This window comes from Bidens hawaiensis, unplaced genomic scaffold (genome assembly GCF_021521415.1).
Source record: "Bidens hawaiensis isolate Kalapana, Puna unplaced genomic scaffold, B.hawaiensis_p1.1 tig00048840_1, whole genome shotgun sequence".
NCBI classification, from domain to species: Eukaryota; Viridiplantae; Streptophyta; class Magnoliopsida; order Asterales; family Asteraceae; genus Bidens; species Bidens hawaiensis.
The window spans coordinates 1-59,941 of record NW_027506092.1 but is presented as its reverse complement, the minus strand read 5'-3'; the positions used below and the strand labels follow the sequence as shown (position 1 = coordinate 59,941).

Here is a 59,941-nt window from a genome sequence, read left to right as displayed (position 1 = left end):
AGTTTTTAGATCTTTTCTTATGGTAGTTTTGGTTTCATTTCCACTTCATTTCTTCTTTTGATTTCTGGCTGTGGTCTTACACAAATGTCAAACACCACATGTTCTTTTCTTATTTTTTCATAGTGCTTCTTCAATTTTGGAGTCATCTTTGGCAGAAGAGGAATCTTTTCATTTTTCTTCTTGCTTGACCCCTTTTGCTTCTTGCCCTTAGATGATTTTGTGCTGCCACAACTGCAGTTACTTTCTTCACTGGAGTATTCACTCCATTTCTTTTTCTCATCATTCTTCTTTGCATTCTTCTTCATCTCTGGTTCCTCATTCTGCTTCACTGCAAACTCTCCATTCTCATCCACAATTACATCATCATACTGTTTTACAAAATCAGCTTTGTCATCAAACACATTCTTGAATTGTTTCAGATATTCATTCCTGCTTTCCTTGTCTACTTTCAGTGGATAGCTGTCACAGAAAGGTGGTGGCACCTTTTTGTACTTCTCTTCCTCTATCATTTTATCAACAAATCGCACTATATTTCCTATAGACACAAGGGTTTTCAAGAATTCCATTTGAATCAACAAATTTGCATTTTTCAACTTCTTTTCAGCATACAGCTTTTTCAAACCCTCAATTTCAACTGTCATTCTTGATTGGGTTCTGTATGCTTGCATACAATCTTCTTCAAGCCCCTTGATTTGATTTTCATAAGTTGCTTCACTGGCTTCATACACATTTAAGAATGTTTTCTTTCTTCCACATTCAGTTTTTCATTTTCCAACTTCCTAATTGAGTTCATCAATTGTAATAAGAAGATCAGAAATTGAAATATCATAATGTACCTGCGCATTAGAAGATTCTGGCTTGTCTTGCACTTTGGCCATAAAGGCAACATTCGCCTTCTCAATCTCAGCTGCGTGATTACTCCAATCAAACTCCCCATCCTGAGGCACCCTTGTCACTGCAACGTTCCCTTGATCCCTAACCTGATTCACATTGTTCTGATTGACTCTGTTCTGATTACTGTGAATCTGCAGTTGGTTGTTCCTTTGAGGCTGAAAGGGTTGTTGCTGGGGTCTGATTTGGTTTCGATAGGGGTTTTGGTTGGTGATCTGATTTCTTTGATGCTAGAAGTTCTGGTTCTGATTTTGGTAAAATTGATTTTGATTGACCTGGTTACCAACTTGCTTTGGCATGTTGCACTCTTTTGCAAAGTGTCCACGTTGTTGATAGTTGTAGCAGATTGCTTTTGATTTGTCAAAACCTATTCTCTCGTTTGGTCCATTGATGCTTGATCTTCTAGTTCTGTTGTATAATCTCTTGCTTCTCACAGCTAACATGGCTGCCTGCCATTTTATGTCCATATCCTCCAAGTCATCAGCATCTATTTGTTCGAGATCTTCCTGCACAATGCTTGTGTTTATCAGGTTCTTGGCCATAAATGCATGATATGACTCGGTAAACATGGAGAACAAACTTGGTAGTCTGTTCCTTGAGTGGTGTTGTTCTGCACAAATGTTGACTGACCACTTGCTGTTGAGGCTGCGTCATCTTCAATTAGCTGAACATTAAATCTTGGGTGACCACCACATGTTGAATTTGTCTCAGATGGCTCTTCAATGATAGGCTGCTGATTCTTGATTGAAAGATTTCCCATAGGAGCTACTAGAGCATTGTTCACTTGGAAACTAGGCTTATCTTCCCTAATCATGTGGTTTTCGATCATCTCATGTTCTGCAGCCTTGAGAAATGAAATTACATCATCCAACTTAAAGTTGGGGAAACTCACCTTTTCCTTGATGAATTTGTTGGCTGTGTACCACTCACCAGACAAAGTTGACAAAAGCTTCTTATTTAGCTCGAAATCAGAAATTTGCAGGTCAGTTGTTCTTATATCATTAACAATTACCATGAACCTTTGCAGGACTGATTTTAGTCTTTCTCCATCTTTAAACTTGAACCTATCAAGCTGTTGCTTCAGTCTGTCTTTCTTGATATCTCTCAGTTCAGTATTTCCTTCAAACATATCAATAACTGCATCATACATTTCTTTAGCAGTTTTGTGATGGTTGACGGTTGTCGGTATCTCCCAAGACAGACCTAACTTCAGCATAGACAGAGCCTTATCGTCCATTTTCTTCATTTTTAGCTCAACGGTGGCATTGTTGTTCGGAGCAGTTGAAGGAACATAGTTTCCGTCAGTGATAGAAGTCCAAAGCTCTGGGTCGTTGTAGTTTACAGCTGCTTCAAAGAGCACCTTCTATTTGATAAAATTTTCTTGTCCAAGCAATCTGGGAATTTTGTTGGTAGAGACTTCTTGGTCTTCCATTTCAGTAGATCTGGGTTTTGCAGCAGAAAAACAGAGTAAAGCTTCAAGCTTTTTCACGAACCTTCAGTCCCGTGGCCTTCAGCGAGCTTCCAAAGCTCTGATACCACTTGTCAGGACCGTGAGTCGGATGAAACCTTAGAAAAGGTTAACAAGAACACAACAACTCTGTAACCCAAAGGCCTCTTGAATATCCCGGCGGAATCAGGTGTTGAGTCCTCGAGCAAGGTAACAATCTTGCTCGAGCAGACTCACTATGCTGGATATGCTCGATGAATGTCCTCGATCATACTTTACTTAGAATATCTTCAGTGAAGATATTCTCCTCCAGCAGGCTTCATTCCTCTTGACCAATCCTTGCTTTGCTCGAACAAGTCAATCGAGCAAGCTCATTCTTCTTGACGTCTTAAGTCTTGTCCTTAGACTTATTCAACAATCTTTAGCAAGCTCAGAAGTAAATCTTGCTCGTGGAACTGAACTGTGCTCGAAGTCGTTGCTTTGATAACATGACATCTTCTTATTGAATCCATGCTTGTCCCCATGTGCTCGATCATCATGTGCTCGTACACTTGGTTAAAACTTGTATGATCAAGCTGTTTGCTCGATTGGCAATCCATGCTCGATAGAAGAATACTCTTGCTTGTTGAAGTTTAGCATTTAAGGTTCTGAAGACCTTGCTCGAAGTAGTAAAACCATGCTCGATCGTCTAGGCTTGCTCGAAGTCCATACTTAGCCTTTTTCTGAGGAGGTTGAGAAGATTCCAATATTCCTTATCAAAAATCCAACCCAACAACTTTATGCACTAAATGAATTACAGACTTGATCAAACCACGCTGTGAGTCATAGATTGTCCCCTTGCTCGCGTCTTATTACCATTAAGAAACGGACCACAAGGAACACAATGTCTGCAAACTGACAGATGAAATCGTGCATACTCATCCATGGGAACGTGTTGATACATGTTTTGTACGTCTCGGTCTTTATGAGTTCATTAATGTAATTGTTTTATAATATAGGGTCTTATAATGTAAAATGACATTTGCTCTATTGTAAGTTACATTCGTTACCCCGTAACGAATGTAACACATTCGTATTAAATGTAAGCTCATTCGTTAACCTTGATTAACGAATGAGATAACGAATGAGGGCTATTCGTTATGTTTAAATGTATTAACGAATGAAATGTTCATTCGTATGTGTTAATGTAACGAATGACACATTCGTTAAGTGTTAACTTAATGAATGTGGTCATCCCCTATATACCCTGTAAATTATCTTTAATGTAACGAAGTTCTTATTAATCTCTCTCTGTGTCGTTACTCTGTCAAACTGTTCTCTCAACACACACAGTGCACACAGTTAACGTAATCGTTCATAATCGTATACCTAAACAATGAATTCATCGATGTCATCATAATCTAGCGGTATCCCAAAAAGCACGTATAATACTCTGATAAACAACTTCATAAGTAGAGATGGCCTTATATATTCTGGAACGTGTCAAGAAACTGATCATGCCCCCGAAGATCGGTGAGTCTTCAAAGTTCGGCTCTAGATAGGCAAAGATGTTGTGGCTCTTGTTCCATGATAATAACACTGGAGCTTGTTCAGGTTCGGCTTGATCTTGATCTTGAGCTTGAGGCTGTTGTTCAGGGTTAGCCTCGGGATTTTGTTCGGGAACAGGGTTCTGAATGTTGTCGTCTGCCATTACTGTTAAAATAAACAAAAATGTTAGTATAATATTCATCAATTGTGTTCTAATTAACGAATATATATTTCATTCGTTATAATAGATGAAACGAATGAGACATTCGTTATACAATAATGTTTGACATTCGTTATTAATAACAAATAAAACTTATACATTAGTTCATTCGTCATTATAACTAATCTGGTTTTCAATACATTAACTAATCATATCTGATTCGTTACCTTATTCGTATCACATTAACGAATCAACTCAGATTCGTTATCTCTTATTCGTTAAGAGCAGGATCACCCATTCGCTACTTTAATGAATCCTATAGTTATTCATTAACAAGCTAACGAATCAGACTATCATTCGTTATAACTATAACAAATCTGATTTAGTTTACCAATTTGACTATCAGAAGTCAATTTTACACTCAATTTTGACTCTAATACAGTCAAAGACGACGATTCTCCTCTCTGAACTCATTGATCTGCTATTACAGTTACCAATTAACCTAACCAACCATGATAGAAAATCAGTTTAATACATTAAACAAAACCTCATCTGTTATACTTTTGATTAACATATGTGTTTTGACATGAGTGAACTGTTCGGTTAATTCAAGTATTAAATCCATTCAGTTAACCCCTAATTAACCGATGAAATTCCATAAATATTGTATGATGGAATCGTCAATACCTGTAGAACACGAATATGTCAGTCAATTAGGCTAACACACAGGTATAAGATCACAGAAACATTTTGCAAGAGGTTTGTTAAGTTGACAATGAAATAGGAAAATGGCGAATGAAAGGTCATTGTCTAACATTGGGACTATAAACCCAATAATTTCACGCTTTCTAAGGTCATTCGTTCAAATTTTGAACTAACGAATGGCCTCATTCGTTAACTTAAACCTCTGATTCGTTCAAGATTATTAAACGAATAAGATTCACATTCGTTAGTCATATAACGAATAATACATTAACTCTTCCATTCGTTAACTATATAACGAATATTAGAGTCATTCGTTAACAATTTAATGAATGATACATTAAGATCATTCCATTCGTTAATTGTTTAAGCGAATGTTTTCCATTCGTTACGCACAACGGAAGCAAATGTCATCATAACGAATGAGATACTCATTCGTTATGTTTTAAATAACGAAAGGCATTACATTCATTAAACCAATTAACGAATCACCTAAATTCCTTAACGAATAAGATGCACTCTCATTACGGAATTAAATAATATTAAAAACCAATTAGGGTTTTTAATGATTTAAATAAACAATCAAACTCATTAACGATACAATTAAGCCCATTAATGTTTCAATTGAAATACATTAAAATCACCCGATCAAAGATCGGTACGGTTTAAATTAAAGTTATAGAATTATTTTTGTTGATATGAAAGGGATAGTGAGGAGTATAGTAAATGCTGATGAGATTGAAGAGGGTGAGTTTGTTGACTATCGTTGACTAAAGAACAGATTGCCCTGCTTCTGGATCTAAATGCAGAGGAGGTTGAGGAATTGGGAAAGAGTGTGGATGTGGACATTAAGTTCGAGGAAAGTGCAAATAAAGGCATTCCACATGGGAATATGCCTGAATATGATGAAGTGGAGGTAGAGGATGTTACTGCTGAGAAGTACCTTGAGTTTTACACTGACAACAACAACGACTCAGGTATTCCATTCTTTACTACAGAGCATTTTGAATCAGCAGAACGTCGATTGCGAGAAGAAAGGGAAAAGTGGAATAAAGTTGCTGAGACTAGTCAATTATCGACGACAGAGAAAAAGCGCAAACGTGCTTTGGATGGTATGTTCGAGCATGATGTGAAGAGGATGAACAAGACGATCGAGACCTTTCGTTATCACGAATAGGAGGAAGTTAAATTGGCAAAGGCTCAAGCATCTGCATACCAGATGAAGAAGTACAAGCCAGCGAAAGATGTGAGAGGTGATTTAGTTGCGTGGCAGTTTGATTCGGATCTTAAGGTATATATCGTGAAGTGGGAGCATGGTATTTATTATTTCAAACGCCCACACGATATATTATCTATGCCGAGGTGGGATGTTAGAACACTAGCCAACAGACCGTTTGTGAATCGTGGGAAAGATCAGTGGGCTGAGTGGTTCTATTCTCATTTATTGCATGAAACCCGTTATGGTTTCAAGTTCTTCAAGCCGCAAGTGCCGACTCATAAGTATATTGACAAAATCGATCAACGCACTGGCTGGAGGAAGATGATACTACAAGTGAAGCCGCCGAAGACGATGAAGAGGGCACTGATGAAGACATTCCCTCAGAGTCTGTTCGCCACGTTCAACCGTTGGTACTACGACAATCAGACGGGTGAAGCGGTTATCGTATTGGGTTCTGGGTCTAATACAAAGATTATTCGTGTGATTGATCCGATGTGGCTCGTTAATTTATCTGAGTTTGACAATGATGCGTTATTTCACAGTCGGATCAGGTTTGCTTACGTAAGCAACTACGATCTTGCGATGCGGTTTCAGAAGGTTGTTCTAGTCTGTTATGCATACAAGATTCATAGTTGCATCGACTGGAAGACGAAGATGTTCCAGCCATAAAGTATAAAGAGCTCGGTCTTTATGAGTTCATTAATGTAATTGTTTTATAATATAGGGGCTTATAATGTAAAATGACATTAGCTCTATTGTAAGTTACATTCGTTACCCCGTAACGAATGTAACACATTCGTATTAAATGTAAGCTCATTCGTTAACCTTGATTAACGAATGAGATAACGAATGAGGGCTATTCGTTATGTTTAAGTGTATTAACGAATGAGGTCTATTCGTAATGTTTAAGTGTATTAACGAATGAAATGTTCATTCGTATGTGTTAATGTAACGAATGACACATTCGTTAAGTGTTAACTTAACTAATGTGATCATCCCCTATATATACCCTGTAATTATCTTTAATGTAACAAAGTTCTTATTAATCTCTCTCTTTGTCGTTACTCTGTCAAACTGTTCTCTCAACACATACAGTGCACACAGTTAACGTAATCGTTCATAATCGTATACCTAAACAACGAATTCATCGATGTCATCATAAGATCTAGATCCCTACCGGCTCAATCAGGACAGATCGTATACCTAAACAACGAATTCATCGATGTCATCATAAGATCTAGATCCCTACCGGCTCAATCAGGATAGACCTAAGGGTATTGCTTGATAACGAAGGTATATCTTGTAGTGGGGATTACGGACTATGTTTGCTTAAAATCATTCATTTTCAATCAAATTGATTTTTAGGTTTAAGTCAAGTTGGGGCGATTTGGAGAAAATCAAATTAAGCTTGAACCAATATTAGAACTGATAATTTCTTATGTTTGTGCCTAATTGAACCAATTAAACATATCACTGAAAGTTCTGAATCACTTGTTAGAAGATTTAAGTGGACAACAATACCAATAATCCACTTAACATTAGTCATATTAAAAGCTAAAAATAAAACTGTGACAGACGGAAATTTTGATCAATATGATTCCCTGCTCGAATTCACAAAAATATGTACTACTTTTATAGTATAGTGTTTACTGCTTTGCATTTACAATTTTTTCTTTTGTTTTGAAAAATTTTAAAATATAAAAATATTTTATTTTTTTCTGCTTTATTTTCAATTTACCGAGCTAGCGAATAATCCAAAACAAAAAGACAAATCTGTTGCCCCAAAGTTTAAGTTAATTCGTGCTTAACGTATTTACAACTGGTATCAGTTGGTTTTTAATGCAAAAATCCGCTTAAATTAAACATTACCGATCTTTGGTTGATCGGGTATTTTAATGTATGCAATTTAAAACCTAATTGGTTTTTAATTGATTATTTAATTCATTACAATACCCTAATTGGTTTTTAATGATTATTTAAATCATTAATGAGATTTTTTCTCATTCGCTAAGGATAATTGGTGATTAGTTAACTTTGGTTTAACAAATGTCAAGCCTTTCGTTATTTATATATAACGAATGAGTATCTCATTCGTTATAAATGTCATTCGCTTCCGTTGTTCATAACGAATGGAAGACATTCGTGTAAACAGTTAACGAATGGAATGAATTGATAATGTATCATTCGTTAAAATTTTAACGAATGACACTGAGATTCGTTATAAGATTGACGAATATAGTGTATTAACGTATAATTTGTTGATTTGTTAACGAATGAAGATATTATTCATTTAACTCTTGAACGAATAAGTTTTAATTTAACGAAGAGGATCAGATTCGTTATGAGGATAACGAATAAGGCTCTTTTATTTTAACGAATGAGCCCATTCGTTAGTTCAAATTTGAACGAATGACCTCGATTCGCGTGAAATTATTGAGGGTTTATAATCCCTAGACAGACGAATGACCTTTCGTTCGCCTGGTTCACTATTTCATCGCCTCTAAACCAAACTCTTGCAAAATCCTTTGCCTGCATATTAGCTCAATTGAGTGACATATTCTTGTTCTACAGGTAATAGCGATCTCAACGATATGACTTTCATGGAAGTTCATCGATTATTTAGGGGTTAATTGATTGATTTGATAATCGGTTGTGAACCAAACAGTTAAAAACTTAAAAGCTAACATTTTGATGATATTTATGACCTATATTTAACGATCAAGTGTATTAACCGAGTTTCCGATTAGTTTCAAAGAGATTGATTGTGAAATTGGTATGGATTCAATAGGTGTTTCGACAATGTTCTTCGTCTTTGATTGAACGGAGTCAAAATTAAGTGCATGTTTGACTTTTAATAGTCAATATTAAGTTTAAAACAGATTCGTGTTTCTTTAACGAATGTTCAATTAGATTCGTTATGGGTAAACGAATGATGGTCTTATTCGCTAAGGTAGCGAATGGATATCTAATTCATAAAGAATTAGGGTTTAACTTAATGAATACTTAACGAATAAGATGATTCGTGATCACTAACGAATATGCCTGATTCGTTATACATAAATTAGACAAATGGGATATTCGTATAGTTGATTATAACGAACGAGATGCTTATTCGTTAGCCAGTAGAACATTTTTAAATATTTTACTGATTTTTATTCTTGATTAAATAGAATGGCTGACGAGATCATTCAAAACCCTACTCCCGAGCAACAACCAGAGGCTAATCCAGAACAACAACCTGAGGCCCAAGCTCAAGTACAAGTTGATGAAACCGAGCAAGCTCCTGTGCTGTTATCGTGGAACCAAAGCCACAACATATGTGCCTTTTTGAGCGATAATTTTGAAGATTCACTTATTTTCGGAGGAATGATCAACTTCTTGATACGTTCCAGGATCTACAAGGCTATCTCGACACAAACTTTGGTTTACCAAAACATTATACAGGCCTTTTGGGATACTGCTAGGTTTAACGAAGCCGAGAACCAGATAGAAGCAGTAATACAAGAGAAATGTGTGGTGATAGATGTTGGAGTTATTAGAGATGTTTTGGGCTTTGTTGATACAGTGGATGACAGATGTGAGTTCGATAAGAGTCTGATACGTGGATTGTTCGGAAGGGTTATATATAATGGAGATTTGGGAAAGTCTATGTATAACAAGGAGAATTTGTGTGAGCAGTACAAGTATTTGCTGCATGTACTGATACATTGTCTAGGTGGACGTAAAGGAGGATTTGATGAATGCCAAGTCATGCTGCAGTCCGCTTTTGTTGCCTTAGTGTTAAACAAACCATTCAATTTCTCTGAATTGGTTTTTTATCACTTGAAGGAGAATCTCACAAGCCGTCACAAGTTCTTAATGTATCCGAGATTCTTACAGATGATGATTAATGATCTCCAGCCTACTTTAGTTAAAGATCCAGATGATTTATTGAAGCTGGACCATATGAATGCGGAGACAATGAGACGGTTACAATCTTATAGTGGTCAAAGTATTCAGGATCGACCGAGGTTTAAGCGTTTGATTGGCCATCTTGCCAATATTGATTATAAAGGCCACCTAATGATCGTTGGGCTCATGATGATTCGGATTCTGAGTGTGAAGGTGGTGATGGTGGTGATGATGGTGGTGATGGTGGTCAAGGACCACGCGCTGAATTAAATTATGAGCAGAAGCGTAAGCATAAGGGAAAAGAACCAATGGTGGAAAAGGGGGAGAATTCGAAGAAGCAACGTGTGAGACGTGGTTCGGGTATTGAGATACCGAGTCAACCATTTGAAAGATCGTCTCCACCTGTATCTATTTCAGCTCCTATTCCTACTTCTCCTATGCCTCAAAATATTCCGAGATCTCCTGCTCCTGTTATTACTCAATCTCCGACTCCTATTCAGATACCAATTTCTCCAATGCCTCCATCAATGACTTTGACGACTACTTCAGTATCTGATCCATATTTTGGAGACGTTTTACAAAAGGTGCTGGCACGCATGCCAAGTCCTCAAGTGACTACTCCTGCTACTCCAGTTGCACCTACTGCGTTGCCGAGACCTGAGCATTCATTTATGACGTTTAACCGTCCTCAGGGTCCGTTGCAACTGATTCATCTGCATTTCTACGAGTTGTCTCCGAATGCCCAGTGGTTTAATTTACTGAATCTTGTTCATATGCAACAAACTCAGATTCAGTCAGACTGTTTGTTTCAAGAAAAAATGAGGGCAGAGCAGCGGAATATTTTCCAACATATTCAGTTTATTCAGCGTGAAAACAATGATCTAAAAGCCCTGGTTGCTGCTCAGGGGGAGAGAATCGATAAACAAGATGAGATCATCCTCCAACTCACGTGCAAAGATGATAAATTGAAAAAGTTGAGGAATGAAGAAGAGGATCTGGATGAAGGAGGTGTTGGTGACCAGCAACTGGCCGATAGTGCATTGTCGGCAGGTGATCAGGCTGGTGGAACGAGTACGGGTGGTGGTAGTGAGGGAAGTAATTTACAGATTGTGCCATACAAGGACTATACTCGAGCTAAACCGATTGACGTTATACCGGCAAATATGATTTTGTTTGTGGGTATGAACGGGATTGTTTATAGTATGGTGAATGTTGATGAGATCGAAGAGGGTGAGTTTGTTGATCACTCGCTGACTAAAGAACAAATTGCCCTGCTTCTGGATCTGAATGAGGATGTGGTTGAGGAACTGGGAAAGACAGTTGAGGTTGATATTGATTTTGAAGAAAGTGCTAATCCAGGCATTCAACGCGGGAATGTACCTGAATATGAAGAAGTGGAAGTAGAAGATGTGACTGCTGAGTAGTATCCTGAGTTCTAAACAGACAATAACAATGATTCAGGTATTCCATTCTTTACCACAGAACATTTTGAATCAGCAGAACAATGTTTACGAGAAAAGAGGGATAAATGGAATAAAGCAGCCGAGACAAGTCACCTATCTGCAAAAGAGAGGAAACGTAAACGTGCTTTAGATGGTATGTTTGAGCATGATGTGAAACGTATGAATAAGATGATCGAGGCCTTTTGGTATCATGAACAGGAGGAAGTCAAATTAGCAAAGACTCGAGCATCTGCATACCAAATGAAAAAGTACAAGACTGTTAAAGACGTGAAGGGTGATTTGGTTGCTTGGCAGTTTTATGCAGAACTTAAGGTATATATCGTGAAGTGGGAACATGGTATTTATTACTTCAAACGTCCGCACAATATATTATCTATGCCAAGATGGGACATGAGAACACTAGCCAACAGACCGTTTGTTAATCGAGAAAAAGATCAATGGGCTGAGTGGTTCTATGCTCATCTGCTTAATGAAACCCGATATGGTTTCAAATTCTTCAAGCCGCAAGTGCCGACACACAAATATATTGATGAAATCGATCCTCGCACTGGCTGGAGAAAGATGATTTTACAGGTGAAGCCGCCGAAGACTATGAAGAGGGCACCGATGAAAAACTTCCCTCAGAGTCTGTTCACCACATTCAATAGATAGTATTATGACAATCAGGCAGGTGAAGCGGTTATTTTATTGGGCACGGGATCTAACTCAAGGATTATACGGGTGATCGATCCAATGTGGCCAACTAACATATCCGAGTCTGACAACGACTCGTTATTTCATAGTTAGATCAGATTTGCTAGCGTAAGCGACTACGATCTTGCAATGCAGTTTCAGAGAGTAGTTCGAGTCTGTTATGCATTCAAGATTGATAGCTGCACTGACTGGAGGACTAAAATGTTCCAGAAATAAAGAATTAAGAGCTCGAGACGATGGGGAGTTTGTTGATACACGTTTTGGACGTCTCGGTCTTTATTAGTTTATTATTATAATTACATGATAATGTAAGGGCTATTTTGTAAATACGCCCATTGGCTCTAATGTAAAGCTATTCGTTACACCGTAACGAATAAGCTACACTCGTTAACCCTGATTAACGAATGTGACAACGAATGAGGGCATTTGTTATAGTTTAAATGTATTAACGAATGAGTATGTTCATTCGTTATGATTATGTTAACGAATGTGTCATCTTCCCTATATATACTTGTAATATTATCATTAATGAAATGAGTTTTTTATTACTATCATCCTGAGTCGTTACGCTGCCCAAATTCTCTCTCAACACACACAGTTCATACATTAATCCTAATACACCTAATCGTACTGATCAATCAACGAACAACACGATGTCATCATAGATCTAGATCCACAGTAGCTCTATCAAATATGAAAGTAATAAAGTAAGAATGAATGTGTGTATGAATGAAAGGTAAGTTAAGTATACAATATGTGTCTTCGGGTATATATATATATATATATATATAGCAAGGTTAGAATAAGAAGTAGATTTTTCTTAAGAAGTGTAAGAAGGAATCTGAACCGTTAGATGCTATATAACACAGGGGCAAGATGGTAATCAACCAAATATTTTAATTATGGATTAAATTAGAATTATTAATGTGATCCCTAAAATTTTGCTAATATTCTGGACATGATGGACAATTTTTGCTAATGGATACAGGAAATTATAATCATAATCAAACAATATATTCTTCAACAATCTAACCAATAATCGTTACGTTGTTCATTCAGTAACCAGGAAAAAAGATTCAACATGACTAACTACAAGGAAGACAACGAACTATGGTTGCGGCTGTCCTATTGTGTGAGGGTCAAGGCAGCGGCGATATGGAATTTGTTTTGTAAGGTGTTCGGTGGTGGCAGTGGTGGTGGCCAGCCACCTCACCGACGACGGCTTATGGTGTTATTCTTTCCTAGTTCATGTCACCAAAATAAAAAACTACCGGCGGTGGTGTTTGTCTTCCTTCATTTATGGAAACTACCGGTAGCGTTTTTCTTAGCCGAATTTTGCTAACGGCGGAGATGAATGGTGGTGACGGTGGAGTGAAAGGCTTCGTCAATTCCTAGGCCGTTTTTCTTGGCCGGATTTTACCGATGGCGGAGGGGAATGGTGGTGACATCGTAAACCTAATCCCTGGTTTTATTTGTCGGATTTTACCGGGGGCGGAGGTGGATGGTGGTGCGGTGGAGTGGGGTACGTCGGCGGAGGCGGTGGTGGTGACGGCGGAGGTGAATAGTGGTGACGGTGAAGTGGGGGGTGTACGGTGGCGGAGGCGATGGTGGTAACGGCGGAGGTGAATGAAACGTCGCCGGCTTAATATGCTTTAATAAATATTTTTTGTAGCTAGAGTTAATACTAATTATGTTTTAATTATTGGTGTGTTTTTGTTAAGTGTGTTTTTGTTCTTGGTGTTCTTAGTGTTCTTGGTGTTCTTGATGTTGTGTTCTAAATATAGATTAATATTTGGTGTTGTGTTTTAAAACACATTGTAATATAGATTACGATATGTTTGTTGTGTTGTAATTTAATTTTGTTTCCATAATAATATAACACACCGGACGAATATACCCTTAGAGTGTTATAAAACAAAAACAAAAAAGAAAAACACGTCGCCTAAAAAACACACTTTCTATCTAGACCATCAGATCATCAAATCTAACACACCAGATTACTTCTTATACTTTTTAGACACCCTGCACTTCTTATTATAACTCCACCCTATATATATATATATATATATATATATATATATATATATATATATATATATATATATATATATATTCTAATAAAAGACTACCACTTTTGCCACTTGTCGATCTCATAGCCATCCTTACATTTTTTTTAAACAATTTTAATATATGGTCCTTATATTTTAAGACATTTCAATAAATGAATTTAATATTTTTTATTAAATGTAAATCCTTATCAATTCATTTATTAACATTAATGGTGAAATAAGAAAATAAGGAAATATAAAAATTGAAGTTGCAGATCTGTTAGAATAAAATTTTAAAGTCACGGGCAATTGCAAATAAATAAAATAAAGGAGCATCATTGTCGAAGAATTTGAATTTTATAGTAAACTACAAATTGTTTTTAAACTGGGATTCGAGCAACAGTGCATAATTTTTTATATAAGATTGGTTTTAAATTTGGATTTAATAATTTTCTCATATGCATTTGAACTCAAGAAAATGTGTATTTTTTTAATTTTCTCCAAACATTTTCTATAAATATTGAAAACATGGAGAATACCTATTATATATATCTTGTTGTTTAGCATTAAATCATTGAAGTCGAATACTAAAACTATAATCCATATGTATAACGATTTACTATATGAACTATATGTCTTTTTGTAAGGGTTCATATGAAATTAATCTTTTATTTATATGACTTTTTTGTGTGGTATAAAATATTTTAGCAATAAGAAGATCAATATTTAGTTTTCAATATTTTTCTTGCATAACTCAGACTAAAATGATTCATAAACATATATTTTATGACTTGATTTATACTTTTTTATACATTTAAATATAGTTAATTTAATATGTCTTATATGACAAATTAGTGTTTATTATGGTTTATATAAGACAAATTGGGTTTACATTAGTATTACATGTTGATTAGTACATAATTAAAGTGTTTATTATGGTTTATATTCAAATAATAAAGCTATATATAGATTTTAAAAAAAATTACAGTTATAACATTTATTATTAAAATATTTTATAAAAATTCATTAAGATTCACACTTATTATGTTGTAACTTAATAGAAATATTTATTATTTTTATTTTTTATTATTTGTAACTTAATCACGCTCCTCTTTACATTTCAAGGAATATATTCTATTTTCACATTAATTTAAAAAAAAATAGTTAATCCAGTTAAAAGTCATTTACAATGTTTCCATAAAATACGAAATCTTTGCTTCTTTTTTGTTTTCTATAAGTTGTTAATATATATATATATATATATCGATTAATTAAATATTCCAACAACTTCCCATATTATTAACTAATAGCACGGGATTAGTATTCAAATTTAAGCATTTCTAATTTAATACTTTCAGCTACTGTAAATAAGAATAACCACCTTCACTTTATGCAGCTTTAAATTTTCTAACATTCTACTAACTCACTGTTATTTGAGCATGGCTTTAAGGTTAGTATGTTTTTGCCATTTTCATGACAATTACATTTCATATGAAATGAAACAAATCATTTTGTTATAGCTTTTCAGTTTTATATGTTGTTTGATTATACAATTGTTAATTGTAAAATATAAATCAATTAAAAATTTGTAATACACAGAATATTAATGGCAACAAATTTATCATAAATTCAAAGATTCTAAGGATGATTATATCAACAATGTTCAGGTAACCTGGTTTTTGGGATAATCATGTTTTTTTATAAACATGGGTAGATGATCTCAAATGACATCATATTAATTGATTAAAAGGTATGATATTTTATGTGCATGAATAATTTTTTTTCTTTTTCTTTTCTTTCTTTTTTTTTTGTTAATTTCATGAATACGTTATCATTTATCTAAGGCTGGTATGTACTTGAAAAACCTTATTTGTCACACAAAAGAGTTATAAGCAGACCTATATGTTACCTTATCAAGAGTTGCACGCAGACATGAACTAAAGATTTTGATTTTTGATAAACAATGTATACCGCCTAATACAATCACAAAATGTAGTGTACAAGGAAGGTCCACTTATTTTTAACAGATTGGTGTAATCTTAATTATGTAATTTCTTTAATTTTATGTAAATTATAATTGTATTAACAATATATGATCATTTTGTTGACTGTATTTCACTTAATGGTTAAAATTTAAAATTTTCATCAATTACCCTTGTAATACACGGGCCTCAAACTAGTGTGTGTGTGTATATATATATATATGTATATATATATGAAGGTAATATATGTTGCCTGATTAACTAGAACTCACTCAGCATAGCTGACTATTAGTATGCACACAGACAAATATGTTAAAGTAGCTGGCTTGAGGAAAACACATGGCATTGAACTGAAGAAGCTGGCATCTTGAGAAGAATGTTATGATGTTATGTTGTATTTGCAAAGACAAAGTTGAATGATGGTAAGACAATATTTAAAGTTTTATGTAATGAATGGTTGATGTTTTATATTCTGCTAAAAGTTTTTAAATTAACTCTTATATTTAGAACTGTGTTTATGAGGAAATCTAATGTCAAAGTAGGGCACCCGGGAATGGGGCCTTACAAGTTGGTATCAGAGCATAATTTTGAGAGAACTAAGCGTCCTACATGCTTAGACTCAGATAGAGAATGGGACTTAAAGAAGAAAAGGAAGAAGATGCCAGTTCAAGAAAGCCATGTGTCGCTCAAGCAAGCTTGGTAGTGGTAAAAGGCGTGATTAACCTCATGTGTAATGTAGGAAAGAGTAAGAAAGTTAGCTTAATTGCTAGAAATAGAGGTATATGTTTGCGTATATATAATGATATGAAATGTTTAATAGATCGCCTGACTGTTTATAAGTAGAAACTAGCACAAGTGGAATCACAAAAGGAAGTGTTTAGGACACAGAAAGTAACATGATTAGTTAATCACAGCTGGCCACTGCCATTAACTGTTTGCCTTACTATCCTTGTATAAAATAGTTTTTAGCGTGATGACGTTTGCGTTTTTTTTATAGAATTCAAATGGCGGGCGCAAGAAAGGTTATTGGATAGGGAGGTCGTAGGGGGAGTCGTGGTATGCCACGTATTACCCCGATACCTTCCGATGAACTAGTTACTAACACAAGAGAAGAAGGAAGTACAGCTAGGCAAGACCCAAGTAACAACGAGGTGTATCACCTTGATCCTGCCATTCAAGCTATAATTACTCAAGCTATGGCTAATGTAGTGAAAGATATGCAAGTCGGGAAAGAAACATTATATCCTCTCACTTCAAAAAGATGTAAATGATGCCCAAAGGGTAGTTTGAGAAAGAGATATCATATCCTCTCACTTCAAAAAGCGGCAGGTGGGGCCACATTCCCTCACACTCTCTCTTTAAAAAGCTATAGAAACTTGAATTGTGACGCGTGTTTCTCTATCTAGACGTAAATATAAAAAATGTAAACTCTTGTAAAGACGGTTGAAACATAAGTAAATTCTTGTAAGCTCTTGATAAAGCATGTAAATATTTGTAAAACGTAAACTATGGTAAAACATGTAAACTCTTGTATAAAGTATGTAACAGACGTAATGCAAAATATGCAAAAATAGTTCTCAAAGTTCTTAATTTCAAAAAGTTTTATTAGGATCTTCACCATATATATATATATATATATATATAGAGAGAGAGAGAGAGAGAGAAAGACTATTTTGAATACCTACTTAATTGTAAAAACTATGGAAATCTATTTCCAACAATTAATTTCCAAGATCAATAGTTGAGATTGATTGTTTGAAGTTGGGCCCACATGAAAGATGTAAATGATGCCCAAAGAGTAATTTAGGAAAGAGACATTATATCCTCTCACTTCAAAAAGCTACAGGTGGGGCCGCAGACCCCTCACTCTCTCTCTAAACAGTTGTAGAAGCACGAATTGTGATGTGTGTTTCTCCTTTTAGACGTAAATATAAAAATGTAAACTCTTGTAAAACATGTAAACTCTTGTAAAAGATGTAACTCTTGTAAAGACAGTTGAAACATATGTAAATTCTTGTAAGCTCTTGGTAAAACATGTAAATTTTTGTAAAACGTAAACTATGGTAAAACATGTAAACTCTTGTATAATGTATGTAACAGACGTAATACAACAGATACAAAGTGGTTTTCAAAGTTCTCAGTTTCAAAACGTTCTTTTAGGATCTTCACCACACACACACACAAACATATATATATATATATACATATAAAGAGAGAGAGAGATATGTTATTTTGAAAAACCTATTTAAGGGTAAAAACTATGGAAACCTATATCCAACAATTAATTTTCAAGATCAATGGTTGAGATTGATTGTTTAAAATTTGTCCTATATGAAAGATGTAAATGATGCCTAAAGGGTAGTTTGAGAAAGAGACATTATATATCCTCTCACTTCAAAAGCTGCAGGTGGGGCCACATTCCCTTCACTCTCTCATTCTCTAAAAAACTGTGGAAACACGAATTGTGATGAGTGTTTCACTATCTAGACGTAAATATAAAAAATGTAAACTTTTACAAAACATGTAAACTCTTGTAAAGACGGTTGAAACATATGTAAAATTCTTGTAAGCACTTGGTAAAACATGTAAATTTTTGTAAACCGTAAACTATGGTAAAACATGTAAACTCTTGTATAATGTATGTAACAGACGTAATACAACAGATGCAAAATGGTTCTCAAAGTTCTCAATTTCAAAAGGTTCTCTTAGGATCTTCATCATATATTTATAGAGAGAGAGAGAGATAGGTTATTTTGAAAAAAATTACTTAATTGTAAAAACTATGGAAATCTATTTCTAACAATTAATTTCCAAGATCAATTGTTGAGATTGATTGTTTGAAGTTGAGCCCGCATGAAAGATGCAAATGATGCTTAAAGGGTAGTTTGAGAAAGAGACATTATATGCCTCCACTTCAAAAAGCTGCAGGTGGGGCCACATTCCCCTCACTCTCTCTCTCTAAAAAGCTTTAGAAACACGAATTGTGATGCGTGTTTCTCTATCTAGACATAAATATAAAAAATATAAACTCTTGTAAAACATGTAAACTCTTGTAAAGACGGTTGAAACATATGTAAATTCTTGTAAGCTCTTGGTAAAACATGTAAACTCTTGTATATTGTATGTAACAGACGTAATGCAACAGATGCAAACCCTTGGTAATGCGTGTAAACTCTTGTAAGCCGTATGTAAAGCCGTAAGTTGTAAATACATATACAAAATGTTACAAATGTAGAAACAATGCATTGTTAACGCATCCTTTAAATAAAAATTCAAAAATGTTCTTGATAACATAATTTTCCATTCACCACTTTTTTCTTGCAAATCAAAACGTAAAACGTATGTAAGAAGAATGTAACTAAATAAAATATTATTGTTAAGACAGTAAATGTAAAATGTAATTGAACATAACATATTCAAAATGTAAAACAATGTAACAAATGTAAAAAATTACATTTTCAGGCGTATACTCAAAGTCAACAATATATAACAAATGTAAAACATTTAATCTTGTTTTTCAGCAAACATTTACAAGTTATTATATCAAAGTCCAAACTCCAAATGCAACAAACGAAAATGAAGAGGTCCATTAACAGATTCAAAATGTCACAAATGTAAAAAATTTGCATTCAAGCGTTCAAAAGCTCATAGTCAACCGCCATCTGCCACTTAGATAAATATGTTGTACCTATTAAAATGTGCATAAAAAGAATAATCAACTTAATTAAAATGAAAATACTATCTTATTCATGGGATGTTTGAAACGCCAAACACTTTATAAATAATAATCATTATTCTATCAGGTTTGTTGTTGGGTGATTTCAGGATTCCAAACAATAATAAATATAACTTGAATTAGAAAGAAACTTGACCATGAAATTGAATGATGTTTGGCAAGGCCACTGCGGTTTCGGCTTCACTCTACTCCAGCCACAAACATCGCCTCCATGGCCTGAATTCAAGGATGGCGAGTTCTGGTGAGCAAAGGCAATGACGGTTATTCAGCTCCATGGTTAGAAAAGCTCCATAGCCTGTATCTCTCTACGTCGTAGTTGGTATCGCCACTGAAATGAACAATGATTTTGGATCTGGTTACAACCATGAAATCAAACGATGGTGGCAGTGGTGGACATCGATAAAGACGGTGGTAGGAATGACAGGAGATAAAGGGGAGTTTGTAAAAGTTGATGAAGAAGAAATTAGGTTTGGTGCAAAAATATGTAAAGTAAATATCTTACAAAAGGGGGTCAAATTAGATTGCAAAATGTGAGGAACACTCTACTAATATGTCCTTTATCTTCAAATCTGGACATGTGACATATTCATACACAAGGTTTTTAAAGTTTGCACTTAAAAGAAGGTTTGCATTTAAGTCTTCTCCTATATGTATATATATCATGTAATTACGTACCATACACATGAATCATATGAACTTATGTCCTTCAATACATAGATAAAAAATTCTTGCACATAAAATAATGAATATACGGTTTCGGATAAGCGCACATATTAGTTATTATATGAGGATATACATATTATTTGGTGACTTAGTACTCTTTATATTCTAAACAAATAATGCACGTAACATATGTATAAGTATAGATCACAAATTTGAGGAATCTTAATATACTATTAAAGCAATACAAGATTTTCACATGATATTCAACTAGCATGTTTGCATAGGCTTCCAATTCATCAATTTTTCATTTATATAATTTTCATATGTTAATTTGAACATTAATTTTAAACATTAACTCCTAAGTTGAAGAAAGTTTCAACATAAATTGTTATAATTATCATTTATTGAGTAATAAAGACAATTAATGGTTTTCGTTGTTATTTTTTTTTTAAATTTGAGACTTGTAATTTTATTTTATTTTTTTGGATTTTGAGAAATTATTTATGAACGTTTGGACTGGATGTATGGATGTTTGGATTGAAATGGTGGTTTAAGCCATGAGGTTTGGATTATATTGTTGCTTTATTAAACGCGCGATTTAATTAAAATATAATTAAATCTCATTGTTATATTCATATTTTTAGCACTTACAAGAGGCCTTATTCGCTAAACATACTTAGCGAATGAGCCTTTATACATTAACTGTAAAGACTAAGCTACCCCTATCCTGTTCGAACATTTGCGGACACCAAATATGTGCACTTGCAAGAGGTAAGGCTTTCTACATTTTACCCTCCCCAGACCCTATAATAGCTTTGCTATTTGTGGGATTTACTGAGTACGATGATGATGATTAAGTTTAATATATTTTCCGTCCGTGTGTAACATGGGATCTAACCTAGTCTCACAATAATGATCTTAGTCTTTAAGAGAATTAAGTATTAAGTGTTGGGGATATGATTCACTTGATCAAGATGGGTATGCTTGATAAGAATTGAGGAACACTGTTGCTAGAAAATGATAGTTATGAAGACTTTTGGTATAATTAGTGCACATAAGTATTATTGGGAAATGATGATACAAAACCAAATTATTGCTATTGAAGATAAAATGACGATGAAAAATAGGTAAATATTAAAGTGTTGCTTTTGGTATGAACTGGGTGTAGAAGTAATAGATGTTGACCAAAACATTTATAGAAGAAACTAAATTTGTAAACGAATTTGTTGAAGTTGACAACGATATAATTAGGAATTGTAGGAGATATTTAAGAAGCTAAAATGATATGAAGACAATTTGAATTGCAAAGAAATCAGTTGTAAATCATTTGCTATAAAAAAAACTCTAATCTAGGCTTATATTATAAATGTTATATTAAAGTTTGACGTCGCATGTGTCATCGTATTATAACCAAAGCCAAATAGTCTTAAAAGCATATCTTATGTTTCTAAACCAAATTTTTTTAGTTTTTTCCGGCCGCATAAATTTATTGACAATCATTTAAACACATCGCTTAACGACTAATTAAATTACCCGCCAACTGTTATTTACACAACGAGCCCTCAACTATTACCAATTTGAGGAACAAGAACCATAGTGAAAATGAAAAAATAAAGTAAAAAGCTTTAAAAAGAAATAAAGAAAAGATGAAAATGAAAATAAAAAAGAGGAGGGAGGGAAGGCCTGCTTTCAAAGTAGTCTCATTTCGTCTGCTTCAAATTCAAGCTGTCTTTTTTTTTTATAAATATTATTATTATATATTACTTATATATATACAACTTATTATTATCTCTCTCTTTGTTCTAGAATCTGTATATACCGTCATCTCCTCTTGCTCCCCCACTTTAGGGTTGGTTGGTTTGTTGTTTCGTTCTTCATTCACCGGCGTTAGGGTTTTACACTCTCCGATGGCGTCGGAGAAGCTTTGGGATTTAACTCAACCGATTGACGTTGCTCTGCTTGACGCAACCGTTGCCGCCTTCTACGGCACCGGATCTAAAGATGAGGTTTCTTCTCTCTCTCTCTCTCTCGCTTGCTCTATTCATACAAATTCAGAGCAATGTGAAGCCATTACGCTGTTTTTTACTTGTTATTTCTGTCAATTGCTTCTTGTTTGACCCGTATGTGTTGATACTGTTAGCGGATGTATGTGAAGCCATTACGCTGTTTTTTACTTGTTATTTCTGTCAATTGCTTCTTGTTTGACCCGTATGTGTTGATACTGTTAGCGGATGTGTCGATGATGTTCGTACGCCTGTTTGCTTCGTTAGATTGGTTGTAACTTCATGTGCTGTATCAAGGATTGATAGTTGGAAGTGGTTTAGAGTAAACCTAGGGTTTGATTGTGGTTGTGATAGTTGCAAATGGCTCAATTCGGTTAAGTTTTTTTTTTTCATTTGTCTTTTTTTTTTTTGTGAAATTATGGTGCTATGTACTGATTGCTGGTTGGTATCTTAAGATTTGCACTGTCTAAATAAGTAGCTATTGAAATTATTGATTTGCTGATGATTTAAACTGCTTGCTAATTGTTTATTGCAAGGTTTTGATTATTTGAGTTGCTAATATATGTTAATCTGAGGTGTTATCGTATGTTTTGACGGTGTACGTACATGATTTGTTTCATTAGATTGCTTATAAGTTCACGTATTGCATGAAGGATTGATAGTAGGAAGTGGTTACGAGCAAACTTAAGGTCTGATTGTAGTTTTAATAGTGTAAATGGCTCAATTCGGTGTCAGGTTGAGGTTTTATATTTTGCATATCACTTTGTAGTTGAATTAGGTTTGCATATATTTTTTAAATTTATGGTTTTATCTCAAGATTTGCACTCTCTAAATTAGTGAAATTACTGATTTACTGATTACAGCTGGTTATACAGCAAATTTGAACTGCTTGCTAATTAGTTATTGCAAGGTTTTGATTATTTAAGTTGCTAATGTTTAGATTTGTCGGTTTTACTGAGTAGATTGCTTGAATCTGAAGCACAACATATAAAAATATGAAAAAACATATAAAAAAGAGATGTGGTGGATTAAGTTTTCTAAATTGTGTCACTTAGTTGACTGGTTTGGTTTTGAGGTTAGGCTACATATAAAAAAGAGGTGGTGGATTAAGTTTTCTAAATGGTGTCACTTAGTTGACTGGTTTGGTTTTGAGGATAGGTTACATAAAATGTTCAAACCGTCAAGAATTGTATATTTGTAATTTTGGAAGGAGCAAGCATACCAAAAGCTTAGTAGAGAACTTATAGTTGTGTTTAATACTTTAATAAAAATGAGGAGATCAGCTAAATTGTGATGTCATGAAAGGTGGATTCCCAAGACTTTATAAAAAGCTTATAGCAGATGAATGTGTGTGAAACTAATGGGTCTATATAATCTCTATTTGTGATGATGTCTCATTGTTTTACTTGATCAAGTTCTGTTCACATTTTTCTCACTGTGTTTTAATGTTTGTATGCTAATATTATAGAGGACTGCGGCTGATCATATATTGCGGGAGTTACAAAACAATCCAGATATGTGGCTACAAGTGGTTCACATTCTGTCTAACACACAGAGCTTGAACACCAAGTTTTTTGCTTTGCAGGTAATTATTTTTATCTTCTGTGATCTCTTAGTCACATATACATGCGTGCATTACAAATGTCAACAAACATTTGAGAAGTTGTGGCTTCCCAAGTTGTTGTTTTTTGTATGTTTTCAAAGGAGTTTGCTTGATGATCAACTATAGTGTTTGATACATAATTTTTTATTCTCACTTTGTAGCTGTAATGTCAGATAGAATTGACTAGTTTTCTGTTTTACAGGTTCTAGAGGGTGTTATCAAATATAGATGGAATGTATTGCCTGTTGAACAACGGGACGGAATGAAAAACTACATATCTGATGTTATTGTAAATGTATGAAACTATGGATTGCCATCATGTTTTTCAAGATTCTTATTTCTTACGTTTAAAATATTTAACACGTTTATTAATATTTCATGTCTTTAGCTTTCAAGTAATGAAGCTTCTTTTCGACAAGAAAGGCTGTATGTCAACAAACTCAATGTTATACTAGTTCAGGTGAGTTGTTTGTTTTTTCTTCCCATGTTTTTTTTTCTGTCAGTTCATTTTTTATTTGGAAACTTTATTGAAATGACTGCAGGTTTTGAAACATGAGTGGCCTGCCAGGTGGCGAAGCTTCATCCCTGACCTGGTTACTGCAGCAAAAACTAGTGAAACATTATGTGAGAACTGTATGGCAATACTGAAAGTATGTCTAAATTCTTTTTTACTTGTATCTTACTGTATTGTTCTTGCTTGCATGGTTTAAATGTTGATTTGCTTATTTGCAGCTTCTAAGTGAAGAAGTATTTGATTTTTCAAGGGGTGAAATGACCCAACAGAAGATCATGGAGCTTAAGCAATCTCTGAACAGGTAATGATAACTGTGATAAGTTTAAGAACATATGTGAGAACATATCTTTGAACATATAGCTTTTGTTGGTAACAGCGAGTTTCAACTCATACACGAGTTGTGTTTATATGTTCTATCCGCATCTCAAAGAACAGAGCTAATTAGGGCTACGCTGGCCACATTACATGCTTTTCTTTCATGGATTCCTTTGGGCTATATTTTCGAATCTCCACTGGTGTGTTCTTTCTTTTTCATTGAAACTACAAGTGTAAATTAAATTATGCTGTTTCATGCAAAGGTCGTGTAATTGAATCAATGTTGCTTTGTGTAACAGTTGGAGACACTTCTTAAATTCTTTCCTGTGCCATCATACCGTAATCTGACCCTTCAGTGCTTGACAGAGGTAACACTTACTACTTTTTTTGAGTATGATTGCAACTAACACTCACGTGCCATTTATTCATTGTCACAGATTGCATCCCTGAATTTTGGGGATTTTTACAACGTGCAGTATGCTAAAATGTATACAATCTTCATGGTTCAGTTGCAGGTATGTGAGAATTTCATTGATAGTGATATATTAAACTTCTACTAGTTGAGTGCCCGCACGATGTAGCTGGGAATAACATTTTAAGGTTGTTAGTGAGCCAAGGCTAGCTCGACTCGAACTTTACACCAAGCCGACTCAGCTCAGCTCCAAATTAAAGCTTCGTCTTGATTATTTTGATATTTATATAATTTGAATACTATTAATCATATTTTTGTAAACATATAAAATGAAAAAAAAAAAGAATAGAGTTGAGTAATATTTGGATATACACAAGGGCTCAAAGTTTTACATTAAGGTAGTGTTTGGTATGAAGTAATGATAGGTGGAATGGAATGAATCATTCCAAAGGAATGAAATAAAACAAGTTTGGTTGTCATTCATCAATGGAATGAATCATTCCTAAGGAATGCAATTCCTTCCATATATAGCATTTTTGATTCCTTAGTAAAAGGTGGTTTTTCTTTCATTCCTTCAAGGAATGGAATGAAAAATGATCAACAATTATTATTATTATTACTTTTATCATCATCATTATTATTTTATTATAGTATTAAGTATTATTAAATTATAATAATTATTATATTTTTATTATTATATCGTATCATGTTATTATTAATGATAAAAATATTATGTATGTATAGTTTACTATTTAAGAAAAAAATAATAACAAAGTTATGATTCATTTATTATTATATTATATCGTATCATGTTATTATTAATGATAAAAATATTATGTATGTATAGTTTACTATTTAATAAAAAAATAATAACAAAGTTATGATTCATTTCATTCCTACGTGGTAACCAAACAAGACAATGAAATGGTAATGATTCATTTCATTCCTTTTTCCATTCCATTCCCTTGTTCATTCCATTCATCCGTTCATTCCATTACCCTATACCAAACAGACCCTAAATAGTATAATGTATTGATAAGTATCAATTATATGACATCGTGGAAACTTTTTTAATTGTAACAAGTTTATTTATGTTTTTTTAACAAATAGATAAGGGGTTAGATATGTAACTAATGGGGATATGTAACTAATGGGAACATCAAATTGTAAACATTTATCATTTAAAAAACTTGTACATTCATGCAGTAATAACTTGTACATTTCAAACCGTCCATCTGATTTGAAAAAAATTTATATTGAAACGTCGGCAAAAATAAACCCGTTTAAATGGGTAGGCTCGGATTTTTTTAATCATATTTTTGTAAAACATATACCATATACGATTAAAATGAAAAAGGATAAAGTGAGTTAAAAGTGGGTTAATATGAGGGGTCAAAGTTGTAACTATTTCTTAAATTAACAAAATTTGAGTAAAGTTGAGGTACCATAATTGTAATTATATATGTTGAAATCAAATAAACGTGGGTGGATTATGTTTAAAAGACCACTTTGTCCCTTTATACACATGTTCCTTAATGCATTGGAAATTGTAAATCCCTTAAAAGAAACTTCTTAATTTGCCCTTTACTTATGTATTATATATAGATAGTTATATCCTATATTCTGCCATTAATGCTTTTTCTAAGTTTGTGTTTGTTATTTTAGACGGTGCTTCCGACTAGTACAAATATACCAGATGCATATGGAAATGGCTCTAGCGAAGAACAGGTGATTGTAGGGGAAAAAAGTGAATGTTATGTGGTTTTAAGCAAACTTAAAACTTTGACTCTTATTTTTTTTTCTTTTATCTGCTTACAGGCATTTATTCAGAACCTGGCATTGTTTTTCACTTCATTTTACAAGGAAAGTTGTATTTTTCTTTTCATGGCTATTGTTTCTCTGTATGTCTAGTTAATGCCTAAGTATGCCTATGCTATCTACTTCTAAAATTAAATAGAAAGTTGTATACTTAACAAATTTAACAAGAAATAAAATCAACTTGTTGACCAAAATCAATGTTACAAATATCTAACAATGTTTATTCGTTGGTGACGAAATGCTGCTTCTTTTTGGCCAACGAAAATTGTAGAAAATTGTTTTTTAGTTTTTCCTTTCCAGGATTAAGAGAATAATTAATCTAATAAATATCAGATAATTATTATGTTTAATCTGATGTAAACGCTCTTGATGCAGTTTCATGTTCGCATTCTTGAATCCTCACAAGAGAACGTTGCTGCACTTTTGATGGGCCTTGAGTATCTCTTGAACATTTCGTATGTGGATGATACAGAAGTTTTTAAGGTTTGATGTATTAACTTTGTTTCTTTCTCTTTCCAAATGGAATATTATACTTCTGTTTTATATATCATTGTTTATTAATATACGTGAACAGGTTTGCTTGGATTATTGGAATTCTTTAGTGTTAGAGCTTTTTGAGGCTAACCACAATCTTGATAATCCTGCAGCAACTGCAAGCATGATGGGACTGCAGGTAGATTATGCTTTACAATGACAATTTTTGTACAATTATGGTCTTAATCTTGACTTTTGTTTCTGTTAAAAAACCTAGACTCAAATGATTCCTGGTATGATTGATGGTCATAATTCACAATTGATGCAAAGACGACAACTCTATTCTGCACCAATGTCAAAATTAAGAGCGCTCATGATATCCCGCATGGCAAAACCTGAAGAAGTTTTGATTGTTGAAGATGAAAATGGGAATATTGTTCGTGAAACCTTGAAAGACAATGATGTCCTTGTTCAGTATAAGGTAATGGTATTCGTACTCATATATATGGTAAGATAAATACTTGAAACGTCCAGTGAGATTTTTTATGGCTAATTATGTATGTTGTTGCAGATAATGAGAGAAACGCTTGTCTACTTGTGCCATCTTGACCATAATGACACTGAAAAGCAGGTATTGTTTTTTGTTGAAACCTTAACAGTTGTATTCACATCTTCTTTCAGTTTGTTGTATTAGTTTCTAAATGCAATTTTGTAATTTTTTTTATAATTACAGATGCTGAAGAAACTAAGCAAACAACTAAATGGCGAGGATTGGACATGGAACAACTTGAACACTCTGTGTTGGGCAATAGGGTCAATATCCGGGTCAATGATGGAAGATCAGGTAATCATACTTGTGGACAGCATATAATTTTATGTTTCACTTTTTATTAACGTCATCATATTTGTTTTTTTTGAGCAGGAGAATAGATTTCTTGTGATGGTTATTCGTGATCTATTAAATCTCTGTGAAATTACTAAAGGAAAGGACAACAAAGCTGTTATTGCAAGCAACATCATGTATGTTTGTCTGATGCTCTACTATGTTTACCAGCAGTTCAAGCTTCTGTCATACATTAGTTAGTTAACTTTAGTGTTCTACAGGTATGTTGTTGGACAATATCCAAGATTTCTAAGAGCCCATTGGAAGTTCTTGAAAACCGTTGTAAACAAATTGTTTGAGTTTATGCATGAAACACACCCTGGGGTTCAGGATATGGCATGCGACACATTCTTGAAAATTGTTCAGAAATGCAAGCGCAAATTCGTCATATTACAGGTAATGTTGTAATACATAATTTGGTTTATTTATAGGTTCCACAGTTTGATATCATTATACATTTAAATATAAAACGAACATTTTTGTTTCGTTGCAGGTTGGTGAGAGTGAGCCTTTTGTCTCAGAACTGCTTACCACTCTTCCAACAACCATTGCAGACCTAGAACCACATCAGATACATACATTCTATGAATCTGTAGGTTAAACTGCCCTATTACTTGATAATTGATACTAATGCAATTGTTTAGAATAGAATTTTGTTTTATGTCTACAACATGTTGTTGGAATATATTGTTTTGGTAGGTTGGTTGTATGGTTCAGGCAGAATCCGAGGCAGCAAAGCGTGAGGAATATTTACAGAGGCTAATGAGTCTTCCCAATCAGGTAGTATTTTTTTTGAAGGATGTAACTTAGTACAACCAGAATATTATGTTATATGTTAACCTTTTTATGCAGAAATGGGCTGAGATTATAGGACATGCACGCGGTAGTGTGGATTTTCTGAAGGATCCAGATGTGATTAGGACTGTGCTTAATATATTGCAGGTTTGCACCTGTACTGAATGTTTGAATTTCTTTTTTACTCATTATCAAGATTAGTTGCGGTTATGTGTAATATTATGTACGAGCACTTTACTAATTTACATGGATGGTCTCTGTGGTTTGGTCCTAATTTTGGTTTTCGTTCTTAAAAGTTATAGATTTAGTTCTCAGTCACCTGGTTTGCTTTTATAATTGGTCCCTCATCAGGCACAATTACTATTTTGCCCTTTTAAAAGTTACATGCTAAATTCTTCACTTATTTACTTGTTTAGAAGTCACAGTTTAACCCCTGATTTTGGTTATTAAAAGAGTAAACAAGTAAAGGGGCTAAAATGTAACTTCTAAAAGCCCAAAAAAGTAATCTTACTTGACCCATGGACCATTTATGAAAGCAAACTAGGTGGTCGGGGACTAAATCCAAATTTATACCAAACCACAGGGACCATTCGTTTAATTTACTCTGTCCTGTCATTTTTTGTTTACTATTTTGTTTTCTGCAGACAAATACAAGTGCTGCAAGTGCACTCGGGACACATTTTTTGTCACAAATAACCCTCATCTTTTTGGACATGCTTAATGTCTACAAGTATGTTTCAAATTTTCATCACCTTTTTTACAACACAATCCATTGTTTCAACACAGCTAAAATACTTCATGAATTTATCATGCTTTAATCAGAATGTACAGTGAGCTTATATCATCAACTATAGCTGAAGGTGGGCCCTATGCATCTAGGACTTCTTATGTAAAACTTCTGAGGTACAAATGTTTATATCATTATATTAATATTTAATTACATGTTGGATTGTCTTTACTTATGTATCCATTTGTATCAAAGCAGATCTGTTAAACGGGAAACCCTGAAGCTCATTGAGACATTTTTAGACAAGGCTGAAGATCAACCGCAAATAGGAAAGCAATTTGTGCCCCCGATGATGGATCCTGTGCTTGGCGATTATGCTAGAAATTTGCCCGATGCTCGAGAGTCTGAAGTTTTGTCTCTCTTTGCCACGATTATTAACAAGTAGGCTCTGGGTTCACAACATTTGTTATTTTTCTCATCATGGTCAAATGGGTCAGCAGTTAACCTTAACCCAATCGACCCATATTTTTTGTTTCAAATCTAGGTATAAAGCTGCAATGATAGATGATGTTCCTCGTATATTTGAAGCTGTTTTCCAGTGCACCCTGGAGGTTAGAACAGTTTGATTTATTGATAACTAGTGTTTTTCCCGGTGCGCTGTGCCGGGCAGGTCAGTAAAAGCCGGGCGGTGGTAAAACCCAAGCGTTGATATGGTAAGTCGACGCGAATTCGGTCGGTTTTGGTTCCATGCGTTATTGTATCGGAACTAAGACAAAAATAAAATTAATAAAATTATAAAAATTGGGGTGGACCAATGGTGTGGCGTCGGTCGGTACAACTCGATCGTTGGTAAAACCCGACCGTTATCGATACCCAAATTTGGTCCGGTTTCCGTCGCGTTCGGCATGGTACAGTAACTAAAAACAAAATAACAAAAAAAAGAAAACAAAATTCACATTCGGTAGGTTTTCATTACGTTCATTACGGGCCGAAACCATAAAGAAACGAAAAACAAAAACAAAAACAAAAACAAAAACAAAAAAAATTACTGCCAATAGTGTGCCGCGAAGTGGCCCAATATGGGATTTGCGGCACCAAACTTGTAAATTGTTATATATAATATTAATATAATTATTGTTTTTATTTATTCATATTTAACATTAGTTGAATTTGTGGCACATACAGATGATTACAAAGAATTTTGAAGATTACCCTGAACATCGGCTTAAGTTTTTTTCATTACTTCGGGCCATTGCTACCTATTGTTTTGGAGCTTTAATTCTTTTGTCGCCCGAGGTTTGTGTTTGGAAATTTGTTATCTAAATTAATTTCTTGTTTAACATGTATTATGTTTTAACTCGTTTTTACATATCAGCAATTAAAGCTTGTTATGGATTCGGTCATGTGGGCTTTCCGACACAATGAGAGAAACATAGCTGAAACGGGCCTTAATTTATTATTAGAAATGCTTAAAAACTTCCAGGTCGGTGGATTTCTAAAACTTTTATTATTTTATTTTTATGTTTATTTTAAAATCCTTATTTTCTAATGTGACAGACTTCTGAGTTCCGTAATCAGTTCTACCGGTCTTACTTTGTGCTGATTGTGCAAGAAATATTCGCTGTTTTAACAGACACATTCCATAAACCTGGTTTCAAGCTGCATGTTTTAGTGCTGCAGCATTTATTCTGTCTGGTAATACTTATTTTATTTTTTGCAGAAAATATAAGAATTTAAAATGCTTAACAGTGAGAGTTTCAGGTGGAATCTGGTGCATTGACTGAACCCTTATGGGATGCTTCTACTGTTTCATATTCTTACCCTAATAATGGAGCATTTGTTAGAGAGTACACGATTAAGCTTTTGTGTGGTTCTTTTCCCAACATTCCATCATCAGAGGTAATAAGGAGAATTATATATTAGATGTAGATATATAGAGAAAGCAAGAATCATGAGAAAATTTAAAAGATACAAAAATACCATTTTCAAACAGTTTTTTTCTTTCATTTGTATATTTTTTCATTCTTTTTATATCAGATTAATCTTTGCCAAAAAAAATAAAAAATATAAAAAAATTGTGTAGTTAGCAATGCATATATGTACCTCATATAAGATACATATATTTAGCTTTGTGAGCTATATATTTTTCTTTATTTTTTTAATATATTATACATACTAATTGTAAAGAACTAAAAAAATTGATTGGCTGGTAGTAGTTTGCTTGTAATTTCTCATGAACCCTTCCATATATACGATTTTGAGGGTAGTCTTCGTTTATAATATGTATTATGATTACACATATGTAATTTGGTTATTATGCATATGTAAACTTGTGATTACGTATATATTATCACAAAATTACATATAGTAAATGACAAAATGACTTTCAATATGATTGTTAGGAGTTTTTTTTGACTTAAATTATTTAGAGTTCTAAAGAGATCCAAATCCTGTATATATATTAAAATCTTGAATACGTCATATTTACCCAACCTAAAATCCATATTATAAAATATTCCATTTTGACATAAATATCCTTCTCATGTAAAAATGCCGTTTACAAGAGAATGAGAAGGGTATATTGGTCATTTTGTATAATATATTTAATAAAGTAAGTAAATAAGAATTTTGAAGTGCTTTGAATGCTTATTATATATATGATATTAATTTTTTATTCAAGTTTGATTTAATAGGCATTAATAGTTGATTTGATGGTTTACTTGCTTTTACAGGTGACAAAGTTTGTTAATGGATTGTTTGAGTCAAGAGCTGATCTTTATACATTTAAGAACCACATAAGGGACTTCCTTGTGCAGTCTAAAGAGTTTTCAACACAAGTAAGCAACTTACAGTTTGAGCAAATTATGAATTTTAACAAGTTAATAAAATCAAATATTAATACAATAAATGTTTATGTTGTGCAGGATAACAAGGATCTTTATGCAGAAGAAGCAGCGGCTCAGAAAGAAAAAGAGTGGCAACAAATGCTTAGCATACCCGGGCTAATTGCACCCAATGAAATACAAGACGAGATGGTTGACTCATAAATTGTTATCCCGCTTGGCGATTTTGAAGCTCAAGTTTTTTTTTCTTTTTCTTTTGGGATAGCATTGATGCGTGTGGGGGTGGGTAGTTGGGTCACTGGGTGTAGAGTAATGATAGATTTTTTAATGTGGTGACTGTTTGTGTGGTTCATCTTTTGACTTTGTAAATGGATGATAGAGACAGTTACTTCTCTGGTTCTCTTATGGGATTTCGAATAGGTGTAATTATATCAAGTTTTCGGCAAATTTATTATAAACGCAATCGTTTGAAAACTAATGATCAAACAGAACTTTTTAAGGGGTTAAAATCAACCTGGTCTTCTGATACATGAGATTAGTTTGGCAAAAGTTCGAACTAAGCCTAATGAACCCGAACCTTGAGTAAAGGATTTACATATTTGGTATAAAATTTGTGCATGTTATTGTTATGTTTTTGGTCTCTGAATTGTATTGCCATGCTTCCGGTTTTCAGACTGGACGGGCGTTATAAGAGCATTCATGAACCGGCATATTAATGTTACATCATATTCTAAACTTTTTGTAGAAACGACCCTTTACTTTCTTTCATAATATCAAACATTTACAAACGTCATTAAAAAATTATTAAGGTTATATATATATATATGTTTGTGTATGAGAGAGAGATATGGCACCCACTTCTTTGTTTGAAGGTTTACAGAGACAAACCTCACTTATAAACAACCTCCACATTGCTAAAATTCACCCTTTCATTTGTTCCATGCCACCTCAACGAACCTTGCATTCTGGGAGCTATAACGTCAAAAAAAATTTATCTTTTCACCATGTATATGAAAAATAAACTTGATTTCTTATTTGCTTATAACCTTTTGAGAAATTAGATGTTCAATCATTAGGTTGTGTTCGTCTCAAAAAATGAAATGGATTTTTTTTGTTTAATGCTTTTGATATATATATATATATATATATATATATATATATATATATGATAAAACAAGTATCAAATGATGTTAATATATAAAAAAAGTTAAAAAAATATTTGGTTTTTAAAAGTTCCTAAAAGTTCTTTAACTTTTTTTGAGTTCTTAAATGAAACTAACCCTATATATATATATATATATATATATATATATATATATATATATCAGGATCACGTGAGAACTTTTTAGTAATTAAGAACTATGATAACCATTTTAAACGACAAAAAAACCCAAAAATAAAAAGAAATCATAAAACAAAAAAAAACAAAAAAATAAAAAAGTATAAAAACCAAAATTCTTATTTATCATCCCAGTTTCTTAAAAAAAACGTAAAAAAAAAATTCTCGTTTTAGCTAAATTATGCATATATATATAATATGTACACACATTTTTTTTTCCTATATACGTATGTATAATTGTAAATGATAATGTACATATGTGTACATTACGTAGCTAGAGATTAAATGAAAGTATACATATGTGTATAGGTATAATTCGAATTTAAAAGAAAAAAAATCGGTTTTTTTATTATGCATATATATATAATATGTACACACATGTTTTTTTTCTTACAAACATGTATAATTTAAGGTAAATGATAATGTACATATGTGTACATTACGTAACTAGAGATTAAATGAAAGTATACATATGTGTATAGGTATAATAAGAATTAAAAAGAAAAAAACAATTTCGGTTTTTTTAATGAAACCGGAATGAAATATAAGAATTTTGTTTTTTTTACTTTTTTAAAATTTTTGTTTTTTTTTGTTTTATAATTTTTTAAATATTTTTTAGATGTTTTTTTTAGTAGTCCAAAATGGTTCTCAAAGTTCTCAATTTGCCAAGGGTTCTCTTAGGATCCTTACCCTATACACACACACACACACACACACATATATATATATATATATATCATCAATTTAACACAAAATGATCAAATTACAATAGAGAGGTGGGTAAGCGGGCAACAAGCCGCGCCTTCACCCCTTTTGAATGACAAACCCAATCCTACTAAAAACAAAATTATGGTTCTTTGGCGACGATTAGTTACCGTGCACGACCCGTTGCACTCTTTTCAGAAACGTAATAGCTTCGGAGGGGCAAGAGATCAAAATGCATCAAATGCAAAAGGAATGAATACGTGTTGATTCTCGGCACATGCTTTCTCATGCTTAGCAGTTTTTCCTTTTTTTTTTCCTTCAACACAACCTGCCTAACAATAAACCCAGTATCCCTAAGCCCGACAAGGGATGATACTCCAGTAAGGTCTATACAAACGTGCTTCCCCTGCCCATCCAAACACAAGAACGTCGACTCGGTATCCCTAGCCTCCATTGAAAATCCCCAAGAAATGGACCCCCATATACCACAATATCCTCGATTTCCTCTTGTAACCCGTTGTAAAAAACAGAGACGACATCCTTAACAAAGTTAACAAACATAGGCGCCAATGTTCGGAGACCGAATAACAATTTAGCAACCCCCATACAGGAGCGAAGCAAGAGGAGCTCACATTGAGGGTCACGCAGACGAGTAAGACATCTCAATAGGAATTGAAATTGGAAGGAATTGAAATCCAATTCCATTCTTGATGTGTTCATTTAACAAACGAGTTGGAATCTATCACCATGAATACCACCGCATCTCTAACCAACCCCACCGCGTTCAAGTCAAGAACCCGGGTCGCGTTCGGGTCAACATTTTGTTCGCGTTTGAGTCAACCAGCCGAGTCTATGGTTCGGGTCTACGTTTTGTGTAGTGTCACGTTCGGCCTTTTGTTCTTTGTATATGTTATTTTGACACAAATATTTTTGGTTCTTAAAAAGAAGCAGTTCGAGAAGGTTCAATTGTCCGAAATGAATTTCTAAACATGTGCATTTATCGACGACATCAAGTTTTTTAAAAAGAACCAAATTCTTTTTAGTAATTATGATATAAAAGGAAATTATAAAAGCCTTTTTTTATACTATTTTTCTACGAGATGCCGATAATTCAACATCAAATTTTTAAAAAGAGCCAAATTCTTTTTAGTAATTATGATATGAAAAAGAAATTATAAAAGCCTTTTTTTATACTATTTTTCTACGAGATGCCGATAATTCAACATCAAATTTTTAAAAAGAGCCAAATTCTTTTTAGTAATTACGATATAAAAAAAGAAATTATAAAAGCCTTTTTTATACTATTTTTCTACGAGATGCCGATAATTCAACATCAAATTTTTAAAAAGAGCCAAATTCTTTTTAGTAATTATGATATAAAAAAGAAATTATGAAAGCCTTTTTTATACTATTTTTCTAATAGATGCCGATAATTCACTATCAAAGTTTAAAAAAGAGCCAATTTTTTTATAAAATTATGATATAAAAAAGAAATTATAGAAGCCTTTTTTATACTATATCTCTACGAGATGCTGACAATTCGATATCAAGTTTTTAAAAATAACCAAATTCTTTTTTATAATTATGATATAAACAAGAAATTATAGAAGCCTTTTTATATACTATTTTTCTACGAGATGCTGATAATTCCTTGTACAGTATTCCTAGCCATCTATGCTCCGTGTCGCATTTAGGCCGACGTTCCGGGTTGACGGTCTGGATGTATTCGGGTCGACGCTCTTGAACGCTTCCGGGTCGACGAATCGAGTCACATTCGGGACAGCGTTCCGGGGTCGCGTTTGGGTCGGTGATCTGGATCGCGTTCGATTTTACGGTTGGTAGCGTGTTCAGGTCATGTTCGTGTTGATGGAACGGGTCGCATTCGAGTCGACAGTTGAATCCAATGCGCTTTGACGCAGAGCGTGGAATCCAAATTGACCCGGAGCGTCGAACCAAACACCAAATGACCCGGACTGTCGAACCGAACATGAACTCACCCGAATTCTCATACCGAACGCGAACTCACCCGAATTATCATATAGAACGCGAACTCACCCGTAACGTCGAACTTAACGCGAACTGACCTGGAACATCGAACCGAACAAGAACTGACCTGGAGTGTTGAACCATAGCGAAAGCGTTGAACCGAACCTTTAAAAGTTCTCTGTTTACTCCTCACCTCCTTTCAAGCCATCTGATTGCTTTATTTGTAAATGGAGACTTCTCATACATTTGACCCGAATTCATGGGTATGGGTCTCACAAAACCCACATAATACTTAAAAGGGTTATAACATCTCATTATATTAAAAATTAATCTCACCAAATATTTGATATGTAAATCCTTTATAAAATAGGGATATACTAAATATTAATTTCCTTTTTTTTAAAAAGATATTATATATAATTAAGAAATAATTTTATAGTAAAAATTAAGCGGGCCATGGGTCTTATAAAATCCAGATATTTTTTAAACGGATTATAACATCTCATTTATTTGTGAAACTCTTTTATTATCAAACCCTGAGTATATTATTAAACTCCTTACAATAAATAAAACTAAAATCCAAAAAAAAGATATATAAATATTATAAACGAAAAATGTAAAACAATCCCGTAATACGGAGGATAAAAGCTAGTAAACTTAGAATTGTGAATAGGGGTGTTCAAGAAATCCAAATACGAAAAAAACCGAAATTCGAACCGAAACCGAAACCCAAATAATATTCGGATCGATCCGAATATCTAATTCGGATATGGATTTCAAAAAATTTCGGATAGTTCGGACTATTCGGATATCCGAATAACTCAAAAATTTAACATGTTATTAGTGTATATAGCCAAGTCCATTAACATTTATAATAATTTTATAACCATAACTTCATTATTCATTCAATCAACCTAACCAAACACACCATAGATAAAAATGTCATAACACTCCATCGTTCGTTATACTTTCTAACACTACTTAACTTCCTTATTCTTGTATTGTTTTGTTTTATTTTCCAGTTTTATATGTTTATTTAACAAAACTTAAGTTTGTATATTTGTTATACGGATCATTCGGATAATTTCGGATGATCCGAATCCATCCGATTTCAATTCGGATCGGATTTCGGATAAGGTTCCAAAATTTTCAAATCCGAACAATCCGAACCAAATAAACCAAATAACCCGTTATCTAATCCGATAAACACCCCTAATTGTGAATACTTATAAAATAATTAAATATGCTAAAAAAAAACAAGAAAAGAAAATTACAGCTAGTTAAAACAAGAATGAAAACTAAAGAGATTTGAAGCAGAGTATATATAAATAAATATTCCCAGCAAGGTGATGTTTTAATAGAATGTCATTCGCAAATAACCGCAATGTAGAGATAATTTCTGTCGACATAATAACACATACATACTACGAATGTCACATCCTAAGACAGATTAAAAACTGTCATTCACCAACAGCAATGATTGGCAATCCCCTGGCAACACAAACAGTTTTGAGTGACATCAGTCAAAAAATAATTTACAGCATGCTGACCATTTTATAAAACAATTACCATCCTCCACGTCTTGAAAAATAATCATTGTCCAATGATACCGCGAGCGCCACGGTTACAGCTCTCTCCCACAGGGTTAACGGGCGCGCCACTTCAAATTCTTCAACCTAAAAAGCCATAATATCTATCAAACATACCCTAAATTTAAACACAAAATAAAACTCACCAATCAGACATACCTCTCTAGAAAGTTCTGTTACGCCTTCGTTAGCACTAGCACTCCCGAATCGGATTACATATTGACCCGCATCAGTAAACACCTGAATCGTTCACAAGTTGTTTTTTATATATTATTATGTTCATAAAAATATTTGAAAACATCATAGTTGGTAAAAGGTAGTAACATATGACCTCAAAACCGAAACCTCGCCAGTCGCGATTAATCTCAGCCAGCACCTCATTGTTTATGCCCTTTAAGATAAATTCCCAGTGCCAAAACCCAGGATTATCGACCTCTGCAAATTGCTCGTTACTGCAAAAAAAATATATATATATAACTTTTCAAAATAGACATAATCGACAGAAATAATGAAAATAAATTTACCCCAAGTACAAATCATATCTCCTCCTCCATAGATGCCATCTTCTATGAACCACACCAACTACCTGAAATTCAATCGTATTATGAATTTGGTTTCCGGTTAGGTTCTTAACCGTATCCAAATTGTGAACCCGGTTTTCCATTCTATGAATCTCGCTTAGTATGGATAACCAAACGGAATTCAATTGAATAAACTGTATAATAACCAGCTTAATCGGATAACTGAAGCGAATAAAAATGGGTTTAATTGATTGCATTCAGTTCAGTTCGACACACTTCTAATTCAGATTGGTTCGGTTATCAGCTCCACAAATCTTGCTTATTTGGATAACTGAACCGAGTTCAATCGGATAAACTGAATAGTAAACGTTTTAATCAGATAACCAAACCGAAAAATCGATTTAATTGGCTGAATTCCGTTCGGTTACACACATACTCAATTTGGATTGGTTCGGTTATCGGTTAAAGCCAGAAATTCAAAACCGAATAGCCTAATGAACACCCCTAGTTTTACATGTATGATTATTTTAATCTCAATCTGCTATATTATATTGGCATACCTTTCCACCTACTTCTGCATAGATCGAGCTTGTTATCCACCAAAAGGGCCTTCGTACCTGGCAAAATGGGCATATCAGGTTGGTTCAAACAGGTTCTGGCAAAATGGGCAGATCAGATTGGTTCAAACGGGTACCGTCAAAATGGGCTCGGGTTAAAACGAGTCGTTTTAGAAAGGAAGTATCAAAACTGGTTCACCCGTTAGATTTGTTTTTATCAAGGCCAAGGCGACATAATACATTAATAATCAAAGAAATCTAAATAATACACACAAAGACATAGTAAAGCCAATAGAATAATGTATAATAAGCAACATAGAATAAAAGAATATATGCCTAATAGTCTTACCCTAAAAAGCTCGTTACCATACGCATCGGTTACAGTCGCAACAAAAGGTCGCCTCAAACGAAGCAACTGAAAACAAATCAAGAGATTCATCAAATAATCATAATTAGCAACCAATATGCCCGTAAATGAACCGACCGTTCAATGAACCGTTCAGAGGGAAGTTTGTTTAATAACCAAGCAAACCTGAACAAAACTTTTTCATTTAGTTAAACAAACGAACATGAACACATGCCTTGTTCGTTCATTTATGTTCGCGAACGTTCATTTACATTCGTTTGTTTACTTTCATTTCTGTCTGTTAGTTTAAGTTCGTTAATATATTGATTTTAAGATTTTAGGCCCCTTAGAAATTAGTCCAGTTTTAATAACATTTTAGGCCAACACAATAATTGGTTTTTATCTCAGTTATGTTTGTTCATCAATTTTCGTTCGTTTACGTTTGAAAACCATTCATTTATACTGGTAATGAACGAACAGAAAGGAACACGAACACACTCATTTTCTTAATGAATGAACGAACACAAACACGAAAACCGCGTTCGTTTAGTTGTTCGTGTTCAACTGTTTATTTGGTTTGGTTAAAAATAAACGAATGAACGTAATTAGCAACCGATATGCAGATATATAACATATTTGTCTGGCAATGACATTGCTCTGCTCACGGATATAGCCTGCAGGCTGAAATGATAATATTATACACGCACGTTTCAAATTTACGTACTACAAAAAATAAAATGGATAAGGAAAATACCACTTGTGGGTTGCTGACATCAACTATTGCATATCTATTCTCCTGCAATGTAACACACAATCATTTTATACATATAAAGTACAAAACGATAAACAAAAATGCCATATTCTGATTATCTGTAACACAATGCTTTTACCTGCTCAAAACCAAATGTGAGATTAGCCCATTCTATGTCCCGAGTAATAAGCAAATTAGATCTTGACAGTAGAGGCGCAATCCAAGACTGAAAGAATAAATAAACGAAAATCATTCATATAGGCTTGTAAACAAATCAACGAACATGAACGGAGCATGTTTGTGTTTTGTGCGTTTAACATTAGCTGAACAAACGATTGAACACAGACAATTGGTAAAGAAAATGAATGTGTTTGTGTTTGTTCGTTAACAGTATAAACGAACGAACATGAATAGTAGAACAAACATCGGTTTCTTGCTCGTGTTCGTTCGTTAACAGTAAAAATGAACGAACATGAATATAAAACAAACATGGGTTTCTTGCTCTTGTTTGTTAAGAAAATTACGTGTTCGTGTTATTTCGTTAATGGTATAAACAAACGGTTCACGAACGTAAACAAACGAACATTGATGAACGGACCTAACTGAGATAAAACCATTTAAAGGTAAATGTGTACAACAATATGTTGGGCCTAAAAAGTTTATTAAAACTAGACTAAATTGTAATAGGCCTTAAAGTTCAAATGAATATATTAACTAACGTAAACAAACGAAATTTAAACAAGCCTGAAGTAACAAACATAAATGGATGCAAACGAATAGCCATAATAGATTATAAATGAACATACGAGACATGTGTTCATGTTTGTTTGTTGATTCATTTGAATAAACAAACTTCCCACCAAACGGTTTATGAACACTTGGTTAATTTACAGACCTAGTCCTAAATGCAAAGACCGAAAAGTTTACTTCTTCTGGTGAAGCATACTTCACCGACTTGGTAACAACGTGCCTGTAATCATAAGCTCCATTGTCAGTTACATGTAAACCTTCCAACGGTTGGTGTTTGGGCAGACGGTCAACGGATTTTTGCTTCGTCTTCTCACGGGCCCTTTTAATCTTGTGATCTTGAAGCCACAAGTGCACTCGAAAGTCTCTAGTCAAGTCGGGAGGCGTGTGGTTAAATATCAAAGACGAGTTCACATAAGGGTAAGCGTTTGGTGGATGCAACAATGACCCGAGTGAGAGATTGGAAGTTGTTCTTTATCCAATTCATCGTTGAATTTGCTTCATTCAGTTTAGTTTAAAAGCAACATAAAAATGATAGATTCCGATTTTAGTTTTTGATCGAAGAAAGGAAGTCTGGTTCAATTGATTCAACCCAAGCAAGGGTGGGACATGTGTGAGTGAATGCATAGATTTTAAATTGGTGGAAACCAAGACTTAATAATGTCGTCGATGAGTTTTTAAGAGTTAGGGTTTTGGAAGAAAGAAAGAATTGACCCACGGACAATACGAGCTATTAAATAAAAATGAGAAACAAACAAAGAATAGCTTGGTTTTATGATGGATTTTTTTTAAGAGGATGGATATATTATTTTTATTACTATAATATAAACGACTGGATTGGATTACTTGATGAATTTTTATTACCTCCTCAATGCTCGGGACCACAACGCTTGGGTTTTACCACCGCCCCGGTTTGCCAATCAAATAAACATCGTCTTAAATATTTTGTTTTCTTATATGTTAATTTGACGAATTAATTTTTTGGATGTTAACGCTCAAATTTTACCAATGATATCTATATCGTGTAAGAAAAAATAATTGGATATGTATATTTATATATGGCCATCATTATCATTTATATAATAATAGATCATAATAATTAAATTATACCTTATTATTATATTAACTAGGAATTGTTGATGAACCATATTACCCTTTCTTGTTAATCAAGGGTTTCCTCTTGGGTGTGTATAAATATATGGAGAAACTTATTAACATCATAAGAAAAACCTTAAACCTCACATAATAAATTCGTGACCCCTTTTCTCTTCATATTTTCGGTTTCTCAAGAACTCTAATCCCCATCACTAATATACATCCCAATAGGGAACTCAACTAAGCTGACAATCATGTCGTCTGGATCATTATCATCAGCCGTGGCTACTCTCTCTGCTGTAACAGGTATGTTTTAGTTATAGGTTTATCATAACATTCATGTTTTCTATTACATACGTGAAGAACTGATCAACATGTGGTATCAGAGAGATGTTGATTAATCAGTTATTTATATTTTCCCTAAATCTGGATCTAAACCGGAAAACATAAACTAAAATCTGATAAACCCTAATTCTGCTTTTCATTATCATTAAATTTTTGAACTTATTGAAATCTGGTTGTATATAAACTGTTTAAAAATCTTATAACCAATTTCACATTAAAACCTGGTAAAAACTTAATGGTTTTTCAGTGGTGTTCTTTGTGTTCATCATGGGTTATTTGAAAATATTACATATTTTGGTTAAAATTCGGATTATTATTGTGTTTTTCATAAAATAATTGAATAAACAAAATCTTATTTTGTAAATTTTGAATAATTGTTGAGAATATAAATTTCAAAATTAAACAAATCTTGGAGATAAAATTAATCTCTAAGAACTTGAAACAAAATATTATTACCCTAAATAATTTGGATTTGAGTGCCCACCGAAATCTTGGTCAAACAAAGATCTCATAAAACCGAAATCTCATTAAAACCAAGATCTCATTAAAAACCGAAAACCCAATAAAAAAATCGAAAACTCAAGTGTTAACCGAGAACTCGTAATTTTTGATCCGCGTTAACAGTTGGTTTGTATTAATTAATTAATGTTTTTTAAGACACTTAAAATATAAATATATATTAATTAATTTTACAAAACATAGAAATGCTTAAACTTGAATAAATTGTTGATGTAAACTTCTGCCCAAAGGTATTACATCTAACATATCATTCAAGTTTTAATACAAGCCGTGTTAATTTAGTCTAACATGATTTAAATGCATCGCTTCTACCCAAAGGTGTAACATCTCGAGAAATACCCTATTTAAGTTTCGGATTAAAAACAACAATTTTGAAAATTAAAGGGGTTGGAAATAAAAATTTTAGTTTTCTAGACCCACCGCGCTACGTGATGGGTAGGATATGTTTAGCATCGCGCTACGTGATGATGTTTTCCAGAAAGTTACAAAAAGGGGGCGTCGCGCTGCGCGATGGTCCAGAAGGAAAGGGGTATCGCGCTACGCGATGACCCGGTTAAGTAACCTTGGAAGGGGGTTGTACGATTTGGCAAGTAAGAAAAATTAAGTCCACGTTTTATGGGACCATTTGAAGTGTTAGAACGAATCGATACTATAGCTTATCGCTTACGTTTATCAGAAGAAATGAAAAGTATACATGATACATTTCATGTTTCTAACTTACACAAGTGACTAGTCGATGAAACTTTAGCTATGCTTTTAAAAGATGATTGAATTAACAAAAAAAAATAATAAAATTTACGGAACAACCCTTACAAGTTGAGGATTTTCAAGCTAAGAAACTTAAACAACGGAAGCTAAAGTTAGTTAAGCCGATATGGAATTTCCAAAGAGGACCAGAATTTAATTGGGAGTTAGAATCGAAAATTACAAAGAAGTATCCACATCTGATCTAGCGAATCTCGAGGACGAGATTCATTTCAAGGTGGGGAGGATGTAACATCTCGAGAAATACCCTATTTAAGTTTCAGATTAAAAACAACAATTTTGAAAATTAAAGGGGCTGAAAATAAAAATTTTAGTTTTCTAGACCCATCGCGCTACGCGATGGGTAGGATATGTTTAGCATCGCGCTAAGCAATGATGTTTTCCAGAAAGTTACAAAAAGGGGGCGTCGCGCTGCGCGATGGTTCAGAAGGAAAGGGGGTATCACGCTACGCGATGACCCAGTTAAGTAACCCAGTCCACGTGTCCAACCACGTGTCAACATGTGGCACAATCTTACGTATTGCGGCGTCGCGCTACGCGATGGCCTATGGAAAGGCCCATCGCACTACGCGATGGTGGGCAAAACTTTGCCTATAAAAGGGGGCTACGGGTTTGAAGCATTCACATCCCAAAAACACCTTTCTTCACACATACACAACCTTGGGAGGTGTGCCCGACCATTATAAGGTTCTGTGGTCCTGATTTCTCGTAATTCGTGCAAGAACTGGAGTTTTAACGATCCGTAGATGTGTTAAGCGAGCTGGAAGCGAGATCCTGACGATTTAGGTTTCAATAAGTGATAAGGGAGTAGAAATGCTGCCCGTGCAAAACTTAGGCAATTAAAATACCCGCATGAGGTAGGTGTTCTGCTTAAGTTATTATTTTATAAAGGCTTAGACTATGGTCGGAAGTATAGCCTGAACCTTGATTACTGATAAGCATAGTATACCTTTTTATAAGTAAAGGTTATAGTCAAAGTATTGTTTTCTTTGTGATTAAGAAATGTGAGGAATAAAATAATATTTCTCTATGATTAAGAAATGTATGCAAAGGTTATAGTTAAAATAAAGTTTCTTCTTGAAGAAGAAACCCAATATAGATGTTTCTTCCTGAAGAAGAAACATAGTATATGATTAATGAATAGACAAATGGACTAAAGGTCCAAATGTTTTAAAGAAATGATTGTCAAGGTTAAGCTATACGAAACAGACTATAGGTTTGAAGCTAGATCATTGATCTAGGTATTTATACAAAGGTTGTTCTCGTACTATAGGTCCGAGATAGAAAGAATGCATAAATCAGAAAGATACACTGATCAAGAACAAAGGTGAATACGTCCAAACCTTTTTATAGCGTGAAATATGTTATGACGTGAATACGTCCAAACCTTTTTATAGCGTGAAATATGTTATGACGTGAATACGTCCAAACCTTTTTTATAGTGTGAAATGTTTTATGACGTGAATACGTCTATGTACTGTATATTTTGAAAAGATATTTACTCTTTGAAACTATGGACTGTTATCCATATGTAAAAGAGTTATGGAAATATTTGCATGAGGGTTGGTTCAAATCCTCTAAAACGTTTTGATACAAGCTAAACACTCAGACTAAAATACACATGTGTCTGGATCCATACATATATGATTTGTAGTGGGCACACTACAAACATACTGACCATGAGGCAAGTGACTGTCTCTAGGGCGAGTGAAGTCCGATTATGTGGTCTATTGGTATTTTTAGTTCCGATGAGATGGGATGAGGCCCACTGAGTCATTGAACACTATTGGTGTTATATCATAACGAAGGTGATTTTGTATATGATTATATTATGATGAATTATGAAAATCTTTTTATTGAGTCAGCGTTATTTACCAGCACATAGCTGACGTATTTTTCCCCCACATTTCAGGGAAACAGTAAAGTTAGAACAGACAAGCAAGCCAAATTAGAAGATTGGGGACATAGTCATTAGAGGTGATCTGATGGCTCATATGTTTTAATTAAAATTTTTGTGAAGAATCATATTTTAAAATGGCAGGTATTTGAAATATCAAAACGGGTAATAAATTCCCGAGATTTCATTATAATAATATTTTATGACTTCCGCTAAAAGAACGTAACTCTGATATATTTGCAAAACAGGTACCAACTATTGGTCATACGCCTAGGCCCTAGGCCGGGGTGTGACAAAAGGTGACGTGTTACATTTAAATCAAGCAAAACTAACTTGTGCATAAGTAAAATGATTGTTTCACTTCTGCCCAAAGGTAATGTGTTACAATTGTTTTGCACATATATTTAAATAAAATTTAATTCTGCTCAAAGGTGATTTATTTTTTATTTAAGTAGAACTTTTAACTAAAGTAGTCTATCAGTTTGATGTTAATAATAGACATATCACCTCTTCAATAAAACATAATGATCATCACATTAATGATCCTTCATTAATCAATGATCATAAAATTTAATCTGTCTTACTTAATTATCCCATAACATTACTTACTATGATTTTGTAAGGCCCCGAACCCGGTAGCCCTACTTTAGCGTCGGATTTACTCATAAACACAGTCCTTCAAATCAGAGTTTATTAAAACTTTTCGCGGAATATAAAACATCAATCAATTGTTACAAAACATTAAATCTTTTCTTTGATACCATAACACAAAACTTTAATATTAAAACATCTTTACTTCTTTCTTCAGATGCCAGCCGTTCAATCCATGCCGTGTGTCATCCTCATGCTAACTCTATAATCAGCTCACCTGCGTGCATACTAAAAGTCAGCTACGCTGAGTGAGTTCTAGTTAATCAGGCAACATACAATTTTATTCTCATATATTTCTTAACGTATCCGAAGACACATATTTCTACCTTAACCTCGTATAAATATCCATAGGAGGATCATCGCATAATATCTATTAAAAGAATCTTTACCATTACCATACTATATAGAATTTCCATAGGAGGAACACTCTGTATACTTTCCATAGAAGGAACACTTTACTTTCCATAGAAGGAACACTTTACTATCCATAGAAGGAACCCTATACTTTCCATAAAAGGAACATTATACTTTCCATAAAAGGAACATTTTACTTTCCATAAAAGGAACATTATACTTTCCATAAAAGGAACATTTTACTTTCCATAAAAGGAACATTATACTATCCATGTAAGGAACTCTATGTATATCCATATAAGGAACACTATCTATAAGTTATTATTTAATATCCATGTAAGGAGCTAATCACTTCCCTTGACGATACGTGCAATATCCGAAGATCGTTCACGTACCGACAAGCTTTCATTCATAATGTTTATACATCATCCTCACATTACATACAATATTAATATCTTTATTTACATCCTGACAGTACGTGCAATATCCGAAGATCGTTCACGTACCGTCATGCAATCAATCATATCTATCACATATATCATACACGGCATACACTTACCATTTAAGGTAAGTGTATTAACTATCACATTGAGTATGCACACAGCCCCGAAAACGTAACACATAAATGGGGCTAGAAACTCACCTGAACTCTGCTTCTTTTTCTGATAGCTGTAAATCCCTTCCTTAACTGAGCTCGGCTGACTGTACAAGTTACACGTATCAATACTCGTCTGATCTAATCTGGCGGCCTAGTATTAGCTTACTTTTACTTATCGCTTTTAATTTATTTTCTAATCAAACTTGGCTTTAGGCGAAGTTAACCCTCGGGCGAACTTGGCTTCAGGCGAAGTTAAACCTCAGGCGAACTTAGCTTTAGGCGAAGTTAAACCTCAGGCGAACTTAGCTTTAGGCGAAGTTAAACCTCAGGCGAACTTATCATCAGGCGAACTTAAACCTCAGGCGAACTTATCATCAGGCGAACTTAAACCTCAGGCGAACTTGTCATCAGGCGAACTTAGCTTGCAGGCGAAGTTCATCAGGCGAACTTAGCTTGCAGGCGAAGTTCATCGCTTGAAGGCGAAGTTGCCCAGATGAAGGCGTAGTTGCCCAGATGAAGGCGAAGTTGCCCAGATGTCCGCTGTTTCGGTTTCTGATCAACATTTCGGGCGATTTTAACACCCTTGCTATGGTTCAATACCACCCACTACACTTCCCGACCATTTTTGGTCGTTTATACACTAAAAGCTCGGATCTTTAAACTTCCAAGATCAAGATTCATACCTTTTGAGCTTGTTTGGATCTCGTTTATCTTGGTATCACCACTAATCTTTCTCTCTTACCCGGACCTCGCTCGATCCTCCCTTCTTTCTCGGCCCGGCCGGCGGCGGTTTTGGGTGCTTGGTGTGTGTGTATGTGTGTGTGGAGTGTGCTTGGATAAAGATAGAATGAAGATATTTTGGGGTGTTAGGGTATTTATATCCCTGAGATCCCATGGACCTAAGGCCCATTCTCATTTAACCCATCCTAATTAATCCAAGTCCACAACCCACATCCATTACCCAACACTAGCCCGACCCATACCAACTCCTATTCTATTATTTATTTCCTGATAACCCGGGTAAACTTTCTCTCTATTATTAAGTAACATAATTAATATTACTTGGAAATTTCGGGATGTTACAGATTTCCTTCTATAAATTAGTATCGCATCCAAAGCATCCACTATAATCTTAAAACACAATATTAGTTTTGCCTCATAAAGAGTTTCAATAGCATTTAGCTCTTCTCAATTTTATTATCTCTCAAGACATTATATGACTATCTTACTGTTCTTTCTAATAACAATTATTCTATTGAAAACTAGAGCATAACATATGGAATGAGTCAATCATAATGTCTTTTATGATAATCAAGAACTTATTTAAATAAATGCTATCACAAAAGTTATTCAGATTTAGTATTTCCTAAGACTAATCTATTTTATGTGAAATAATCAAATAACTTCTTAGAAAATAACTTCTTAGATACATGCACTCCTTAAAATTCTAACTATAGGGTTAAATGGCATTACTGAATACATCATAATATACAATATCATGACATGAACCATAAAATTAAGGGCTCACACATAAGTACAATTTTCCAGTACATTAAATACTAAAATTTTTCAATAGTACAATTTGGTGCCTTAAGAATCAACTATAACACTCAAAAGTACCAAAGGAAAATGAGTGTGTTGATTAGCAACATATGTACAAGAAAAGAAATATCTAGTACTGGAAAGTAAGATTTTATTCAACTCACTACCACTAAAACCTGAAAGAGGATAATTCTAAGGTTCTGTTTTGGTTAAAAATCGGGCTAAGGATCAATGAACCAAATTCGTATGTGAGGATTGGTGCAAAAGTCAACAGAATAACCAAAGTAACGATTATAGGTAATGAACACGAAGATTTATACGAGGAAAAACCCTTGGTAACTAGTATCCCGCCGGCACAAAAACCTCGGGTAGTGAAAACTATCACTACCAATTATATTGAACTAAAAAAGATTACAAATGGTGGAACAATAGCTGATCGTGATTATAGGGTGTTTTTGCTAAGAGTTCTAAGTGTGCTTGAGTGTTGTGTATTGTGTTTGATCAGCTAGGGTTCAGTATATAAATACAAAGATCATAACGTAAACTAACTAACTAACTCCTATAATTCCGGCCACGTTTGTTTACTCCTTCAACCTGACCGTTTACGAGCTTGGACGAGAGGGGAGGACCAGGTAAAACACTTCGTCCGTAAGAATAGGAGTTTCCAGTAGTCACGTGTTTTATCTGCAAAAAATAGATTAGAATATAATTGAAATTGAGTGATGAGGATCCTTGAACCACTAAGGATCCTTAGTCCCGCTGATTGTTGCTTATGACACTTAATTTCCGAGGATCAAAGATCCTGGTCCCAACAGGTTCATAGACAAAGTACAAGTATAACTTTTAGCTTTAAGTTCTCTAAGTAGAAGCCTCACTGCAAATACATGTCATTATACTAGGCTTAAGCAACGAGATTTTCAACAATTGAAAAGAACTGTTGGCTAAAATCAGTAGTCACATAATCATGATATTTAAGTCTACTAATCCTAATATTCCAATTAACACATGTGAGTCTAGTTCTATACATTTTCCTTACAAAAATCAACAATTAACGAACATGAGTGTTATTGACAAATGTAAATGTTAAGGCTATTACATCCATAATAAACTGTCCTCTGCTTACGGTTTATGATACCTTACAAAATTCTGGAGATTATTCAGAATTCAGTATGTATACTTAAGCTACATTATGATAGTTGTGAGATTTGCCTAGCTAACAAAAGGTCACCCTTATCTTAAACTCTCATATTATTTGTTATCAATATTTGGATAGAACTAGATGATACTATACACTTTCACAACTTTTGTTATCATGCAAATGTGAACTTAACAAAAGACAAATGAGACCAGTAAATGTCATCCATTGAAACCAAAATTTCATGAGAAATCATGACATGGTTGACGAGGCTGATTTTTCATCTAATTTCATTCTAAGTGATTTGAAAATCATGCGTTAGATGCCTTAAACATTACTAGGCTTTAGGAATACGTATGGGTCCACCGGAAGTTATATTTCAGTGACATTCGTGGAACTTATTCCAAATGGAATATTTAGACATAATTTATCATTTAACGATTATTTGCTTGTATCTAATCTATCTTCTATGGTCCACGGTCTTATAGAGATCTATTCATATATACTTAATTTAATATGATTTCTTCTAAATATGTCCCTAAGTTTCTTATGACATATGGACGCTAAGGAAATCAAATCAATTCTAACGTATGAATGAAAAGTTCCTACGTCATGTACATCATTGAAACTTCTCATGTAGCTTTCCAAGAGATTCGAAGATTAGTGGGAGCATTAAGTGTCTTAATCATAACTTGCAAGATTTGCAAAAGGTGGAGAGTGAAAACTTGATATTAACTCAATTACACCTCTTGTACAAGACATTGCTCCATCACAAAACTGTTTCATCATAACTTATCTCCTTAGAATTCAATACTACTCTTACAGAAAGTTTCATTGTTACTTAAATTTAGGCATATTCAGATTTCTTACTAAACTAATCCTCACCAAGAGAAACTGCAACCATTTATATTATTAACTTGTTTCTCTATTAGAATCTATTGGTCTTTAAATATTGACCTTAAGCATGCCAATTTCCTAAAGGTTTCTAAGGTCAGTGGGAGAAGTAAAAGCCCTTATAATGACTTGTCAGAGGTACAAGAGGCAGGGGGAGGAGAGTCACTAAATTTTACTCCGAATTTAACTCCTATTACACCTCTTGTACACCATACTGCACCAACTCTTACACACTTAGAATCCTGAAAATGAAAGCAACCTAAACAAGAGCTAATCCATAAAACTGAAACTTCTAATAAACCCAATAATTAATTTAGGGGGTCATCTAGGTTTTAAAAACCTGCTGACTTTGATGATTATATAACCTTCTTAACTAAATTTGAAATAGATTATGAAAGTTTACTGATCCTACATTTTCTAATTAAACCATTAATATCAATCAATCTTCTGAATAGAATAAAGCTATTATTAGATATCTAAATTAAATTTTATAAGTCAGAATAATGTTTGGGATTTGGTTGAATCACCTAAGAGTGTTCATAACTAAACTAAATCCTAATATAACGTTAAGACACTAAGAAGCATGATTGATCATTAAAGGTTATATTCAAGAGGGAATAATCATCAAAGAATCTTCTTACCCATATTACAAAAGATTTTTTTGAGGATCATCATTGTTCAAGTAGCTTATAACATTTAAAAGCTACATTACATGAACATTGAAACAGCTATTCCTAACTACTGACTTGCATATTTACATGTTCATAAAGCAACTTGAAGTTCTCAACTGAAGGTAAAAGAACACTTAGTCTGTAAGTCAATATAATCCATGTATGGGTTAATTCAAACATCAAAATGTGATGAAACCTTTATACAATAATTTTCATCAACAACTAAGTGGATCAATGTACCTACCTCAAGATGAGTGGGAGCAACTAAAAACAAACTTGTCCTTATATAGATGACATTCTTTTGTCAAACATATGTTACATAAGTCTAAGTATTGTTTATACATACTTTGATATGATAGATGTAACATCCACAAAATTTCGGTCCAAATTTGACAAATTATAAAGATGAAGGATGACACGAGGTCGAAGACTCGCGCAAAAATAAACCAAATACAACTAATTAGATAGTGTAAATGGGTGTCGAACACGAAGAGTTTGTGGAATATGCGTTACTGAGTAGCTTAAAATTAAACTAATATAAATGTAAATGACAAGAAGTAATTTTCAAGTTGGTTTTTTTATTAGATTTTAAGAACTAAATTAGCTAATACGAAAGTTGTAAACAATTGATCGAACAAGTATTTCTCTTGGAATTCGGGTTATCACGCAACACTCTTGATAAGGTTCAATGGATAAATCATAATATCTTGATTTTTTGTAAATGTGATTATTTGTGATTAATCAAGAACTAAGTACTCGGATTACTAGAATGCGAGGTTGTTACTTGTTAATCAATCAATATGTTCTTAACCCTAATTCCTTCTACTAAATCTCAATTGTCAATGACACCAAGAACGTATAGAACGAAACTAGGTTTAACATCAACAATTAGATAACTAATCCAATTCAAGAACAATATACATAAGTGTATCGTGAATAACCTTACATCCAAGAGAAACACCAAAGGATTTAGCCACACATGATTGACATCATTGATTCAATCTTTAATCCAAAAGCAATCAAAGATTATAGTGTTAATCTTCAATTAAAATCACCCAAAATATTGTTTCAAGGCACCAAAATCACCCCACACAAATGTCTAGATCGGAATATCTTGAAAAGGATCTCAAATGCCCATTATAACATCAAATTGGAGTTGTAACCGTCACCAGCGTGCAGGCCCCACCGTAAGCTACGGTGGCCACCGTAGCTTACGGTGGATTTGAAAACCACTACGGTAGGTTCTAACTGTTTACGGTAGGAAGCTACGGTGGAACCCTACCGTAGCTTACGGTGGCTACCATAAGCTACGGTAGCCTCAGCTCCAACACACTTGATCTTCTTTGACTTGTTGACTGCCATCGCCAACTCTCGAGTCCTTTGCTCCTCTCCATCATAGTTCACTTGAATCGCCATTTTTAGAACTTGTACCTACAAACGCACGACATAGTGTAGTAATCCAAATTCATGAAATTAAACATAAACGCATACGTTTTAACTAGAAATACTACGCTTAAGGGTGGTTCTACAATCCACCCCGTCACATTCCCACACTTCAATGTTGCTTGCCCTCAAGCAACTCATCAAACCAATTGTTTTTAAAACACCACCTCCACACAAACCACAAGCCCGGCTCGATCAAGGTCCCGAGTCATACCCTATTCCCACATAATCAGAGGTTTGCACTAGCTTACTTGATATTATATTTTAAAACATAGAATTCTAGTCAACCTTAATGTGCTTTCGGTCTTTACTCGCACATAACACACCGTCACTCATTAACTCACTTATCGGTGACCGTTCCAAATATCACAATCATACTCTATTCTCATCGCATACGCTTGTACCACCGTCAAATCTCCACCTAATCATGCTTTAACATAAATGCAAATCAAGAGGTCTTAAACGGGTTGTAATGAGGCTAGGGGTAAAGGTGTGGAATGTGGATATTGGAAGTGGCTCAAATGATCCGACCTGGCTTGTTACATCAAAACTAAATTAAACAGTAAAACACACTACTATATACATAACAGTTTTCATCACTAACTCGAACCACAAGGCTTTGAACAATGCCTCAACTTTTCCTTGTCTTTTTTTTTTCATCAATTTTTTTTTCAAACTTGCATAAACAATTAACCACTACTCTCTATTGATTACTGACAAAACAACTACAATTACAAAGAACAACCTACTAAGCCGGATCGTCTCATTAATACATCGGGGTTAGATCAAATAAAAGAATAGGTCCAATAAAGTTTTCCAAAGGAACCAACCCCCCTCCCCTCTCATTATCCACGCTCATATATGTAATTTATGAGGCCCAACCCCCAAAACCCACACTCACACTCACCCGAGACGAGGTTTTAACCTAAGTGCCTCAATCACTTTTACATTTATGCTAAGCTAAGGTCTTGAGGTGCATTGGTGGCACAAGTTCTAACGGAGAATAACCATTCCGTCACCGCTCTTCGTTTTCCCAATACCCCAGTGACTGTGGGCATGTTATGTGATTAGATAAACCGAAAGCATGCTAACCTTGCCTAGATTACTACTCGACCACACTTTTAACATAGCTAAGCAAACTTGATTTTTAGGGGAATTATGACCATGACAGGGAACCAAAACTTTGCCCCAACAATCTTACCACTTTTTCGGTGTTTTTTTTTCAATTTTTTTATTATATTATTATTTTTTATTTTCATCCTTCCTTCCCACACTTGAGATACATTGTCCTCAATGTAGGGTATTTAGGGTAACAAAAACACCACCACAAGCACGACCCTTAAATTCCAACTTGTCATTACTCCACCCAACCTCCCAAGACCCAAACATAAACAGAAAAATATGATACAAAAATGTACAAGAGGACACCCGATTTGTTGCCGACGCAGCTCAATAGTAACGTGGTTGCGGTGGTCCAAAGATGGACGTCATCACGTCCGTGAAATCACCGAAACCAAATGCCCCCTGATCCTCTCCACCAGCTTGACCTTCTCCTTGAGTTTGATGCGGGTTCACCCATTTGGAATGATGCAATGGCGGCATGGGATAATTTACCGTATCGTCGTATGGTGGCAATGTGGTGTAGTCGACGATCGGTGGGTCAGCCACCACAGGTTGACCAGAATGCCACGCTTCATGCATTCTTCTTTGACGGTCATCCTCATACCGATGATTAATTTCTCTTTGCTCAGCACAAGCGTGGGTCGTGATCATACATTTTCTTTTGGGCCCGTTCCATGCTCGCGCCCATGAAATTTTGGTGATCAAATAATGTCTGAGTTGTCTCGGCCCAATTATAGTAGTGTGTTGGATTGGTGTTGAATATTACATCCTTCATGCTGCCATGGTGTGCCCAATTTGGGTCGAATGTTTGCCTCGAATAATCAAATGGTAAGGCACTTCCCCGTCCCGTCCTTGCGCACTTGAATTACCACCTACTCCTTCACTTTCCATCGCAACCCCGCTCACCTGGTTCATCATCATAATCATCCTCTCCACTCTCTCCCTCTTCATCATCACTCTCACTTTCATCTTCTTCTCCCGGTTGCAAAGGTCGCGCATCAACCTTCAATGCCCTCCATCTCTGTCCCTCACTTTTCAACATATGGTACCTGTCACTTGCTCGGTATTCCCAACCAACCCCCAACTTCGTCACATCGAATGACTTGTGTTTCTTCCCAAATCCAATATCATTATCTCCAATAACACCAAACCGCATCAACAATGCGGTAATCAACCGATAATGTGGAATAATCTTCCTACTCACATTATTCCGGCTTATCCAAATATTGTTAAGTACTATTTACCGGAATGAAACAAGTGGTCCTCCATGCATCAAAGAATATAGAATCGGGACATCGGGATACCGAACTTCTTGCATATCCCTTCTTCTTGGCATGACATTGTGTAAAAAAATGATGAGCAACATATTTGGCTCAATCTTCAAATTCTTCCTCAATAACTTCCCGTCATAAGTGCCGGGTAAAAACAATGCTTCCAACATAATTCTCCACGTTGGATGCCTGTCGGGTTGATAATACAAGTCATTCAAATCCGGATATACGTAGTTGCTTTGAGGCTTACTGTCAAATCGTGCAATTTGCCTCAATGTTTCAAATGACATAGTGACCTCGATGTTGTTAACAGTTCCAACAAGCTTCATCCCCGAGGGTTTATTAAACGAAGGACATCTCAACGTTGCCATCCATTCCTCAATTTCATCGATGAAAACATACTTCTCGTTTCGATCATAACACTTGAGGGTTGCTCCCAACCCAATGCCTTGAATCGATCAAAAACATCGAACGGACCAAACTCACGTTCCTGGACCACTTTCTCACAAATAAATGCGTCGTACTTCTTTGTCAATGTATTCATTTTCTCATGAAACAAATCTGGTTGCCATCTCAAGTCATGACCTGTTAGTGGTCTATGAGTCCAATCTGGTTTAACATACTCCACCTCTTCTTCCCGTTCTTGTTGTTGTTCTAACCTCCGCTTTTTTGTTTGTTCGGCAGCAGAGTTGCTAGATGAAACCGCAATCCCTTTTCCTTTATCCTTAGCAGAACGTCCCATCTAAACAATGACAAACATTAACCACGTTAGTATTCATCTCTATATACATTCCCACACTTGCTTGTTTCTATGGTTGTGAATATACGAAAGTCATAAACCATTTTTCACAAAATTTTGACAGCATTTCGTTTAAATATAGAACATATCCCATTTTCAACTTTTGTCAAACTATCATTTTCCATACCATATTCACAAAAATAGCACAATTTCAAACTAACATCAAACTTTCTCACATTTAACAAGCAAGTGTAAGCAATGTACAACATGTAATCTTAACTAATGAGTTTTGTAGCAAACGAGTGAAGAGAAACATACCTTTAAGTCGAATTAAACCCTCAAATAACTCTAATCACTAGTCACTTGCAAAACCCACTTGTTGTTCAAAATTTTCGGACCAAAAACGTCCAAAATTGAACCCCAAAAAGTTAAGATTGATGGAAAATCTAGTCAATTTAGACCCGAAAATCGTTGATTTTGATTAAGATTTGAAGAAGTTATGAATTGGGGATTAGGGTTTGGTAGAGAGGATATTAGGATGAAGATGATGAATGAATGAGGAGAAGAAGAAGGTAATTAAAAGATGTGGGTGGAGATTTTTCGGTTTTATTAAAATAATTTTTTTTAATAACCCGCAGGAGCCCGTCGCCCTTTCACAACCACCGTAAGCTACGGTGGCTACCGTAGCTTACGGTAGGTCCTAGCGTGAGAAACCCAGCGTAAACAGAAGCTAGCCGACGTAGGGATTATCAAGTCCACCGTAGCCTTCGGTGGACACTGTAAGCTACGGTGGCACCTGATGGAAAACTTATTATTATTATTATTATTATTATTATTATTATTATTTTTAAATCAAACAAAATCATGAAAAAGTAAATAAAGAAAAACTAGAAATTACCCTACCCCCCATGAAAAACCCGAGTTGTCCTCAACACGGTCAAGAGATTCCTGAGATTTCCTCACACTTGATTTGGACAAACTCGTAATGAGAAAGGTAATTTTGAAGACAAAATTTGAACAAAAACTAAACTAAATTATACAACAAACCTGGACCGTTTAATTGGTTATATCCTAAGGCGACCGCAACAGGTAGCCCACTTTGTCCACTTCACACATGTTAATATCCTCCAAGTATGGTTTAAGTCGGTGTTCGTTCATAGTTTGTCTTACTTGATTTTGCAAATGTTCAATTTCCACATCACCAAACTTACCCACTCTTGTTATCACGTATGGGCCCATCCATTTGCTTTTCAATTTTTCGAGAAAAAGCTTAAGCCGTGAATTATATAACCAAACCTTTTGCCCTTCTTCAAAAACCCGCTTCCTCAACTTGGCATCATGAACCTTTTTTAACTTATCTTTGTATGCCGATGCACATTCATATGCTTCATCCTTTATCTCTTCCAATTCCGCCAACTTCAACTTTCTCAACCCACCGGCTTCATTATAATCCATGTTCACACTCTTAATAGCCCACAATGCTCGATGAGCCAACTCCATAGGCAAATGACATCCTTTCCCATAAACCAACCGGTAAGGAGTTGTTCCTATGGGCGTTTTATAAGCGGTTCGATACGCCCATAGTGCATCATCCAACTTCACCGACCAATCCTTCCTATCAACCTGCACCGTTTTCATCAATATTTCTTTAATTTGTCGGTTGGACACTTCAACTTGTCCACTTGTTTGCGGGTGATACGGAGTAGCAATTTGATGATTCACATTATACTGCTTTAACAATTCCCAAAATTGAAATTCTTGAAGTGCGTTCCCCCATCACTTATAATCACTCTCGGAATTCCAAATCTTGCAAAAATACTTGGATTGAACAAACTTACATACCACGGTGTTATCATTAGTTCTTGTTGCTATGGCCTCGACCCACTTTGAAACGTAATCCACCGCCACCAAATATATAAGTACCCACAAGAATTTGGAAACGGGCCCATAAAGTCAATGCCCCATACATCGAAAATGTCAACCACCAATATGGGTTGTAACGGCATCTCATCCCGTTTTGAAATTCCACCCATCTTTTGACAATTAACACAATGGCGGGCATATTCACTTGCATCTTTAAAAATAGTGGGTCAATAAAACCCACTTGTAAGAACCCGATAACCCGTCTTTTGCCCACTAAAATGACCACCACAAGCGGACGAATGAGCATGTGTCAAAATCTCTTTAGCTTCCGATTCGGGAATGCAACGCCGAATGATTTGATCGGCACCAATTTTGAACAAATCGGGCTCATCCCAAATATATTGCTTGACTTAGGAGAGAAATTGTTGTCTCCTTTTCTTGGCCCAATGTTTCGGTATCTCACCCTTGGCCAGATAATTGACAAAATGCGCATACCATGGTGTAGTGGAAACGGCTAACAATTGTTCATCCACAAATTTCTCATTGATTTCATGTGAATCATCCACACCTTCCAAAGGAATCCTCGATAAGTGATCCGCCACCACATTTTCACACCCCTTCTTATCTCGGATCTCCAAATCGAACTCTTGTAACAATAAGACCCAACGAATTAAATAGGGTTTTGCATCTTTCTTCTCCATGAGGTAACGAACCGCACTATGATCCGAATAGACCACAACCTTACTTCCCCATATGTATGACCGAAACTTATCCAAGGCGTACACCACCGCGAGTAATTCTTTTTCAGTAGTGGTGTAATTCAATTGTGCCTCGGATAACGTTTTGCTTGCATAGTAAATCACCACCGGATTCTTATTAATTCTTTGACCCAAAACTGCTCCAATCGTGGTATCACTTGCATCACACATAATCTCAAAAGGCTTCGTCCAATCCGGCGGTTGCAAAATCGATGCTTGCACGAATTTTTCCTTCCAACATCAAATGCTTGCAAACAGTCATTAGTAAAATCAAATGCAACATCTTTTAGCAACAAATTGCATACAGGTTTAGTAATCACACTAAAACCTTTAATAAATCGCCGGTTAAAACCCGGCATGCCCCAAAAACGACCTTTCCCCTTTTACATTTTTCGGTGGTGGTAACGAAGAAATAACCTTAATTTTTGCTTTATCCATCACCATTCCCCGACTTGAAACTACATGCCCAACACAATACCCTCTTGTACCATGAAAATGACTTTTCTCCCAACTTAAAACCAAATTAGTCTCGATGCAACGTTTTAAAACTTTTTCCAATTCATCAAGACATCTTTCAAAAGTTGACCCAAAAATGGAAATGTCATCCATAAATACCTCAAGTGAATCCCCAACCATGTCCGAAAAAATACTCATCATACATCGTTGGAACGTGGTCGGGGTATTACACAATCCAAATGGCATTCGCCTAAAGGCAAAAGTGCCATATGGATATGTGAATGTGGTTTTGTGTTGCTCGTCAAGATGGATTGCAATTTGATTATATCCCGAGTACCCATCCAAAAAAACAATAGAACCCAAAAACTTTTCAATAATTTGGTCAATAACAGGTAATGGAAAATGGTCTTTTGAAGTAGCCGCATTTAAGTTCCTATAATCAATGCACACTCGCCACCCGGTTACCGGTCGGG

The 59,941-nt window shown here is 34.5% G+C and overlaps 2 protein-coding genes and 1 long non-coding RNA gene across 3 annotated transcripts; 1 reads left to right on the top strand and 2 right to left on the bottom strand.

Moving 5' to 3' along the window:
- The first annotated feature begins 22,329 nt into the window (after positions 1-22,329).
- LOC143616679 (protein EXPORTIN 1A-like) lies at positions 22,330-33,050 on the top strand. Its single transcript, XM_077089438.1, has 31 exons — positions 22,330-22,428; positions 23,894-24,010; positions 24,231-24,323; positions 24,417-24,488; positions 24,571-24,678; positions 24,761-24,843; positions 24,919-25,057; positions 25,157-25,225; positions 25,295-25,372; positions 26,935-26,997; positions 27,088-27,133; positions 27,464-27,570; positions 27,662-27,760; positions 27,839-28,042; positions 28,133-28,192; positions 28,295-28,405; positions 28,484-28,581; positions 28,666-28,840; positions 28,938-29,036; positions 29,144-29,224; positions 29,297-29,386; positions 29,884-29,969; positions 30,062-30,142; positions 30,225-30,407; positions 30,511-30,577; positions 31,152-31,262; positions 31,342-31,449; positions 31,524-31,661; positions 31,728-31,865; positions 32,699-32,803; positions 32,891-33,050. The coding sequence occupies exons 1-31, from the start codon at positions 22,330-22,332 to the stop codon at positions 33,011-33,013; spliced, it is 3,231 nt and encodes a 1,076-aa protein (XP_076945553.1). The 3' UTR covers positions 33,014-33,050.
- Positions 33,051-38,299: 5,249 nt separating this feature from the next.
- LOC143616677 (phospholipid scramblase family protein C343.06c-like) lies at positions 38,300-40,144 on the bottom strand. The gene is made up of 8 exons (XM_077089437.1): positions 40,139-40,144; positions 39,856-39,921; positions 39,510-39,566; positions 38,953-39,014; positions 38,760-38,880; positions 38,588-38,668; positions 38,409-38,515; positions 38,300-38,330 (listed from the first exon to the last, which is right to left on the bottom strand). The coding sequence occupies exons 1-8, from the start codon at positions 40,142-40,144 to the stop codon at positions 38,300-38,302; spliced, it is 531 nt and encodes a 176-aa protein (XP_076945552.1).
- Positions 40,145-40,488: 344 nt separating this feature from the next.
- On the bottom strand, positions 40,489-41,541 carry LOC143616678 (uncharacterized). Its single transcript, XR_013150702.1, has 4 exons — positions 41,531-41,541; positions 40,743-40,829; positions 40,607-40,648; positions 40,489-40,533 (listed from the first exon to the last, which is right to left on the bottom strand). It is a non-coding gene; the product is annotated as an uncharacterized LOC143616678 (long non-coding RNA).
- Between the last annotated feature and the right edge of the window lie 18,400 nt (positions 41,542-59,941).

Bases quoted from the DNA above. Each gene is read 5' to 3' on its own strand.
- LOC143616679 (XM_077089438.1), top strand. From the start codon at position 22,330: ATGGCGTCGGAGAAGCTTTGGGATTTAACTCAACCGATTGACGTTGCT. The intron at 28,841-28,937 runs GTAATGTTGTAA...GTTTCGTTGCAG, and splicing joins GCAAATTCGTCATATTACAG to GTTGGTGAGAGTGAGCCTTT. The intron at 31,662-31,727 runs GTAATACTTATT...TGAGAGTTTCAG, and splicing joins TGCAGCATTTATTCTGTCTG to GTGGAATCTGGTGCATTGAC.
- LOC143616677 (XM_077089437.1), bottom strand. The intron at 38,881-38,952 runs GTAAATTTATTT...TTTTTTTTGCAG, and splicing joins AGATATGATTTGTACTTGGG to TAACGAGCAATTTGCAGAGG. The intron at 38,669-38,759 runs GTCATATGTTAC...TGAACGATTCAG, and splicing joins GGCGAGGTTTCGGTTTTGAG to GTGTTTACTGATGCGGGTCA.